General features: G+C 35.0%; 4 protein-coding genes and 1 long non-coding RNA gene across 7 annotated transcripts; all 5 read right to left on the minus strand.

Annotated features, from left to right (window-relative positions):
- Positions 1 to 646: 646 nt before the first annotated feature.
- Positions 647 to 1,616, minus strand: LOC146935027 (uncharacterized). The gene is made up of 3 exons (XR_015033060.1): positions 1,211 to 1,616; positions 1,036 to 1,123; positions 647 to 953 (listed from the first exon to the last, which is right to left on the minus strand). It is a non-coding gene; the product is annotated as an uncharacterized LOC146935027 (long non-coding RNA).
- Positions 1,617 to 18,142: 16,526 nt separating this feature from the next.
- LOC146935028 (F-box/kelch-repeat protein At3g23880-like) lies at positions 18,143 to 22,240 on the minus strand. The gene is made up of 2 exons (XM_085750244.1): positions 20,978 to 22,240; positions 18,143 to 18,479 (listed from the first exon to the last, which is right to left on the minus strand). The coding sequence occupies exon 1, from the start codon at positions 22,167 to 22,169 to the stop codon at positions 21,006 to 21,008; it is 1,164 nt and encodes a 387-aa protein (XP_085606370.1). The 5' UTR covers positions 22,170 to 22,240; the 3' UTR covers positions 18,143 to 18,479; positions 20,978 to 21,005.
- A 1,304-nt stretch (positions 22,241 to 23,544) lies between these two features.
- On the minus strand, positions 23,545 to 29,637 carry LOC146935029 (DNA (cytosine-5)-methyltransferase CMT3-like). The gene is made up of 5 exons (XM_085757641.1): positions 29,215 to 29,637; positions 29,030 to 29,129; positions 28,296 to 28,403; positions 28,088 to 28,207; positions 23,545 to 23,640 (listed from the first exon to the last, which is right to left on the minus strand). The coding sequence occupies exons 1-5, from the start codon at positions 29,445 to 29,447 to the stop codon at positions 23,545 to 23,547; spliced, it is 657 nt and encodes a 218-aa protein (XP_085613767.1). The 5' UTR covers positions 29,448 to 29,637.
- Positions 24,142 to 28,085, minus strand: LOC146935030 (protein REDUCED WALL ACETYLATION 2-like). Of its 3 annotated transcripts, none has more exons than XM_085750222.1 (7): positions 27,289 to 28,085; positions 26,560 to 26,714; positions 26,407 to 26,478; positions 25,188 to 25,250; positions 25,010 to 25,093; positions 24,560 to 24,815; positions 24,142 to 24,477 (listed from the first exon to the last, which is right to left on the minus strand). In XM_085750222.1, exons 2-7 carry the CDS (start codon positions 26,707 to 26,709, stop codon positions 24,278 to 24,280), a joined length of 825 nt encoding a protein of 274 aa, XP_085606348.1. In that variant the 5' UTR covers positions 26,710 to 26,714; positions 27,289 to 28,085; the 3' UTR covers positions 24,142 to 24,277. The 3 variants fall into 3 exon arrangements, with proteins under 3 accessions (XP_085606348.1, XP_085606347.1, XP_085606349.1); XM_085750221.1 differs by having other exon boundaries at positions 26,560 to 26,724; XM_085750223.1 differs by lacking the exon at positions 25,010 to 25,093 and having other exon boundaries at positions 26,560 to 26,724; positions 27,289 to 27,900.
- A 4,772-nt stretch (positions 29,638 to 34,409) lies between the features above and the next one.
- LOC146935031 (uncharacterized) lies at positions 34,410 to 43,371 on the minus strand. Its single transcript, XM_085757644.1, has 4 exons — positions 43,096 to 43,371; positions 42,831 to 42,991; positions 40,252 to 40,809; positions 34,410 to 35,801 (listed from the first exon to the last, which is right to left on the minus strand). Exons 1-4 carry the CDS (start codon positions 43,369 to 43,371, stop codon positions 34,583 to 34,585), a joined length of 2,214 nt encoding a protein of 737 aa, XP_085613770.1. The 3' UTR covers positions 34,410 to 34,582.
- Between the last annotated feature and the right edge of the window lie 28,718 nt (positions 43,372 to 72,089).

A 72,089-nucleotide genomic window follows, 5' to 3' on the forward strand; every position in this document is an offset into this window, starting at 1 on the left:
TCAATAATTCATCAAATCGGAATTCCAGCTTATACCAACAGATTTCACATCGAATCATTTCCCAATTCCAGTGAAAATGGTTTTGTAATAAAAAAATTGTGATAAACATTTAAATCATTATGAAGTAACCACTTAATAGTACACACTTATAACCTAATGTGAATTAATCAATAAGTAACCACTTTTTTGTAAAGCCTCGTCATCTCTCTTTTATTTCTTACGTTGTAAAACGAATTTCTGACTTTGTCTAAATATAATCGCGCTTTAATGGTTTTAATAGACTTGTATGTGAAAGAAAAATAATTGTCAAATGCTAAATAAAATAAAAGAATAGTGAAAATTATTATTGACAAATGATTTTAAATAAAAACTATTACTGAAACCATAAGTGTGGTTTAATGGTTTTGATAGTGTTCTACACGAAACCAAACTAATTGTTTAATGGTTTTGCTATGGGTATGGTTTCTGTGAGTTGTACTCCAAAACCATTAGATGTACTTAATGGTTTTCTTTGATCCAACATGGTGCATATCACAATCAAAAATAAAAAACATATGGAATTTTCTAACCATAACAGAACATTTTCAAAACCATCAGATTCAGGCACCAACATATGGAATCACAATTCTCAGAAAAATTTCCAATTTGATTTCGACAATTTCTCAAACCAAGTCCATCATCAATTTTCCCAAATTCAAATCAATCCCTAATCCCTCCAACTCATTACTCCCAATTCTCCTCCTCTTCAACGTCGTCCTTTCACAATCAACGTCATCCTTTTTCTTCCAAAAATCAAGAATGCAAAGGAACTTGAAAATCTCCAGCAAACTTCATCACCAAACCAATCAAACCCATCATCTATATGTAACCAAAATTGAAAATCATAGCAAGATTCGAATTCAAACACAAAATCATCGGTAGTAACAGTTGACAAATTCCTGAAAGGATGGGACCTGAGAATTGAACCAAAACAAGTGAATGAAATAAAAGTGAAGAAAATATGAATTTCAATCAAAACAGAACACAGTAACATACCTTTGATTTTCTCAATGCGTCTCTTGATTTCTTGTGAACAAGCTTCACAATACATGTGAACTTTCAGAATCACTATCATAACCTTAGGCTGCACCATATAATAAAATAAAAATGATAAAAATGATCCATCACAGATTCAGATAAATTTAAAAAGAAAAAAAAATAATTAATTAACCTCTTCAGCTTTCTTTTCTTCCTCTGGCTTAGGTTTCTCTTTCTCTTCAATTTTTTTCTCTTGTTCTGAATGTGGTTTTGGGATCGGAGAAAGAAGCTCAACTTGTCTATGACTCTTCCTCTGAACTCTTTCAAGAACCTTCAATGGATCCGCTTTTTCTCCTTTAACAACAACCTTGTGAGATTTGCAATCAGTAACCACATCTTCATAATTATAAATCTACACGATTTCACGCATAGCGTTCCGCAATTCAAAATTGAAATCTCTACAAATTCACAATCACGCAAACTTGTCACGAATTACAATACACACATACCTCAGAAGAATAGGGATGATCTGCAATTCCGTTTGGGATCGGCGACCTAGGAATCGAATAAGCTGTTTGTGCAAAATAGCTTATTTTGTGCAAAATAGCTTATTTTTTGCAAAATAGCTTATTTTGGGCAAAATAGCTGTTTTGCACAAATAAGCTGTTTTGTATAAATAAGTTGTTTTGAATAAGTTGTTTTGCACAAATAAGCTATTTCGTATAAATAAGTTGTTTCGAATAAGCAGTTTTGTATAAATAAGCCGTTTTGAATAAGCTGTTTTGCACAAATATGTTGTTTTGTATAAATAAGTTGTTTCGAATAAGCTGTTTTGCATAAATAAACTGTTTTGAATAAGTTGTTTTGCATAAATAAGTTGTTTTGAATAAGTTGTTTTTAAAATGAAATTGGAATAAGCTGTTTTGTATAAATAAGCTGTTTTGAATAAGCTATTTTGCACAAATAAGTTGTTTTGTATAAATAAGTTGTTTTGAATAAGCTGTTTTGCACAAATAAGCTCTTTTGTAAAAATAAGCTGTTTTGAATAAGTTGTTTTGCATAAATAAGTTGTTTTGAATAAGTTGTTTTTTAAAATGAAATCGGAATAAGTTGTTTTGTATAAATAAGCTGTTTTGAATAAGTTGTTTTGCACAAATAAGCTGTTTTGTATAAATAAGTTGTTTTGAATAAGTTGTTTTGCACAAATAAGCTATTTTGTATAAATAAGTTGTTTCGAATAAGCTGTTTTGCATAAATAAGCTGTTTTGAATAAGTTGTTTTGCATAAATATGTTGTTTTGCATAAATAAGTTGTTTTTTAAAATGAAATCGGAATAAGCTGTTTTGTATAAATAAGCTGTTTTGAATAAGCTGTTTTGAACAAATAAGCTGTTTTGCATAAATAAGCTGTTTTGAATAAGCGGTTTTAAAAAAAGTGATCCTAATAAGTTGTTTCGAATAAGCTGTTTTGCATAAATAAGCTATTTTGAATAAGTTGGTTTTTAAAATTAATTGGAATAAGCTGTTTTGTATAAATAAGTTGTTTTGAATAAGCTGTTTTGCACAAATAAGCTGTTTTGTATAAATAAGTTGTTTTGAATAAGCTGTTTTGCACAAATAAGCTCTTTTGTATAAATAAGTTGTTTCCAATAAGCTGTTTTGCATAAATAAGCTGTTTTGAATAAGTTGTTTTGCATAAATATGTTGTTTTGCATAAATAAGTTGTTTTGAATAAGTTGTTTTTTAAAATGAAATCGGAATAAGTTGTTTTGTATAAATAAGCTGTTTTGAATAAGCTGTTTTGCACAAATAAGCTATTTTGTATAAATAAGTTGTTTTGAATAAGTTGTTTTGCACAAATAAGCTATTTTGTATAAATTAGTTGTTTCGAATATGTTGTTTTGCATAAATAAGCTGTTTTGAATAAGTTGTTTTGCATAAATATGTTGTTTTTCATAAATAAGTTGTTTTGAATAAGTTGTTTTTTAAAATGAAATCGGAATAAGCTGTTTTGTATAAATAACCTGTTTTGAACAAATAAGCTGTTTTGCATAAATAAGCTGTTTTGAATAAGCGGTTTTAAAAAATGTGATCCTAATAAGTTGTTTCGAATAAGTTGTTTTGCATAAATAAGCTATTTTGAATAAGTTGGTTTTTAAAATTAATCGGAATAAGCTGTTTTGCATAAATAAGTTGTTTTGAATAAGCGGTTTTTAAAAAATCATTCTAATAAGTTGTTTTGCATAAATAAACTATTTCGAATAAGCTATTTTGCATAAATAAATTGTTAAGAAAAAAATTATAATACGGGGCTTTATTAGGCCCACAAATAAATAGATTTTATAGTGGACCCAAATAATTCTTTTCACTTGGGGTGTAGAAAGCAATTATGTTGGGTGTAGAAAGCAATTATGCACGGTGCATAAGGATCTCCTTATGCATAATAACTTTTGCCTATACGGCTCACTATGTCCATCTGATTAGTTAATATAAATAAACTGTACTAAATACTACATAAACTTTTTTCCTAAAAAAAATACTAACTAATCTCAAACAAAACTTAATGTATAATTATGTGAGAAATCATCTTTTATGGTGGTGGTCGGGATTCGAACCCCGGACCTTGCATATTTTAAATCATCTAGCTCACAGCGTGTAGGTTTAAAGTTTTCAAAAATAAATAAATAGTATTATAGTTTTTTTTTTGTTACAAAAATATAGAATTATAAAAAGATGATTTGTTCCTTAAAATAATATGATTTGTAGGGATGACAATGCGGTCCTTCCTTACTTAAAACCGGACATCTTAATAAGTATCTCATCATCTATCTTTTGTTGATGGGTAATATAGTTGTCACACATAACTAAAGAATGGAACCCTTTGACGATCAAAATCCATGTCAAATAAATGACAAACTTCTTTGTCAAATAAGGGGTATGGGCAATGTTTTCATTCACACAGAGTACAGTAAAATTTGATAGAAAATGTAACGTTGAATGCAAAAAAAAAAAAAAAAAGTAAGAACAACGTAAAAATATAATAAATGTTTGTACCAAAAAAAATAGAATAAATGTTTGGAAAATGTAAATGACTAGTACGATGTAAAGGTTTCGAAATGTAAATGACAAGAAAGTATAAACGAAATTGAGTATAGTTTGACAAAAACAAAAAAGAATTTTAGAAAACATTTCTTTTTTGAAGAAGAAGAATTTTAGAAAACATTGGTGGGAAGTAAATTGCAAAAATCATAATTAAAGTACCAGATAAATTGCATAAACCCTACATGTATTTAGAAGATAAAATTTGGAGGAATCGTAAATGACTGAATATAGACGACTTTGAATTAAATTGACAAAAATGAAATCGGAACATTGAGAATCGTTGTCCGTTTTCACGGTAAGACTATGATTTCTGGAACCAAACATCCTTTCGTACAAAGCTCTCGTTGACCATTGATGTAAGTTCAAAAACTATAGTCTTTTTATTGGTGTGGCGAGGAAAGTTCTCACTTCTTCTTGCATTGTTATGAGTTGTTAAAGGTTAAGTTAAAGATGCTTTGATGGCTTAATATTAATTTTTTAATACCACATAATTTATTTGTGCATTTTGAATGTTAGAATGCGGAGATTCGGAACAAAAAGCTTAGCAAGGGTTTTCGGTTAGTTTGACATGTGTCTATTGGGTATATGGAAGACAAGAAATGATGGAATTTTCAAGGATTGTATAAGGGATTGATGACATTGTGGATGATATAAAGGTCAAGTCTTGGCACTGGAGTCTAAATCGTTTAAAAACTTCGTCTTGTCTCTACTATAAGTGGTGTTGGAACCCAAGTTGTCTTTTGCTATAGCTTAGTGCTTGACTTTGTTTTGTTTTTGTTTTTGGGTGGTGTTTTTTCTTGGGGTTGGGCTGCCGCATATTTATGGTGCCTATTATGTATTTCGTTGCTTTTGCTTAGCCGCTCTTCCTCTGCGGTGTAGCTTTCAACAATATGTTGTTTAAAAAAAAATTAAGTAAATAAACATCGTTGTGGTGTAAATGAGTTGATTATTTCAGATTACTTATCAAAATAATATTTTCCACATGAATGAAAAGAAAACCTCGAGGTGATTAGAAAAATAAATATTGTAAACCACCCGCCCAAATCTCCAAATTATCAAAAGGCCTTGAAATCAAAGATATTGATTTGAGATTAGTATCCTTGTTATAATTCAACTATAAAGAAACAACTCTAGTGATAAAATTCAAAAGCATATTCACTGTAACATCCCGCCTGTCAGTATCGATAATTTACCAGTCGATCGTCCCAGAGATAGTATATTATTAAAAGGAAATTTAATGGGAATATTTATGTCATGTCAGCACAACGCGGGAAAAGTATCAGTGTCGTATCTAACACGCTTGAGGCAAGGGCAAAATGGTAATTCGCGTGGAAAGGATATTTATTTGGATTTTGGGCAAAATATCTCATTATCCTCATCTCTTTCTCTCTCTAAGTTGAAGAAACTTTTCTCTCTTCCTTCTCTCTTCTCTTCTCCCACGCCCTTTCTCTCTTTCTTTCTCCAATCCTTTTCTAATTCTCCTTCCATGGCAAGTATATTTTCTTGATCCTTCATGATCCTCTAACTTATGGAAGTTTTGTCTTCTTTGATCCTTCATCTTTTCTCTCAAAGAAGTGATCTAAGAATCTATGGTTTGGTCTTGATCAAGAATCTAAGGTTTTAGTTTGATGTTTTGGGAGCTTTGTTGATTATGCTTCAAGAGGTTGGTGAATCAAGCAAGAAACAACTATGGGCTTGGAATCAAGAGTTAGGGTTTGGAAGATGGTGAGTGAAGATTATTTTAAAGTTGGGATTAGGCATAAAGAGGTTTCTCTATAGGCAAGAACCAAAGAGAAAGAAGTAAAATGAAGAATGGAAAGTCATGAGCCAAGAATGCAAGAAAATCAAGCTAGGGTTTTGATTGTTTGAGCTTAGGGCTTGAAGGATTGTCAAGCTTATGTTAAGGTGAGTTCCTTAGTTAGAATACTACCCATGGTTTATGTGTTTTCTCATGTAAGATAACTATGCATTTTCTAGGGTTTACACATAGAAAGTTGCCCCTTTTATGTCATGTAACCTTACACATGTGAATACTTGCTCAATGACTGTTTTACAAGTTGTATATGATCCTTAGTGCCATGATATGCCTTGGAATGATTGGAATTGAGGTTTTTGAGTGGAAAATATCATTTTTCAGAGTTCTGGACTGTCTCAGCTCGCCACGGCGAGCAAATGGCTCGCGAGGCGAGCTTGAAGGTCGAATAGGGGTGTCCACTCGCCTCCTACTCGCAGTGGCGAGCAGGTGCTCGCCTCCCACACACAATCACTCGCCATGGCGAGCAAACAGTGGGGCAGCTCATTGTTTGTTCGCTTCCGGGTGGTTCTGGCGTTTCGCGAGCGGTTCTTTCCAAGCAATCTTTTTAAGCTATAAACCTTCAATCATGATTCCAGGGCATAGGTTGTAAATAGGTTTTCTTAAAGGTAAAGCAAGTATTTTCCTTGTGTGGTATAGCATGACATATGAGCGAAGTAATGGTTTTACGATCGGGTAGCAAGATAAACCTTAAGGAAAGGGAAGAAGCTAGAGCCTCGATATAGTTATCGAGAACTAGAATAGTTAGAAAGAAATAGAATGCTATGCATTAGTAATATGCTTGATAAGACGCGAGGTTATGTCAGTATTATCTTTGCATAGAAGCAAGTGCTATACGAGTATGGCAAGACGTGAATCGATTTCACATCCATTCACAAAGTAAGTTAAGCAAGCATATAAGTTTACCTCTAGTGGGATCGTTTAAGGATCCGAGGTATAAGAGATAGTATGTATAGATTTAATCTTCATACATGCATAAGACTAAGATAATCAAGAAAGAAAGAGTGTCATGTCTCTTGTTATCCAAATTGGATTCAAGGGGTTCCCCAAGGGGAATGGTTAAGCCGCAAGGGAGCCGCATTTCACTAAGCTAAGGTGTCGTGTCTTTTGTATTCCTTCCAAGGTCGGGTACAAAAGGTTCTCCAAGGGGAATGGGGTAAGCCGTAAGGGATCCGCACGTTCACTAAGGGAGTCCGGTGCGCTCTTGCTAAGCACTTCACCGGTAGTAAGGGATTAACTTCCGGGGTTACTCCACTCGGGACTAATCCATAAAATGAATTCAAGATAATTGTTTGTTACACGCTAACATAATCAATGAAGCTGACAATGCATATTCATCATACATTTATGAGTAATGTGTCATAGAGCCTTGCATAGACTGTCAAGAAATAGAAAGAATATAGAAGTAGAAAGTCAAGAGCTAGCAAGCTAGAAAGAGTCACATTTGTGGCAAGATTAAGAAAGTTTATTGATACTTCTTATCCAAGTAAGTAAGTAAGCAAGTTAAGAGAGTTATACCGTCGACGATCTTAGGTTTCCCTTAATCGTCCGGTTAGAGTCGTGTCATGATTTTAGCAAGCGAAGGCCTTGATGCGTAGATCGTATCTTGGCAATGCGGTTTTAGATCCCCTTAACCGCCATGGCACGTATAAGAAGAGAAGCCTATAACAAGTTAAGAATATTTAGACGGCCCTAGCAAGCACCGCCGTCTAAGAAAGCAAGTACCCACACACATATAATCAACCGGCAGGTTGTATTGTAGACACGTGGTGACCGTAGGTTTCCCCCGTGGTTGCCTATAGCCTAGGGTTAGGTGGAACTCACTGAGGCATTATGTCTCATCCCAATCCTTATTTGTTTCAGATAAACAGGTTGGTTTAGCAAGCTAGTAGCCGAATGGATGATGCAACAAGTGTTCGTTTGTACCGCTGCAGGATGTATGGATAATCAAGGTTGCATATAGTATATTTATGAAAAGTTAAGTTGTATCATGTTGTACAAACACATTTGTTGTATGAAGAATATTCCTTCGAAGCTTTAATGTTGTAAAAATTTAATGTATCCAGTACTAAACTAATACACATGCTAGACTTTCTAGATACGTCTAGTATGGGTGTTACATTTGGTATCAGAGCAGGTCGATTTAGATCGTGCCTTGGGTCATTAAGTTACAACACAGGTAGGGGGACCATTGGGTTCCGGGTAAATGTTCTAGTGGTTGATGTTAGTTGAGCCTGATCAACTTAATTTAACATTCAACGATTAGAATGGATGCCTGAGAGCTGAATAGGACCCAGGAGGAACGAAGCATAAGTTGGAGATGCACTGGAAAGTGTAAAATTAGAAGTAAGAACTCGTAATGAGTGCTAGTAAGAGGTTGATCGTGCCAGAAGGTAGCCGGTGAACTAAGTAAGTAGAAGTATGAATCCTCCGGGAATGTAAGATAATGAAGAGAAGGAACATCCGGACGACATTGGGTAAGGTGTTAAGGATAATTCATATACCCGTAAGTGAAGAAGTTAGATATAGCCAAGTATGACCGGAAGCTACAACAAGAGTCGTTGGTAGAAAGGAATTGATCCTGAGACGTAAGCGCAAGGCTTTAAGAAGAGGAGAAGTCGACGTATGTTGACGGAGTTAGTAAGCTCTCAAGAAGTGGTTATGTGATAGAAATTAAGATTTTGTATGCTCAGAGTGAAGAAGGTTCTAGTGTTCAGAAGATTGTGTTAAGCAACATGCAAAGAGAGAAGCTACTTGTAGTGGAAGAAGTTAAGAATTTAAGCGAGAAATTTTATGTCATCATGACTAATGCATTAATTTCCAATGTACCGAAATTGTATCGAATTAGGTTGATGCTTGCCATGCATAGATGATAAAATATTTTACGATGTTAGGAGTGAATGATGTGCATTGGATTACTTGAAATAATATTGGTATGTAAAGTATATTTTCCAGAGAATTGAATTAGAGAAACTCACCAATAGCAGACCTGGAATGAGATTTCCTATTTTCTAAAAACTGTTATTTCATCTCCAGAGTTTCTTCGACTATTGGAAGGGTTGTTTTCATAATCATTTTGTATCATGAAAATCTTTTTATAACGTCAAGTAATAAATGCATATCACACCCTAAAGTTTCAAAGGAAAAAGGCATGAGCGATCATCCATGAAAAATTGATTGGTTTAAGGTAAATTAGGGAGTTAATGTGATAAGAGATAAGAAGGAGCTTAGACTAAGAGTTTAGAGGTTCCGGTATTTAGAATGGACGTCACAGATGTGAAGATGGGAAGTAAGAAGTTAAGTGGCGAAGGGTCATGAACGCGCAAGGTTCTCATTTTGTGGAATTAAGAGTATCCTCTGAATCTATGTTTTGTTTAATTGACTTGCTAAGGCTCGATACGATGTTAAAGCGTAAAGCTTAGGTAATTTTGAAAGATATATGCATATGGGTGATAGAAGTTGACATTTTCTTAAATTTAGAAATTAAATTTTTGTAGGTACCAATTTGTTACAACTCGCGAAGAGTGGACTAAACTCACTAGAATTAAGATTTGATGACACCTGAGTGTTATCAACTTATTCCGTGATTTTAGAGTAACAAATGGGACCTTAGTTTAGTATATGTTTTAATAGTAAAGAATCGTCAACGTCAATGACCCATGTGCTAGTTTATAAAGTTTCTATAAAAGAAGGACTAGCGAGCAAGCATAAGAAGGATTAAACAAAATGTAGAACACGAAGATACAAGGTTAAAGGTTCGAGGAGGTTATGCCGAGAGCAAGAGGAGTCTACCAAGGGAAGTCATGAGGATGACCCATGAGGATAGCAAGTGTGTAGTAGCAAGGAGGTACACCAAGAATCAAGATAAGTTCTTTAAGTCAAGGTTGCTCGGAAATAAGTTTCAGATTAATAAGTTTATCGGAAGGTAAAACAACCAGTAAGAATATAAGGTTTATTCCCAAGAAAAGAATAAGAGTATACGATAAATTTATCGTGAGTTGGTCTTACCAAAATCAGTGATAAAGATTAGAGAAAGGTTACATCATGGGAGATTTTGAAATAGTTCAAGAAGATGGAAATCATGATGTAAACAGGATTGTGGTGTTTCACTCGTCACAACAGAATAAAGTATTGGTTTAAGCCAACCGATGAAAATCAGAGTAGCGCAACGAAAATCAATTGGTAGTCATGGAATGTGGATTTGGTAAGAAGAATCTTTGTGAAGAATGTTCGAGATAGTGTTGCAATTTAGTGAGAAATTTTCGATATGCTAAGTAAGTAATGATACTCGCACAGACAGTGGTGATTAAGATAGAAGAATAAGGGATGTATCTTCATTTAAGCAAGGCAAGAATGACTAGAGTACCACAGAAGAAGTAATCGGATTACCTATCTGGTGGTGTCGAATGAGTAGAAGAGCTATTGGTTAGTCCGGAAGAGAATGTGCAATGATGATGGAATAGGGTACATGAGGATTGCACAATGAAGTACATACCCTCCTATACCATACTTGTTAAATGATGACGATACTAGATGGAATAGTCCAAGCTATGATTTCAATTTTCCTAAAGTGAGGATTGGTATTAAGGAACTTGGGAACGAAATTGTTTTAAAAATATGATATTAAACATTGATGACACCAATGAGGTGCGCCATAAGCGAGCAAGCTCACTTAAGACGTACAAGCTTCAGGATCAACTTGATATAAACAAGTTTGGGACGAGTTATAAAACCTTTTTAATAAAAATTTAGAGACTCGTCCTGTGGTCTTGAAGTACCATTACAAATTCGGTTTCAATTGAGATTTTCTTTTAGTTACGTAAATGTCTGTTCCAAGAACCTATATACCAAGGTTTAGAAATTTATTAAAGTAAAGTACAAGACTGGGTATCGTTATTAACTAACGAGAAGCGGTATTTGGGAGTATGCAAGTATTATGGAGATAAAGTTTCAAGAGGAATAGTTTTATGATTTTGATAAAGGTACTAAGATTGAAGAGACAATACTCGGTTATGCAGATTAAGGAAGAAGAATGAGCTACATGTTTGAAGAGGAACGTATGCTGGAAACTCTTTGGAGTGAGTATGAACATACTTTGTTTAACTGAAAACTGAAGAAGACAATTTTAGTTTCAGAGTTTGGTAGTTGGTTTCTAAATTTCGAGGACGAAATTTTTTTAAGGGGGGTAGAATGTAACATCCCGCCTGTCAGTATCGATAATTTACCAGTCGATCGTCCCAGAGATAGTATATTATTAAAAGGAAATTTAATGGGAATATTTATGTCATGTCAGCACAACGCGGGAAAAGTATCAGTGTCGTATCTAACACGCTTGAGGCAAGGGCAAAATGGTAATTCGCGTGGAAAGGATATTTATTTGGATTTTGGGCAAAATATCTCATTATCCTCATCTCTTTCTCTCTCTAAGTTGAAGAAACTTTTCTCTCTTCCTTCTCTCTTCTCTTCTCCCACGCCCTTTCTCTCTTTCTTTCTCCAATCCTTTTCTAATTCTCCTTCCATGGCAAGTATATTTTCTTGATCCTTCATGATCCTCTAACTTATGGAAGTTTTGTCTTCTTTGATCCTTCATCTTTTCTCTCAAAGAAGTGATCTAAGAATCTATGGTTTGGTCTTGATCAAGAATCTAAGGTTTTAGTTTGATGTTTTGGGAGCTTTGTTGATTATGCTTCAAGAGGTTGGTGAATCAAGCAAGAAACAACTATGGGCTTGGAATCAAGAGTTAGGGTTTGGAAGATGGTGAGTGAAGATTATTTTAAAGTTGGGATTAGGCATAAAGAGGTTTCTCTATAGGCAAGAACCAAAGAGAAAGAAGTAAAATGAAGAATGGAAAGTCATGAGCCAAGAATGCAAGAAAATCAAGCTAGGGTTTTGATTGTTTGAGCTTAGGGCTTGAAGGATTGTCAAGCTTATGTTAAGGTGAGTTCCTTAGTTAGAATACTACCCATGGTTTATGTGTTTTCTCATGTAAGATAACTATGCATTTTCTAGGGTTTACACATAGAAAGTTGCCCCTTTTATGTCATGTAACCTTACACATGTGAATACTTGCTCAATGACTGTTTTACAAGTTGTATATGATCCTTAGTGCCATGATATGCCTTGGAATGATTGGAATTGAGGTTTTTGAGTGGAAAATATCATTTTTCAGAGTTCTGGACTGTCTCAGCTCGCCACGGCGAGCAAATGGCTCGCGAGGCGAGCTTGAAGGTCGAATGGGGGTGTCCACTCGCCTCCTACTCGCAGTGGCGAGCAGGTGCTCGCCTCCCACACACAATCACTCGCCATGGCGAGCAAACAGTGGGGCAGCTCATTGTTTGTTCGCTTCCGGGTGGTTCTGGCGTTTCGCGAGCGGTTCTTTCCAAGCAATCTTTTTAAGCTATAAACCTTCAATCATGATTCCAGGGCATAGGTTGTAAATAGGTTTTCTTAAAGGTAAAGCAAGTATTTTCCTTGTGTGGTATAGCATGACATATGAGCGAAGTAATGGTTTTACGATCGGGTAGCAAGATAAACCTTAAGGAAAGGGAAGAAGCTAGAGCCTCGATATAGTTATCGAGAACTAGAATAGTTAGAAAGAAATAGAATGCTATGCATTAGTAATATGCTTGATAAGACGCGGGGTAATGTCAGTATTATCTTTGCATAGAAGCAAGTGCTATACGAGTATGGCAAGACGTGAATCGATTTCACATCCATTCACAAAGTAAGTTAAGCAAGCATATAAGTTTACCTCTAGTGGGATCGTTTAAGGATCCGAGGTATAAGAGATAGTATGTATAGATTTAATCTTCATACATGCATAAGACTAAGATAATCAAGAAAGAAAGAGTGTCATGTCTCTTGTTATCCAAATTGGATTCAAGGGGTTCCCCAAGGGGAATGGTTAAGCCGCAAGGGAGCCGCATTTCACTAAGCTAAGGTGTCGTGTCTTTTGTATTCCTTCCAAGGTCGGGTACAAAAGGTTCTCCAAGGGGAATGGGGTAAGCCGTAAGGGACCCGCACGTTCACTAAGGGAGTCTGGTGCGCTCTTGCTAAGCACTTCACCGGTAGTAAGGGATTAACTTCCGGGGTTACTCCACTCGGGACTAATCCATAAAATGAATTCAAGATAATTGTTTGTTACACGCTAACATAATCAATGAAGCTGACAATGCATATTCATCATACATTTATGAGTAATGTGTCATAGAGCCTTGGCATAGACTGTCAAGAAATAGAAAGAATATAGAAGTAGAAAGTCAAGAGCTAGCAAGCTAGAAAGAGTCACATTTGTGGCAAGATTAAGAAAGTTTATTGATACTTCTTATCCAAGTAAGTAAGTAAGCAAGTTAAGAGAGTTATACCGTCGACGATCTTAGGTTTCCCTTAATCGTCCGGTTAGAGTCGTGTCATGATTTTAGCAAGTGAAGGCCTTGATGCGTAGATCGTATCTTGGCAATGCGGTTTTAGATCCCCTTAACCGCCATGACATGTATAAGAAGAGAAGCCTATAACAAGTTAAGAATATTTAGATGGCCCTAGCAAGCACCGCCGTCTAAGAAAGCAAGTACCCACACACGTATAATCAACCGGCAGGTTGTATTGTAGACACGTGGTGACCGTAGGTTTCCCCCGTGGTTGCCTATAGCCTAGGGTTAGGTGGAACTCACTGAGGCATTATGTCTCATCCCAATCCTTATTTGTTTCAGATAAACAGGTTGGTTTAGCAAGCTAGTAGCCGAATGGATGATGCAACAAGTGTTCGTTTGTACCGCTGCAGGATGTATGGATAATCAAGGTTGCATATAGTATATTTATGAAAAGTTAAGTTGTATCATGTTGTACAAACACATTTGTTGTATGAAGAATATTCCTTCGAAGCTTTAATGTTGTAAAAATTTAATGTATCCAGTACTAAACTAATACACATGCTAGACTTTCTAGATACGTCTAGTATGGGTGTTACATTCACAAAATCTTAATTGCTAAAATTTATGAAGTAATTTATCTACTTGTCTTGGAGGTATCTACTTGCCAACAATCCATGCCTATATTAGGACAATAACTATAAGTTACCATGTTAAAAATTACGTGGTTTTCTGAAATAATTCTATATGGTTCACAATAAATTAAATGATTATACAATAACCAAATTTTCTGATGTTTTGTCGTATAAACAAAATGTTAAGAGTCCCACATCGGATAGGAGATAGTTTGACAACGTGTTTATAAGTGGGGCAATCCTCACTTCACAAGCTGGTTTTTGGGGGATGGCGTTGGCCCAACCACGTTTTCTAACACAAAACAAAAGTCCAAAGGTTGTGATGTAATCATTAAAGAGGACTGCTAGCCACCGTCGCTCTAACACACTCTAAGAAACACTCACTTCCTTTGGGTGACACGCTTCCCTTTTTATTAATGAGGAAACAGGCAACCGGGTTCTCTAACAAGACTTCCTTCAATCTCTCTCTCACATCTCAACCCATTGAAATCACCAGCAACCAACATCCCTCATCCTCCCACACAGTGAGTCACAACACATCTGTCCGATTCCGATAGGCCACCGGCTCGCCTAACCTCACAACCCACTAAATTAGGTTCCTCTTTCACCTTCACCAAAGAGACAGCCTTAAAAAATTCTATGAAAAAAGTTGATTAGATTAATATCTCATTCCATCTTCGATTTCAAATCAATCTCTAAACCCATCTTTATTATACACAGCAAATTCGAAGTTTAAGTTCAAGTTCCTTCACTTCTTTTGTGAACCCTTGTAAGAAGAGCGAGATAAAGACACACCACATTGAATCAGAGCTTGATCTAGCAAGCCTACCAAAAATTAATAACAACAAACAAAACTCCTTTCAAGACACACACCAATCCACACAGTTTTGCAAGAACCAAGCACTAGTCTCGACAAAAAAAAAAAAGATTAGAGAACTAGCTTCGGATAACATTTTTTCTGTAATGTTGATATATTTTAGAAATGTCATCAAAATATTGGGTTTTTTTTTGGAAAGGGAATCCACAAATTAGAGTTCAGATTATTTAAATTGCAAGTTTTATTTTTTTTAGAGGTTAAATTTTGAAGTGTTGTTAGGAATTCCATTTAGTATGAGAATGACGAGAGGCAAAGATTACAGAAGGTGAGGATATTAAAAAGGTGACATTTTTGATTTTTTTAATAATAAAAAAGTTAAGATTTGCTTGACGGACAGAGCCGGTTAACCGGTAAAGAATTGAAAAAGCTTGCACACGTGTCTTGAGAAACGAGCGAGTGTTACTTAGCAACTGTTGAATCGACTGTCCTTAGCAGTTCTCAATCATTAAAACTATGAGAATGTGAGTAGGAATCTGTATTAAATTTGGGGAAAAGGATACATGTAGCATTATTGAAGAAGCAAAGTTTAATATAGAATTTAATACTTGCTAGTGTATCTACCAGTAGTCTTGAAGTCAGTAACATTAACATTGAATTCAATGAAAAATAAATTGATCTCAACAAATGCATGAGTATAAATAGTAATCCCATGCTTGACTAAGTTAATTTCTACATAAACCGGAAGCTCAAATGGTTGCAACTTAAATAGATGGGTGGTTTCGCCAAATACTTGAAAGTTTGGCATTTTTTTTAGCTTTGATTGAAGTCGGTTTAGGGGGTGGTTGTATTTGAGTAGTAACTCTGGGGTTTTGAGACTAGAATTTCCCATGAAGAGATCATTCAATTTAGATGTAGAAAGAGGTTTTCTTGTGTCAGTAAAATATGGAATCGAGATTAGTTTGGTTTATAGAGGAGCAATGGTTATGCAGCTGCAGTTTTTCCGATAGTTAGTCAACGGTGTTTTCTTTTTTTCTTTTGTGTTCAGTTTACTTTCCTCAGAGTAGAATTAAAATTTGTTTTGTGTAGGTTGGCTCATTAAAGGTAGTTATTTGGTGATTTTGACCTTGCTTTGGGGAACATGTTTTTATGTCAGTTAACTTGTGCATATTGTTCCCTATTTTTATTGCATTCATTTCTCAACATTGGAATTTCTAGTTTTGCTACCAAAGTTTTCGGAAACCAAGTGAACAGAACATGCAATGGAACTTGTGGAAGTGTTATTACTAATTGTACAAGTAATCACTGTATTCATCTTTGTTTTGTACTTTCCAATTTTGTCGTACAATTAGATTAGTGTAGTACAGTTAGGTAAGTCTATAAATACTAATTGTACTTCATTTCTAACACTCAAATAAGATTCATATTCCATTTCTATCATTTCATAATATGATATCATGTCCCTCTCTCTAAGAGGTTGCTACGATCCTAACCGTTTTCTCTTTCCTTTTCCACTGCGATTCATCGCTTTCTTCTTCCTTTTCTCATTGAATTTCATGTGTTTTCTTGCATTTTCTTCATCTTCATCAATGGCGCCTCGTGCATGATTCACCTTACTTTCACCCTATAGAAAAATAGTGTTAGAGCAATGTTGAAAATAGTTCATAACACTCCTTTTAAAAATAAATAAATGAAAGAGGTAGAATAATAATTTTGTTTAGAGGAGGTAGAATAATATTTTATTAAAGAATAAACTACCAATTCAATCTCTAAATTATCATTTTCTCTCCAATTTGGTCCCAATATAATTGAATTCGATTAAAGAGGAAGGATAATGTTGAGGAAGGGGTGTACGACCAGCAATAGAGGGAGATGTGAGTGAATATATGTTGAAGGATTGTCGTGTTGGTGAGCTTGGTTTTCATAATGATGCCAACCTTCTTCAAGAGAGTTTTGTGATGGAGGGCATTCAAAGTTTTTCCAATGAGTGATGATTTGGTTTTATTGCAAAGTACAATTAAAGGAGAGGTGGATAGAGTGAGTAGGTCACATAAGGAGTGGTGGAAGATTATGTTTAAAGAGGTTAAAGCTTGGTCTCCAAATTTGGTGGCTAAGAGTAGGAAAGTTGGATTAAGGGGTTGTGGATCCCTTTACATGTGTGGGAAGAGAAGAATTTCAAAATGAGTAGAGCAAAGTTTGGAACTTTTTTAGTCTTTGATGAAGATAACATTGGAAGAAAGAGATTTGATGTGGCAAAAATCTTTCAACAAAGAGGATGAGCTTGATGGATGAACTTCTAAAAATTTCAGTTACAGATGTTGTTTACCAACGTGGTTATCCTACGTGAACTAATTTCATAGATGACAAAAAAATATTTTGAAACATTTGTAATCTCAATTTTGCATTCATCACAATAACATTTTGCAATTAACTAACATTGTTTCCAATTGTTGATATTATACACAAAATCATTTTAATTTGTGCGATGCTTTTTAGATATTCCCCTTCTTAGCATTACATTTAACAAATACCCTTTTTATATATGTTCATTTTATTGGAGGCAATTCTACTTTAGATGTGTCCGACACTAAATATGGATACATTTCTTAGTCGAAATTCAAATATTGATTTTTCACGTTGTGATAGTTCTATTTCATTATGCCTAGACTCAACTCTCGTTGGTGCATTTTTTATTTTTGTTTTGGTTTCCATGGGTTCGAGTCATCCACTTGAGGTAATATTATTAAAGGTCTGTCAGACAATAAATTAGATAGCTTGCATACACCAACCAATTTTTTTTTTTTTTTGAAAGAAGGTAGCTTGCATATACCAACCAATTAAAAGGTGAGGCTCTGGTCTTTCATTTTGATTATCATTTCTTTTTTCCTTTTCTTTTTATATTGTAAAGAAGAAATGATAAAAAATATTATAAAAATGTCTTGTATTTGTATGCTAAATATTCATTGATTTGAAGCATACTTTCAAAGAGGGACACCCCTTATAGAATTATCTGTGAACGTTGATGTCTTTTGAAGATAACTTCTAAATTAGCAATGTCCTCATGGCAAATGGGTGCTGCCATGGTGTTTGCATGAAACAATGTTTTTTCCAACAATCTACATGCAGAATTGATGGCCATAGGATATGACTTTTTTTTATTTTTTTTTTTGACAAAAGGATATGACTTAGCAATGTCCTTATGTCTTCTTATTCGTATCATATAGTCTTGTCCTCCGGACTTAATTTTCACGGACTATATCACCACGACTCAACTTCTAGAAACTTCATGTAGCCATTTTGCCGGCATTAATAAATATATAGATAAGAGTTAAAATGAAATAGTAATGCTAACAAGGATATAATGTCATGAGGTTTAAAAATGAAACATGCAGAGATGATCATAATCAACTCCAACAGAAACATGTGGAACAGGAGTACAACTCTTTCTGGTAGAACAATATAACACGGTGAAACATATAAGTCAATCAGTTAATTAAACTTTGAAGATTGTATTTCCCGACAAATAACATACAATAATAAAGTCGAAGATTGTATTTCCCGACAAATAACACCACAAGAAATAATTAAACTGAACTTATGAATTCCACAACACTAGAACTTCTACCCTTTTTCACTGCCATCTTCAGCAAAGCTCCAGACCACAAAATGAACATAAGCAACTCAGCCAGCCAGCAAATAACCCTTCTACTGAAACGAACAAACACAATCAACCTGAAAAAGTGACATTTCAACTATGATGTTATAAGTCTATTTTGAGGCTTCATGCACAATTAAAATAAAAATATTGAGACATATTATAAGGCAAACACACATGGAAATGAACTTCATTACAATCACATTTCACCAATGCTATGGAATTGTACACTGTTGTGTGCGTCTAACAATTCAACAATATCATTTACACAACAATATGATGATCATATATCTTAGCAGCAAAACAACTTTAATTAAATCTCCTGTACAAAGCTTTCATTTTCAATTAATCATTCAAGTTCAACAAGAATAATCAGTTATCTTGTAATCCATTAAACACTATCAAAAGGCAAGAGATAAAACATAAAAACTGTAGCCAAGGTTATTGTCATTTTGAATTTGTGAATGCTTTCCAAATCATGATTTAAATCGTAAGATCATAACCGTCGATCCTATACAAGATCACTTGGTGAGAAAACTGTAGCCAAGATCATGAGATCTCAAAATCGTAGCCAGGATTGTAAAAATGAATCGGATTTTGTGCTGAAAGTGCGGCTCTCACTCCATCTCTCTATGTCACACACAATATTGCAAGCTATTTTTCTCTGAATCACTATGCTCTGTCTCTACCCTGTTACGATTCATTCAGTTTATACCCTCTCCCTTATCTCTCTATCAACACACATGACCGGTGAATACTCTAAGCAATAAATGCAAGGCATAAATGATGTTGACATTTCAAGCCAGCGAATCACAAAACTTTACACCACTTAGTAGTGACAACAAAAAAAAAAATCAATAATATGCACAATTAAATGGCCAGTATTATGTAAAAAAATTAAACCAAAATGTTTCAAATAATAATTACCATCAAAACCAACTGAGTGGTAATGGTAACCCGTAATTGAAAACTGAAAAGATGAACGTCCTATATTCAGAACTAACAACACATAAACTTGCCAAGAAATTAATAACATGTTAAATTCTTTTTGATGACTAACATGTATGGAGGGAAGCTGTACAGAGCAGCAAACTAGGAAGAGCACTAAACCACATATCCAAGCACTCATAATTACATGTTGACATTCTGTTAACAACCTCACCTTTTATCTAGGAAAATACTCAAACATGTGCAGCATTCCTTCTAATTCTCAAAACCAGAGAAACCAAAATGTGGCATAGAAATGCATTACAATCTCAATATAAGTTTCAGAAAGCTATATACAAGTTTATCACACAAAAGTGTATGATAATCACAAGAGCGAGTGGTCTAAGAACCTAATCCTCTCAACAACAAAAAATTGTGCTGATTTTATAACTGCGATGTTTGGAGAATTGAATTGCTACATATTTAAGAGCAATGATATAACAACCTATGACTTTCATATATATATATATATATATATATATATATATATATATATATATATATATATATACAACAGAAGAGGGATATGATTTAGGGAGCACAAGAGTAAGTCAATGTCATGATAAAGTTGTCTAAAAATTGTTTCGAAGAGTGAGCCAAAAACCAGTGTGTCATGAAACAAGTTCAAGTTAACCAACAAATGCAAGAAAGTCAAATCATCTACAAATACTAGACACTAACGCAACAAACATTCGTAAATGCCAAACAAACTGATTCAGGCATAATATGTTTCAAATACCTGTGCCAAAATTCTGATGATTTCTATTTTCTAACCACAAACAAATTATCGTCGTTATATTTTCACCACTATTGAAGCAGTGCATTTAATACAATGGATATTATCAATTGTCATTTTACTTTCTATTTATCTTTACATCACAAATTTTGGTCACTACTTTGTCCTTCAAGTTGTTCAACTGCATAACAAAAATCCCAAGAGAGGCCAAAAAAACAAACAAATAATTTATTATTTACTGATAGGCAATTACCCAAATTCAATGAAAGAACCATAGAATGACATTGTTGAATTCAAATGCCCCAAGCAACAAAGGCAGATTCACTGCAAAATATCTAATATGTCCCAACTAAACTTTTTCATAAGCCAAAATCCTATAACTACCACCATCTACTTCCTTTAATCCCTAACAAATACCTTCCATCTAATTTCTGAAACACTATTTAAAAACTTAATATTCAGAGCTACATATGTGCTAAAATTGGATATTCAACATTCTTTAAAAAATATCATATAACATATTCAGTTTAGTTAATAATCCATTGTGCAAGATTTAAAGCAAACAATAAGAAATTTGTCCAGCGCTAAGCAGTCAGACATTATAACATCTAAATCATAACACAAATCTTAGAAAATCAAATGACAAACCATTTAACGCAATTCTTGATTGTACACTATTTAAAATATAATACAAGATGTGAGAGAATCAACAACTAAAACTATCCAATCTATTGAAAATAAAATCTATGTTCTTCAACCTTTAGATTACATCAACCATTGATTAACAATGATCCAAGACGTCACCAAAAATCAGAGAAGGCGTAGAATAAATAACACAAACAAAAGACTAACCATATATATGTTGCCGTTGAATCCTGGCTTAGGGCGATATCAAACTCTCAATGTAGACATTTGAGTACATCGGTTCATAGTTGTTTTCAAACTCTGGAATATTCAAAGTATCAGTCTTGGAATCATAAACAGCTAACTTCTTATTCCTATTGCGACTTCGCATATCAACAAACCCCACCAGCAATTGGTCATCCTCAGAAATATATGAAACAGTATAGGGTGCAAGACCCCGATCTTGCATGTTAGGAACACTATACAATTTAGTCCAAGACTCTTCATTTCCATACTCCTTGATAATCCAAACATCTAAAAACATATCACTAGTTGCAAAAACACACAAGCAATCCCTCAGCACACTCAAGGTCAACGAATCACTCTCGTTCTCGAAATCAGGTAGCAAAAGCTCTTGATATGACTCCTTCTCTAAATCAAGAGAAAGAATGAAATGAATGTTTGAATCATCATCGATGATAAACCAATTAACAGTGCCACTCACAAATACTCCATGTTCATAAATGGGGTCAGAATATGGGATGTCCTCGATTCTTGTCCAATAATCAGTCCCCAAAGTATTAACAAAAACTTCATTTTTGAAAGAAACAACAATGACCTTATAATTATCAATGAAATGATCATATCCAAAGCTTAGTGACGTCGAACATTTGTCACTTTCCAAAGGAGGCAATAATTTAAACTTTCTAATGGAAGGGTTCCACAGAAAATAAGAACCAAAATGGAGCTCACCACAAAACATGCCATCGCAAGAGCACTCTACGTCCACGTAGTGATGTCCATGTGCATTTAAGTCAGTAATAGGAGGGTAAAGTTGTGTCTGTGTAACAACGGTAGGAGTAGAAAAAAGCGAGGAGATTGGGGAATCATGTAGAACAGTCTCATCCAAGTTGTTCTTACAGGTTACCATGAGGCGGCGACGCTTGGTTGACAATTGAAAGTGCTTCTTTGCAAATTTGGGATCGGAAATTAAAGAATTAAAAAACTTACAAAGGCATCGAAGTTGTATGAGTAATTTGACCGGAAGCCTACAGAGAATCTCAAACAGGAGATCAAAAGGAAGAGTTGGAAGCTCCGGCGATGAGCATGTTAGGGTTCCAGCAACCAATCGCTTGCTCCGAGTGTTGGTTGTTTCCTCCGTGATTGACTGAGAGCAAACGACGTCGTTTCCCTGTGCCATATCTTTAGAACTACGAAAGCCAAAGGGAATCGCGAGAAAACTATAACTGGAAGGTTCGGGTTTTGTTTGTTTCATCCGTGAATGACTGAGATCGAATGACTGAGTGAAGGTTCGGGTTTTATTTGTATTTGGATAATGGATTAAAATTATGTGTATTTTTTATTTTATGTTTTTTAAAGGAAAAATTACATTGGTTCATTAGCTATTTTACCACATACGATCTCAAAATAAGTGATAATATAAGCATTTCATCTATATTATATAAAGAAAATTACCCATTCAGTATTTTTGGGTTGAATTTTTTCTTTTCAAAAATACCCTTAATTTTCAATACAAATAACACATATAACAAATAGATAAAAATAAATTTAAATATTAAAACAAATGTAATAAACACGATATGAATATAAATATTTTTGTTTTTTTTTCTTTATCATTTAAAAGTGTAAAAAAACTAGATGAATATATTTATATTTACTCTCGATTTCCATACTCCTTCATAATCCAAACATTCAAGATCAGATCACAAGTTGCAAAAACACACAAGCAATCCCTCAGCACACTCAAGGCCAACAAATTATTCTCGTTCTCGATATCAGGTAGGAAAAGTTGTTGATATGACTCCTTCTCTAAATCAAGAGAAAGAATACTTGAATCATCACTTGGCAACCAATTAACAGTGCCACTCAGAAATACTCCCTGTTCACAAATGTGGTAAGAATATGGGAAGTCGTCTATTCTTCTCCAATAAAAAGTAGAATTAAAAAGTCTTCTGTGGGTTCATTTCTCACCTGAATTTAACATTTCGGGAAGCAATGCATGCATGTTAATAAGAATAATAATGAAGAACTATGAAAAAAGTTACAATAACACACATCAACTACAGAATAACACCAAAACATACGTGTGTTTCTGGGTGATTCAGCTTAAGACTCTTGCAAGCATATTCATTTATATCCACAGCCCATTTCTTCAAGTCAAAAACAACCAAGATTATAAAATCAGTAAAAATATTATTTACCAGCAAAGTTAAAATGAACCAAAGAAACATTAGGCAAATTAGACTAAATACCGTGACAAGCTTAATGCCAGAAATAGACGCTCCAAAGCAAAGGCCAGTGGACATAGCTCCACACCCAGAATACAAATCCAGTAAAGTCCACTCAGGCCTAATAGATTTTTTAATTTGAGTTGATTTTTCTTTAAGCCCTTTTTTATCAGTTGCACTGACATTGGACCCAGATTCACTTGAAAGTGTTGAAGTCTTTCTTTCTATTATGGCAGGTGCTGCATCAATCAGGGCAAACCACAATCAACATAAAAAAAAAACGGTAAAGTTACATGCAAGAAACTTAAGCAAATCATCATAATTAATTTATGAAATCATACCATTAGAGAAAGTTAGATATGGCACGGTGTACTTCATATCAAAATAGAAGTCACAAGGAGGAATTTTCTTCTTTTTCGCAGCCTGTAGTAAACAAAATTAACATATTTCAAAACACTGAACATTATAATGAAAAATTATAAGTTATTATACAACAAAAGAACTACACAAAGCACTTACACACTACTACAGAAATCAGTTTTCACATCAGTTGGAAACTACTTTTCACATCAGGTGGCAACCGATGTAAAGTGATATGATGTGGAATGTACACGTCATTTCACATCAGGTATGAACTGATGTAATAGCGAAATTTGCACATCAGGCTTTTTTCCCACTGATGTGATACGTTCTTTTTAAAATTTAAGATCAGGGTTTTCACATCAGTTTTATGATAGACACTGAAGTAAAATAATTATATTTATCATCAGTCTTCTATCCCACCGATGTGAAATCTACACTTTTTTTAAAAAAAATTATGCTTTATTAATACTGCGCTTGAGACCATGTTTGTTTCTTTTATTTATATTAGAAATATGAAAAAAAATATATGATATTTTAATGCCAAAAAGGAAGCTAAAAAACTAACAGATACAAAATTTAATTTATAACCCTCACAAGTATTCATTTCAAAGACATACAATTATCACTTCAAAATTGAAAAACTCCTATAAGCTAGAAGATCATCCCAACTAGGCCATAGTCTGCCACTTCAAAATCATCACTCAATAACAGAGAGGATGGAGGTGAATGTTAGATTTGTCTTGGCTTGTTCAAATATATAAAATGAGAAACTCACAGTTGGATGATAATAAGCATATATCATTCCAATTATCCAAATGTATCGATCAAGCCCTGAGCGAAAATGCCATTCATGCAAGCGGGTAAAATGTGATTTAGATGGATCAGGATCAGTATAACCTGCAAGTTCAAAGAAATATTCCTGTCAGCATGATCTGTTGTGCTTTCATGTGTGCACCCAAACATAAAAAATGTTACTAACCGAGCATGAAAGTGAATGGACTCCAAACCCATTCAAATACTCCAGGTATCTCCCATACTAAGATAACAACTAAGAAGCAAGCACCAATTTTTGCAGCAATGACCGACCCAAACTCATTATATTTGTTTAGAATACCAAGTGCTCCATAAACCATAAGAGTGAAAAGAGTGTGCATGGGGCAGATGTAGTATAACATGTAACTGTTGTTAAGTACAACACAACAGAACAATACCAAGAAATTAAGCCTCCACATCATCTGTTCAACCAGAAAAAGACGGAAGATGTTACAGTCGGTACAGACCAAATGTGAATAGCAATGCAATAGTTTTGGGATTATAGTCGATATTATAGTCGAAAAAGACGGAAGATGTTACAGTCGGTACAAACCAAAAAGACGGAAGATGCACCAAAATAATTAAAAACAAGAAAAGCGGAAAATAAATGAATAACCTTAGGGTTCATATCGATATTATAGTCTTTGCTAGAACCCAAATGAGGGGGAGGCTTGTCATCTCCTCTGAATTTCTTCCAAAGCTAAATCATACAAATAAATCAAATATCATTCATTAGTTTCAGATTTCAAAAATAATAAAAATAAAATAAAAAAATCAGAGAAAGTTTTTTTTACCTGAATAAGATTAAGGGAAGTGGATTCTCCTCCGTAATAATCATTTCTATCCATGTGAAGAACCTAAGCAAAAAAATAATAAAAAATCAAACATGATTTGATTGGATCTATATATGAATCGAAGAATGAAAACAGTGAATATATTTTGATTTCTTCAAAAAAAAACAAAAACAATGAATATATTTGCTCAAAAAAAAAAAACAATGAATATATAAAGTATCAACAAAATCAAGCAGATAAAGACAAATTTCAGTAGATTGACCATCAAAAATGCAACAGTCTTCAACGATGAACTTACGTTGATTGAGCTTGAGCATACACAATTATCAACAGGGAGGTTTCTGATGCATAAGACAAAACTAGTGGAGGAGAGTCTTCTATGCTATTCTCAGTAATATTAAAAAAAAAAAATACTCTTTCGATTCTTTCTATCAATTTCCCATTTACTTTGGTTTCCTAGCATGAACATAGATGACATAGGAATAATAATTGACTCTCCAAAGTTACAAATATATATGAGCAAACAATCATTTTAGTTTCCAAAGGTACAAATATCAAGTAGAACCCCAAAAAACATCCTTCTACATGCACACCATGACAACACAAATAATGGGGCTTCTAATTTAAAGATTGAATAGATTTTATCTTCTAAGACTGCAAGAATAAACTGACGCCACTATCAGTAGTTGATGGACTGGATTGGTTGTGATTACGTTTAGAGGACCAAAGATGTGTCACCAATATCTTTGATATTTATAGGTTAAATGAGTGTTTACTCTTCATAATTATATGTGGATACCATTTGATGAGCAAATTGTGGTACTCAATAGTGAACACACCTTAACTTGTTTAGAATACAATATTGAAGTACACTCCATGTACACCATATCAGAACTCAATAATTCCTTTAATAAAGCGAATCTTCTCGACACCTTACTGCATTATTGATTTTTTTCAATTTCCCTCTCATGTTGCACAATTGAACTTTCATCAAACAGCTTGACTAGGACAAGGTATTGAAATGAAAATGGTTATCAACTGACTTTTTTCCAATCTTCAATCCTTTATCAATAATCTATTATGTTGAACCAACTTAATTATTTATAATGTCTAAGTCAAGTTTTGACATATCAACTAAGCACAGTTTATTGCATGTCGTCATCAACTTAATTGAAATATCAAATAATCAAATAATGTGAATATATCAAAAATGACAAACCTGCACCATTATAGGATTTGGCCCTGATGGAGAAATATAAACTGATGGTCCAGTATTAACAACAGATTCTGCCTGAAAATTGAATATGATCATGAAAAGTATTTTGTCAAAAGAAAGCAATCCAAATCACAAATGAAAATAATGAAAACATACCGAAGACTGTCCCATTCGCAATGTTAACATAGTTCGGCCCAGTTCAAGTAGAAGTGCACCCAAATGCTGCATAGCAATTCCTATTTGTACTGACTCTGACTGTATTTGACCTCTTACACCTAGATCAGCAGAAGTTCCCTCTCGCTCCATGCGTCCTGCAATATGCTAGAGTCACAAATTACAAGTAAAACAGAATCAGATAAATATAAAGGATGAAACTCCATCCCAAAAGAGATGCACCAAGAAGTGGATAAATGCAATTAGCACCGGTTCCTATATCAAATCCTCTGACCTTGCCTCAATAATCAATTGTCAACAATTTAGCTTCATTCATAACTATTATTAACTAGTAATACAATATTTAACAGAATAACACGCTAAATTGTTGCATAAACATGCAAAAGACATTATCAATAATTGATAGCTAAAATAGTAAAAATTAAGCTACTGATTACTATAACACTTCAAAATAAGCACAAACAAACGCCAAACTTCCTAGATCAAGGTTCGATTCTCTATAATTTAGCTTCGTTCATAATTAACAATAAATATTTAAAAAAAAATTACACACTAAATTGTTACATAAACATGCACGAAAATCATCATAACTAAAATAGTAACTGAAAAAAAAAATCGCAGAAGAAAATTTATCAGACTTCGAAAATTAAAAAGAGAAAAAAAACTAAAATCACAAAAACATTTAGAAGCATAAATCGGAAGAAAGAATACCTTGAAGACAATCACAATTCTCAGCCTCCTTCCTAACAACATCGAGCACCGAATCAATCAACTCAACTCCTTCAGTGTAGTGACCTTTCGCCCAGTTTTTTCCCGCACCGGACTGTCCAAAAACGAAGTTATCCGGCCGGAAAATCTGACCGTATGGACCAGATCTGAAATTGAACAAGAAGCCCTAATTTTGTTGAAGTTAGGGTTTTCTTTGCGGCAACCATGGTTGAAGTTAGGGTATGCGAAAATTTGTGAAATTGAACAAGAAGCCCTAATTTTGTTGGAGACGACAAAGTATATAAACGACAGTGATAAATGTGTCTAACTAGGGTTGTGATTGGAATTGAAGAATTGGAATTGCGATTTAAAAATTGAAGAATTGGAATTGTGATTGGACAGTTGTGAAGAATTAGAATTGGATTGGAATTTAGAAGAAGAAGTGAGAAAGTGAGGAACGAAGAAGTGAGAAAGTGAAAACGCGTAGATGTGTTTTTACGAAAGAGAGGAAGGGATAAGGTAAAGTGAAAATTTGTTTTCACATCAGGCAGTTCTCACCCACTGATGTAAAAATAAGTTAGCCAAAGTTTTCGCTCAAATTACGAAAATGCCACCGCGTGTTTTTCCCTTCGTCTCAATTATGCACTGATGTAAATGGTATATGTTATTAGGAATTCCCTTCACTTGCTTATGCCAACTGATGTTAAAACTGACACTGTGTATCTTTCCCTTCAGATATTTTCCGTGCTGATGTGAAAACCAAAACCCCCTTGATGTTAAATCTGTATTTTGTAGTAGTGACATCAGGAGAAATTTGTACAATGTTTATTTTCCTAACTAAACAATCTAAAGGATTTTCATCTTTTACATCAGATTTGAAAATCCTCCTTTTGTCAACTAGATTCCCATGGTCCTTAATCACCTGCACACACATTCAAATCACCAAAATCAACAATAACCCTAAACAGCTAAACAAACCCAAAAATCAAGAGTTAAAATTCAAACTTTACCGTGTCTTCGGCTCTGTAAAACCATTGAGCACTAAAATATTGTTCTTCGTCAGGAGTTTCAAACATCTCCACAATCGTAGCAATGTAATCCTCTTTTCCTTCCTCCCCCTAAACAACAATCAACAAACATAGTAAAATCAAAACTCAAGTAAACTAACAGATTATTCAGCATGAAATCAAACAAATGAATCCTAAAGCACAATTTTCAGCATGAAATCAAATAAAAGGATCCTGAAACCAAATTTTCAACATGAAATCAAAACATAATTTCCAACGCCAAATCAAAGAAATGAATCCAAAAACACAATTTTCAACATTAAATCAAGGGGTCCTTAAATCAAATAAAAGGAGCCTAAAACCAAGATTTCAACATGAAATCAAAAAATAAAAAATATAATTTCCATCACCAAATCAAAGAAATGAACCGCAAATCACAATTTTCAACATGAAATTCAAACAAATGAACCATAAAAAAAAATCAATTTTCAACATAAATAAAATAAAAACACTATTTTCAACATGCAATAAAAGAAATAAACCCTAAAACCCAATTTTCAACACGAAATCATATGAATAAACCATAAAGCACAAAATATTCAACATAAAATCAAACAAAATATCATAAAAACACAGTTGCCAACATGCAATCAAAGAAATAAACCCTAAAGCATCAAATTTTCAACAAGAAATCAAAAACAGAAATTTATGAACATTATATGAAATAGAATAGAAACCTTGACATAAGCATTATCCTCCAGCTTATATAAAATCCCATCAAGTTTCGCTTCACGGTAGTGAAACTTCGCCTTCAAACTTTCATTCTCACTCGATTCACTACAAAACACAATCACATAGCAGTGAATTTTAAATCTTACAATAAACAACCAAAAAATCAAAAAAATAAGTAAAAATAATTCACTCGTTTTTGGTGTATCGGTGAGGCCATTTCTTTTGAGCTTCATCGGCCGGAATGGGTTCTCCGACGAAGCATGCATCATAGGAGTTAACTGAAGATTGCTTCGCTTTCTTTCTTCTGGAAGGAAGAAGAGAAACCACTTCTTCAACGGAGTTAACTGGAGATTGTTTGGCTTTCTTCCGTTGAGGGACAACGTCGTCTTGTTTGGAAGATTTCCGAACGCGTTTTTTAGGCATTGTTGAGGTGAAAGAGAAAATAAGCGCTTATTTTTTGTTAGGAGAAGAGAGAAGAAGGTGAACAGTGAAAACGGTGAAGAAAAAAATGATTATTATAAATGGAAGAGAAGAAGCGGTTTTAAATTGAAGCGGGAAAATGAATTGAATATTGCGCTTAATTTTCACTACTTCTCATTTCCCGCACTTGTTGAACCCGGTCAGTGTAAATGGAATTTGGAAATGGAAATTATTAAATGTTTTTTAAGGTGTTTATGGAAATGTAAATTATGTAATTGACTCCACAATTTATGGACTGAAGTAATTTTCCACTCTTTTTTTTTTTTTTTGACAAAAGGTAATTTTCCACTCTTATATTAGTGGGACCAAAAAGTAAGAATTTAATATATTATTAATAAATTAATAAATTATTACTATAGTCTATGGATATCAATTATCTTTTTATCCAAAGGAAAATGTGTATCTTATTAATATAGACCTTCGTGAAAATAAAGAAAGAAAATGTGTATATAACATTTTGGCTTAAAGAGTTCTAGACATAAACTTCCTTTGTAAGGAACTTGGGTAGAGACATTTGTAGATGTTAGTTGCGAGACTTCGAGATGTGGGAAGGGCAATAGATGGAGGTAAAATAGGAAGAATGCATAATCGATCAAATAAAAGCATTAGAGGACTAACCATTAAAATTTAAGAGAAATGATATTTGAACATCTATTTTTTGACAACTTTTGTGACAACTTTCTCTCTCATACTCCCATTAATTTTTACTTTATTTCTCCATTGCTTTGATTTTCGTGTCAATGCCTACTTTTTCTTTGTAAATTATGGTTGTCCCATAAATTGTCCACCAAATGGTTGTTCAAATAACACTCCTCAAAATTTAATCTCGTCACAATTTGTCTTTTGTTTGCTTTACCTCTCCAATTATATCAATATAAACTACCAACCATATATCTACTACCGCTTTCATTAACCGACTTCACGTAGATCAATAGTTAAAAATAATTTGATTTTGCTAGCAAAGTGAATTATCGAGTTGTCATGATAAGAATTCAGGTGAGATGTTCAAAGGCTAAAATTACTCCCGACTATAAAATATATATATATATATATATATATATATATATATATATATGAGGTTTGCTAGGATACACCCACTAGATTTTATTAAGGTGTGTTTTAGCAAAAATATAATTAAAAAGTTGTTAAATACACCTTAAGGTGAATGTTGCTAAAACACACCTTCTAAAAAATAAGTGGGTGTATGTTAGCAACTCCTATAGGCATTTGCTAGGATACAACCACTTATTTTTTAAAAGGTGTGTTTTAGCAAGTTATAACTAAAAAATAGTTAAATACACCTTAAGGTGTAGCTTGCTAAAACACTTCCACATAAAAACTAGTGGGTGTGTTCTAGCAAATATATAACTGGGTTTTGCTAGAAGCCACCCATGAAGGTGTCTTTTAGCAAGCCACACCTCAAGGTGTGATTTCCACTTTTTAGTTATAACTTTGCTAAAAGACACCTTCATAAAAGATGACTTCTAGCAAAACCCATATATATATATATATATATATATATATATATATATATATATAGGAGGACATATCCTATGAGAATGGTTATTTTATATGAGAATGGTGAGAATAAATTTCAATCATTAGATTAAAATTAGATGGTTAAGATTACAAAGTCACATTTTAATAACACATGGGTTATACTTATTGTATCCATTCTCGTAAACACATTCACCATACCCTTCTTCTTCCCTACATCCCGCTGCCTCTCCGTTTTCCACCGCGTCTAACCGTCGCCGCCGTTTATCTCCCTACATCCCGCTGCCTCTCCGTTTTCCACCGCGTCTAACCGTCGCCGCCTTTTATCTCACCCACTCTCTCAAGATCGCACCTCGCCGTCTCGCTGTTATCTATCGTTTCTTTCACTCTCGTATCACTCTCTCCCTTGCTGTCTCTTTCACTCGTTCAAACACCCAAAATCCGGTGACGGCAACAACAACGGCGGCGAGATCTCAGATAAGTGAGGCGGTGGTCAGAACAAGAGAGGTGAGGCGGCGAGATCAGATCCGTTTCACGATCTTTGTCCTCTTTTGTTGTTTTCATTTTTAGTTTTATTTTATTACAGATGAAAAGATGCGTTCACGTTTCACATTCTTCTGAATGGAAATTGCTTTAAAATAACAAAACAAAAACTAAAGGCATAACTAGATAAATTGGTAGATGGTAGTCTTCTATTCAGATGGCAGAGATGGATTCTTTTACATACAAGTGATGAAGATGAACAAATAAATGGGTTAGAGAAAAATAATACAATAAGGGAATGCATATGGTTTGTTTTTTAATCTTAACCATCTAACTTTAATCTAATGATTGAGATTTATTCTCACCATTCTCATATAAAATAACCATTCTCATAGGATATGTCCTCTATATATATATATATATATATATATATATATATATATATATATATATATATATATATATATATATATATATATATATATATAATATCAAAGATTTTTTTAACACCCTTCTCCGTACATGTTATTATTATGCTATGTTTCTGGTAAAGAAAGATGCTTATTAATTTCTCTAAAAATAAGGCTTATTAATTACCCTTAAAAAAAAAGGGTTATTAATTAGCTTATCTGCAGGTCAAAAAAATTGCGTGGCTCTCTAAAATACTAGTTATCACACTTTCTTTTACCATTTAGTTGATCAGTCCCAAATTAATAACATGTAATCGAGGAAGTCCAAAACCATAACAATGATACAAATTTGTTTTGATTCTATAAGTTACTATCTTCTCATCCATGTAGTTTCCTTCCTATTCAACACCCCAATAACACCTTACATAAACAATTAAAATCCCTCTTATATTTCACAGAGAAAAAAAAAGTGCTTTTGTGTACCAACCATAGGTTTCACCGACCCTATAAAGCCACACTACATTTGTGGATTGACAACGACCTTCTATGTGTTGAAGCAGGATCTAAAGACATGGTTTGAAAGGCTCAAGAATTCATTCTTGGCTTAGGAATTCTAGAACACCAAGGGTGGTTCCTCTTTTATCTTTTCAAAGGATCTTGGAAGCCATATTATCAGATTTGATACAGACTAGGTATATCCGATTTGCTAGGAATATTTAATATGAAGAATGCCACTTCTTGCTCAACACAAACGGAAAAAATTCATAGCTAAAGGAGAATGCATGCAATTGTTAAGGATTGCAATGTCTAGCTAAGAACAGAACCAACATTTCTTACTCCATATACAATTTTAGCTAACACTGTTCACCATTGACAAGGAGTAAAGAAGATATTAAGGTATTTAGATGAAACTAAAAACTAAATCTTGATATATGCGACTTTTCTGATGTTGATTAGGCCACTAGTATAAAAGACAGAGAATCAGTATCAGAAATCGTCTCTATCAATTTTGCATATTACTTCACACCTTTGACTCGGATATTATTTTTAGTATGTTCGGATTTCTATTTGATTTGAAAAAGAAATTCTAATAATTTTATAAATACCTTCTTTATATTTTAAAAGATGAAGTGAACAAGGAATGAATGAATTATCATGTAGGCTGGAGGAGTGTGGATCATCCAAAATTGGAAATCAAACACAAATAATAATCCAAGTAATTAGAATGAAAAGAAACCGTGAGATCGTTTTTTTTACTTGATTTTCATTACTTTCAACGCATACTAGCTAAAGTTGTATAAACAATGTTCCCCTTTTTTCAATCTGCACTATCTAGCATCAAGAGAATAAGGTGGTATTCATAGCAATTCATGTTCTGCAGGAAAGACTACAACAGCTAATTTCTTGCTGGTTTCTTGCTTGTGTTGTACCCACGAAGCTATATTTGATAGAAGTTTAATATTTGATAACAGAGAGGTCTATATAATTAACAAACGATTACTAAAGCTGGAAACCATTACTACACTAGTGCTCTCTCTAATCGGTCAGTTTTGTTACCTTTCAAAATTCGTATATCAGATAGAATAGAAGGTTCTACACACACACGCGCGCTCTATAAGGCTTGCGTGCACGGAAGGGTGATGAAATTAACACAGTATCTGAATCCAACTATATTTTTGAAAAATCGAAAAATGAAAAGGATATACACAATAATACCTTCCATTTCAATTGATTTCATAGACACCAAATTTCTGCATACTTGAGTCCACCTTTGCCTTGAAGTAAAAGCTTTTTTATTCAATATAACTTTTCATTGTTTATGAGAATGGTAAACAAGCTTTAGCTTCTACAAATAAAATAAGAATAACACAGTGAAACATAAGCCAAACTGTTAATTTAGACAGATTATGTTGCAGGAATCTTGGAACAAAGCATTAAAGCTGAGCCACGACAAAACATTTAGAGAAAAGGGGTATAACTAAGTATTTGTTTGGATTTGTGGTGAGTTGACAAAATCTCAACGACTGTGATTTTGCGAAATTCACACTCTAGAGATTCAACAAAATCACAGTGGAAAGGATGGTATAGATCAGACTTATCCACTTAAATATGATTGTCAACGAGAATTGTCAAACTAGATTAGCTTCTGCTAATTCAAAAAGAATAACACAGCGAAACTTAAGTCAGTATGTAAAAGACTTTGTCATTTGTACATAAGGGTGTTCAAGAAGATGTACGAAGTCATATTTTATGTTTTTGATACGCTGTTATATCACTAACAGAAATCGAATTATCAAAAGGCTACATATGTGACAAAATTGAATACTCTAAAATTAGAATCACAGTTGTAATATATAGCATATCCATTTCAGTTCATAATGCATTGTGCAAGATTTTAAACAAACATTAAGAAATTAAATGAAAAACCATAAAATGCAATGCATGATTGGGAACTATTTAAAAGATAATGCGCGATGAGAGAACCGAGAACTCAAATTAACTAACACTTGAAAAGTAACAACAGGTTTTAAACTTGAAGATTCCATCAACCAGTAATTAACAATGATCCAACAAGTCACCATTAAGAGGAACCTCATAAAATAATTAACCTAAACATAAATTAATAATATATTTTATGCAGTTGAATCTCTTGCTCAATTGAAATAACATAGCATCTACATCCTAGCATTAAGAACAAGGTGATATCAAACTCTCAACATACACTTCCAACTGCATCCGATGATTGATGTTTTGCATCTCGGGAATCTTGAAAGTACCAATTTTGGAATCATAAACAACCAACTTGTTTTTGTTACTTCCCAACTCATAAAAATTCAACAGCAATTGATCATCCTCAGAAACATGTAAAACCTTGTTAAAGACCCCCAAACCCGGATCTCCCATGAAAGGAACGTGGTGCAATTTAGCCCACGACTCTTTATTTCCATATTCCATCATAACCCATATATCCAAAAACATATCTCTGGCATTAGTTGGACTTAAAAACAAGCAATCCTTCAATACCCCCAAAGTAAACAAACTCATCTCCAAAATAGGCTGCGAAATATATTGATATGACTCCTTCTCTAAATCAAGAGAAACAATAAAACTACGAAAACCATCATAAACCAACCAATTAACGGCACCACTCACAAATACTCCCGATGGATGATACAAGCATAAATTTGGAAAGTCTTGTATTTTTCTCCAAGAATCTGTACCTAGAGTGTAAACTCTAGTTTCATATTTTTCATTGAAGAAAGAAATAGCAATAATCTTATAATTATTAATGAAATGATCATACCCAAAACTATATAAGGGATAAAAATGTACTCCCTGTTTAATATTATTCAAAGTAGGCAATATCTTGAACAATCGAATGGAAGGGTTCCACAAAACAGCAGATCCTTGACGCATGGTGAGACAAAGGATGCCGGCGCAAGAGCACACCGCTAAAGGTGCACCATATGTACTTTTGAGACTGATAGGGTACGTGAGTTGTGTCTGCGTGACACTAGGAGTTGAGAAAACAGAATGGACAGGGAAATCATACATAAAAAACTTAGGTAGGTTGTTCCAGGAGCATAACATGAGATTGCGGTGCTTGGTTGACAAGCGAAGATGCTTCTCCGCAAATTTGGGATCAGAGATTAAATAATTGAAGGACTTACAGAGGCAGCGAAGCTGAATGAGTAACTTTACCGGAATTCTACACAAAATTTCTGCAACAAGATCAAACGGAAGCGTGGGTAGTGGTGAAAGCAATGTTAGGGTTTCCGTCAACGTAACCGTTTCTGTCTTCGTTGTTGAATTTGGTTTATGGTTTGTCTGTTTACAATTAGAGCCGCTAACAACCCTGGTCGAAGAAAAACATAAACCCATGATGATGTTGAAGATGGAGAAAAACCTGAAAGGAAGCAAATATTTGTAGCGAAGTTTTCAAACAAATGGAAAAAATCGTTTTCCATAACAAATCAGAGTTTTAAAGGAAAAGACGGACGATGGTATAGGGCAACTGAGTAGGAAAAAGTCGTAGGAAATTACACTCCCGTCCCCTCAAAGATGCTTGAATTACACTCCCCCTCCCCTCTTATGTTAAAATATACACTCCCCTCCCCTCTTATTCAAAATATATTAGAAATTTTTTCTCTCCCCTCCTTAAGAGAAACTTGAATTACATTCCCCTCCCCTCTTATGTTAAAATCTTCACTTTACTCCCTCAATATTTTTATTTTATTTCTAATAATCTTGCAAAGAAATAATAATCTAACACACTTCCAAAAAAATAGTAATGCGGGTCTATTTTAATATAATAAAAAATTGAATATATTTTTTTGCTATTTTTTATTCACAAATTCATTAACATGTAGTTTTAAAATCTATTATAAAATATGAAACAACCCAAAATAAAATTTAAATATGTGAAAAATTACTAAAGACATTAAATCATGGTTATTTAAAAGTTAATTTTATACTCTAAATTATAAAATCAATAGAAAAATATTTAAATTGACATTTAACATTATAAAGAAATGAATTAATTTTTTTTAAATGGTGGTTCAAAATTAATATATATCATAAAAATATTGATTTATGTTAAAATATATTAAAGTGTAGTGCATATTTAATTATTAAGGGAGGGAGGTGTAATTCAAGTATCTTTTAAGGGAGGGGAGTATAAATTTTATTTTTCAAGAGAGGAAAGTGTATATTTTAATATAAGAGGGGAGGGGAGTGTAATTCAAGTATCTTTGAGGGGAGGGGAGTGTAATTTACTCTTTTTTATAATACAGTGTAAGACTTTTAAATTTAAGTGTTAGACTTTTCCTTCAAAAAAAATAATAATTAAGTGTTAGACTTTTGAGTACTAAAATTTAATTTATATATATTTATTCATTATTTAATTAAAAAAGACTGCCACATGCATGTGTATTTTCGTGGATTTTGTGAGACTTTTTTCGTGAGACTTGTTGCTTCGTGTTATATAGCATTAGCCGTAATTTTATTATATTTTTATTTTTTATTTGGAGTTAAAAAAAAGTTTAGAGCCTTGTTGACCCAACCTAAACCAACCTGTTGATTATCATGTTGGTTCAGTTCGAGTTTGACATAAAAAAATGTGAGTCTTTTTACCCAAATCAATTAGGCTCTATCGGATTGGGTAACACTTTGGCCAAAACTGGCTTAACCCAACTCATGTACACCTCTAATTTACTTTTTTTCATTGGCTAATATTTTTTTTACGTGTCAATAAGTTTACAATTATTTTACACATGCATCTATTCATGTGTTGTCACATCAATTGAATATGAATGTTTTTATATTTATTAATTGACGTAGCAACTTATTCTTGGATGTGTGTGCGTGAGCCTAACTCAATTGGATGAGACATTGCATAAGTACATGCAGGGGTCGTGGTTCGAACCTCGAATTGCCTACTTACTCATCTTAAGAGGTGAATTTATAGTAACTAGACTACTTGACAAAAATAAAACATGTCGTTAGATGCATATGTAAAATAATTGTATAGTGTAGGGGTGTTTAAAACTCAATTGTGTCTTACAACCCGTCCTAACCCGAAGGCAATTGGACGGGTTTGACCATATCCATGCCAACCATAATCAATGCTTGATTCCTTCAAACTCCCTTCAGCTTCACTTCTTTTTTTTTCCCTATCCTCTTCATCATGATCTTTGCTCTAGTCTATAACCACGTCACAGTTCCATTTTCTAGAAAAGTAAGCAAAACTAAAATGAGAGTAACACAGAAAGAAAACAGTGTCAAATTTTTGTTTGTTTCATTCAACAAAACCTCTTCCCATAACATTTTTATGGCTGGCTTTACATTACTTGTTTTTAGGTTTAGCTGATCTGTTTACTTTGGCTGGAGTTTTATCAATAAGGTGGCAGGAGCTTTTGGAGATACACCTTGTAGTTGCAAACAGGGAACGTAATCCTTGGAAGATGATTGATTGGTGAAGAAGCTGGTTTTGGTTTGGTCTCAATAATCGATTGTTTACTTGGCCTGGGGTCGGTTCTTCAAAGGAACAAAACAGAGATTATTCTTTTTTTGGCGGGAGTAGGTCATGCCTTGAAGCATGTATTAGACTACATACAATGAATGTTTTGTCACAGACAAATCATGAAATATTCGGCAGGTGGTAATTTTTTGGGGTTTAAGAAAAATATTGCAAGTTGTACTATGAGGTTTGTGTGATTTGTTTTCGTGTGGCCTTGTGTAGGTTAGCTCGTTTTTGGGTTTATTGAGGTTATTTTGTCAAATTTTTCTTTGGTTCATTGCCGGGTTCATCTTTACATTCTACCGACTTTCACCTTAGATACTGTCCCAATTGGACGGACCTATCAATCTTAGACTGCATGGAAAGTTGCTTAAGTGATGGTGTAAAAAATTACCGCATTGATTTGGCAGTGATAGACAAAGCATAAAAATAAATTAGATGTCAGCAGCAACAGCAGTGTTAAAAATATTGATTCAATGATTTTATAGGCTTTGATTATATGGAACATTAATTTGATCCACTTTTATTTTAAAATGCTCTTGAAGTATTGTGATCGCGTTTCAAATGGTTTGTAATACACTTTAAATTGAGTAATTAGTTCATCACTTAAATTTGACTATTGAATAGACCTAACTGAATGATTGTCATATTCCCCTCGAATGTGCTTTTTGAAGTCGTGATTGGAGAGAAAATAAATGATTACTTTGTACTGTACATTATCATTTCTGAAGTGAATTCCTGGAATAAAATGCAGCAGAAGAATTGTGTTATGAAAATATTTGTCAAAGACGTTCTTCCTATTTTTATGAAGGTCACACTCAAGTATGTCTGTATATCAAGAAGGGTATTCTTGTATTTTTAGAGAGTTAACATATTATAATTCGCGAGGTTTTTCTATCCTAATTTTAAAATGTTTGTAGTTAAATATGTATTTGAAAGTTATGTTCTTCTGAAAATAAACACTTCCCAATAATGTAAACTAGAAGAAATCAAGTTGAACTAAATACCATTAAACCAAATGGATCTTGCACATTCATTACAATGATTAACGGAAGAGTATAGGGGGTATGCTATTGATAGGAATAAATTACAAGTATATGAAGCAGAAAAAGGAAAACAAGGGATAATTAAATTGCTTGAGTTTGCAATGTAAATTTACATTTGTCAAATCAATAAAAAAATATATTGCTTGAGTTTGCAGTGTAAATTTACATTGCCAATGAAAATATACCCCCAAAAATAACCAGTAAAGAAAAGGAAGAAACATTAATTAATCGGCTTTTGTACTTTTTTCTAACATCAGCTACTCCCTCTTGCTTGTTTGAACAACAAGAGCTGATACATGTTCTTGGTGAATCTAGCTGATAAATATTGTTTTGACAATGAAAATTTCTAAGATATACACCTCATACAGATTTGTTTTTTTGTTGTGTGAAAAGAAACACAACAAAGAATAAAGAGCCAACAATGTGTATGTTGTCTATCATTCCATCTCTCTCTCTCTCTCTCTCTCATAAAGAAGAAAAACGAGAGGATCATTGAACCCCTCTCTGTCAACATGTATAATAGTCATAAACAACAGGACATCATTCTTGGCATTGTGTCTTGGAACGAAACATGTATTTTCCAGTGATTCCAACCACATATCGCAAAAAATATCATTTGTCATATTTTGTTATGCTACAATTCTATCGCCACTATTTGAAAATATATTATACTAAATCAAGTATAACAGAAAAAACGTGGTCTGTTTAAATTCCGCTACACTACATCACTTTAGCCGATATTTGTAAAGTAGGGTACTTTGCCTGCCATTTCAACTGAAAAATAAATAAATAGATTATTCTAGTGCTCTAACTTGCTCCATTCCTACCACTTTCAGTAGATGAATGTCAAAACAAGTTTACTTACTATAGCTACATGTTCAGTTTGGTTAATGATGCATTGTTCAAGATTTGAAGTGACCATTGAGACATATGTTTAGCCGTTAGCATACATTATATCTAAAATTTATCTCCAATCATTGAAATTCAATCCAAAATAATAACTAATGAACAAGTGTATGACATGGCAAAATGATAGGTGAAATCGGCAATAAGAAGAACAAGCATAAACTAAATAACATTAATAAAAGTTAACATAAGTTGTAATCGAATCTCAAGATAAGTGACAGACCATACCGTCTAACTAATAACATCAAGGACAAGGTGATATCAAACTCTCAACATAGACTTTTGGATTAAAAAAACAATGAATGTCTTGACGCGCTGACATATTAAAAGTACCACTTTTGGAATCATAGAAAGTAAACATCGTTTGCACCCAATTTCTATAATACATTAGCACTTGGTCATCCTCCGTGATATATAAAGCTTTGTCATTAGGATAGAGACCCTCATATTGCATGTAAGGAACACGGTACAATTTAGTCCATGGGTCTTCATTATCACATTCCCTCATAATCCAAATATCCATAAACTTCTTACAACATGCATAGATGCACAAGAAGTCCCTCAACACTCCCAGGTCAAGAGAAACATTACGCTTCACATTAGGCTTCAAAAGCTTTTTATACGACTCCTTCTCCAGATCAAGAGAAATAATTTTGTGTGCCAACCAATTAATGGTACCTCTAGCAAATACTCCTGGTGCGCTAATGGAGCTATGATATGGTAAGTCTTGGATCCTCCTCCAAGAATCCGTACCCAAAGTATAAACATGAACTTCATTACTTTTGTCATGAAAAAATGAAACAGCAACAATCTTATAAGTATGAGTGAAATGATCATATCCAAAACTATATTTGGTGGTATGAGGAACTCTTTTTCCTGGATTTTCCAAAGCGAGAAACATATTGAATCTTCTAATGGAAGGGTTCCACAAAACAGCGAAATGTCTGCAAATTGTACCATATTCATAGGTGAAACAAAGAATGCCGTCGCAAGAGGAAACATGTAAATCTCTAGCGCTTACACTGTTTAAAATATCAGGGAACCTGAGTTTGGTCTCTCTGAAGCGAGAGGTTGACATTGCTGTGCTGAAAACAGAGGGAATTGTCGAATCCTTCAGAGTTAGCTTACTTATGTAACTCGAGATATTAACGATGAGGTGATGGTTGTGCTGGCAAGCCTTAGACAATTGAAGATGGTTCTTTGTGAATTTATGGTCGGAAATTAGAGATTTCCATGATTTTTCGAGACACCGAAGTTGAAGAAGGAGCTTCACAGGAAGCCTATAGAAAATCTCAGCAACCAGATCGAAAGGAAGAGTTGGTGGGGTTCCGGTGACGGTAGTCAATTTCCGCCTCTTAGTGTATCTTCTTTACTTCTGCGTTGCCTGAGTGGGAACGACATTTCGATCATCTCCCTCGCCACAAAACTTCATTTGTTGGAGTTGGAATGCATGAAGGAGATCGTGAAGCAACTATTGGTGAGAAACAAGAGTATGGCTTTTTATTGTGTAAGATGAAATGCGGTATATTAGGGTTCCAAAAATTGTGCGGACTAATCAGGGTAGATTAGGAATCCGACGATTGGTGAGAAACAAGAGCAGGGTTTTATATCTTCCCTAAAAAAAAGGGAAGGGTTTTATATGACTTTAATAACAAAAAACAGGTTGTGTAATGTGCATAAAGAAATTACTATTGCACCACACCACACAAGCTTATTTTCCACATGAAATCTCATCATATTTAAAGTTAAATATGTTTTGGTCCCTATAAATATACCAAACTTTAATTTTAGTATCTTTAAAAGATTTCTTTTACTTTTAGTCCCTTTAAAATTTCCAATCACTTTTGTTCCTATTTTTAAGTAAACTTATGTATTTTGTAATGAAATTGTGCAAAATTGTATAGACAATTGTAAAAATCCCTCCAGAAAAAAATTAGATTTTTTTAACAAAACAAATATGAATTATTAACCGCCAAAAATATAGAATGTTCATGTTTTGTTAAAAAATTCTAATTTTTTTTTAAGAGATTCTTATAATATTATACATTATTCTGCAAAATTTTAATAAAAAGGATTGTCGTGTTGGTGAGCTTAGTTTTCATAATGAAGCCAACCTTCTTCAAGAGAGTTTTGTGATGGAGGGCATTCAAAGTTTTGCCAATGAGTGATGATTTGGTTTTATTGCAAAGTACAATTAAAGGAGAGGTGGATAGAGTGAGTAGGTCACATAAGGAGTGGTGGAAGATTATGTTTAAAAAAGTAATTTTGGGCCATTCATTCCACTATATATAAGAAATTTTGGGCTCTGTAATTCGTCAGAAAACAATCATAAAAAAAGTAACTTGCAAGCAAAGCAGCATTCAACACCTACAATTCCCGACATGCGAACAAAAACTAGCAGCATATTTTCTGGTTCCTTTGCTACCCACTTTTCACCAACAACCTTAATCTTTGAGGATGGGTAATAGACTAAGCAAATGATGTGATGAACTAAAACGAACACTCTTGGTTTGTTTGGATAAGCTTTTTAACAAACACTTAAAAAATATTATTTTTTTTAAATAATTACAATGACTTTAACTCTGCAACTCACCTTTTTTGTAACTTAGTATCAATGAAGTTACTATGAACTAAATGTTAATTCAAACTGGTCCAATATGTTAAGATCAATGATTGAAGACGTACAATCAAGTTTTTCCACAATTTAGCAACTAAAGTATAAATCAGCTGTGAATATTCTATTAGTTAGAAGTTTATTTAAACTAGTTGTACATGTGATTCATGATGCACACATCAACATGGAGACATTCACACACATTTGTTTCTCTTAAAAAGTGTTTTTTAATTTATCCAATGAAAGTAAGTTAATAGACATAGAGACATCATGGAAAATGGAAACAGAGAAGGATCCAAAATTAAAATTATCAAACCAAACAATCTATCTTTAAAAAATTGTTCAATGTACCTTAATCCTACGATGTCAACCTTTGCCGATGGTGAATTTTGAAGCGAAAAGTCCACCATTCCATTAGGCGTAGAATCTAGGTTATTTTTTATTTCCAGTGCCTTCAAGTTAAACAAGGAAGGGAGCCTAACCTCCAACAAACCAGGAATGAGTGAAAGAACCTAAGCAGTCATTAAGTATTAGGATTAGTTTCCAGTCATATTTTTTATATAAAAAAAATTAAATACAATATAAAAAGCTGCATTAACCATACAATATAAAGTACCTCAAGAGTAGATGAAGAAACAGTCAATAATTCGATATTAGTAAGCTCAACCAACCAGTTGAGTAGAACTGATGAAGAGTCCGCTCTCACTGATGTCGACATCCAAAAAGACACTAAATGAATATCTACATGTTTGATAGAAGAGAGAACAGTCTTGCTCCCAAAAAGTTTTGGAATATAATAATGACCAGTAAAAGCAAAAGTATGAAGATTGGGAGCATATAGCTCGATACCAAAGGAGGTCCCGTTATAGGAGCCGCGATCACACTTATACATGCGTACAGTTAACTTGTAACAAGAAACTCGAGAGAGATAAAATGAAATGAAAGTGAAAATCTTTATTGATGAATCAAATCAAATGATACAAAGTGTATACACTTATTTATAGACTAATGAGAGTCTATTGTAGTTATCATACACTAATCATATACTAATGCTACAAATCTAACTGCCATAACAGAAAGTCCAGCTGGCATATTCAAGTTACTTGATCCTCAAGTAACTTCTTCTTCCTCATTTGTGAGCTTACTTGCATCACAAGTAATCTCCTCTTCCTCTTTATTTTGTAACAGCCTCCCACAAGCTGGAGCTTGGTATATATCTACCATGCCAAGCTTGGACAATAGAGTAATGAAAGGCTTAGGATGCAGTGGTTTGGTGAAGAAGTCTGCTGCTTGTTCAACACTTGAAACTGGGAGAAGCTTCATAGTTCCATTTTGTACCTTCTCTCTTACAAAGTGACAATCTATCTCCAGATGTTTAGTTCTTTCATGAAACACTGGATTGGCTGCAATATGTAAAGCACTTCTGTTATCACAATACAATACAGGAAGCTTAGTGTTGTGAATCCTTAAATCCTTGAGAAGGTAAATCAGCCACTGCATTTCACAAGCTGCAGCTGAAAGTGCTCTGTATTCAGCTTCACTTGAAGATCTAGACACTGTGCTTTGCTTTTTGGTGCGCCATGATATAAGAGAGGAACCAAGGAAGAAGCATAAGCCTGTTATGGATCTTCTTGTGTCAACACATCCTGCCCAGTCTGCATCTGTGAAGCCTAAAAGCTGTATGTGTGATGACTTAGGAAAAAATAAACCTTTGCCTGGTGAATTCTTCAAGTATCTAATCACCCTACATGCTGCATTGTAATGAGTTTTGGTTGGTGCAGACAGAAATTGACTAAGTTGTTGAACCACAAAACAAATGTCTGGTCTTGTGTTTGTCAAGTATATTAATCTGCCTACAAGCCTTCTATATGAGTAGATATCTTCATAAGGTTGCCCCCCATCATGGTGCAGCTTGATAGAAGGATCCATATGTGTGGAAACAGGTTTAGAACCTAATAAACCAGAGTCATTGAGCAAGTCTAAACAATATTTCCTCTGAGAAACAGAAATACCAGTTTTGGAATAAGCGACCTCAAGACCAAGAAAGTATTTCAGTTGACCTAAATCCTTGATTTTGAAAGATGCATCAAGTAAATGCTTGACTCTAGTGATTTCTGGCAAAGAATTTCCAGTTAAGATGATATCATCAACATAAATGAGCAGGGCAGTGAATGAATCATTAGAATCATTCAAAAAAAGAGTGTGATCTGCAGAAGCTTGAGTATATCCTTGCTGAGTGAGAAACAAGGTTAACTTTTAATACCAGGACCTGCTGGCCTGCTTCAAACCATAAAGAGATTTATTTAACTTGCAGACTTGATTTGGTTTGGAAGTATGAACACCCTGTGGGATCTGCATATACACATCTTCATGGAGGTCACCATGAAGAAAAGCATTGTTCACATCAAGCTGGTGCAAGAACCAATCATTGATGGAGGCCAAAGCAAGAAGCATTCTAACAGTGGTGATCTTTGCTACTGGGGAAAAGGTTTCAAAATAGTCAAGACCTTCAATTTGACTATACCCTTTAGCAACCAATCTGGCTTTATACCTTTCAATAGTGCCATCAGAATGATACTTGATTTTAAACACCCATTTGTTCCCTATAGGTTTGACTTTGGGAGGAGAATCAACTAATGTCCATGTACCATTCTTTACTAAAGCCAGGATCTCAGCATTCATTGCCTCAACCCAGTACTCAGATTGCATAGCCTCTTCAAATGATTTGGGCTCAGTGTGGGAAGTAACAGAAAAAGTAAAATGTGATTGTGAAGGAGAAAGAAAATGAGAAGAAGTAAAATTGGACAAAGGATATAAACTACCTGAAGAAGATGAAGATGGTTGATCTGTGAAAGAATTACAAACATAGTCTTGAAGCTTAACAGGGACATTTTTGACTCTTTCAGACCTTATAGGATCAGGTAAATTATGTATAGGAGGATTTATAATGGGAGAGGAAGAATCATTATGATTGATAGGAGGAATGGGAAGAGAATCAGATAAAGAATCCTGATTATGATACGCTACACGTGGGACAGACGCAGGAAAACTATCAGAAGCAGAAGGAGGATCAGAAGCAGAAGTAGGATCAGAAGCGGAAGTAGGATCAGAAGCAGAAGTACGATCAGAAGCGGAAATAGGATCAGAAGCAGAAGTAGCATCAGAAGCAGAAATAGGATCAGAAGCAGTTTTATAAGGCAAAACATACTCATAAAAAACGACATTTCTGGAAATGAAAAGTTGCTTAGACTGTAAGTCAAAGAGAACAAAACCCTTGACACCAGTCTTATATCCAAGAAAAACACTCTTTCTTGCTCTAGAAGCAAGCTTAGTTCTGTGATAAAATCAAAGTAACTTTAGAGTAAGAAAAAGGTGGAGAACTGAATTATTGAAACTCAAAAATCTACTACTGATGATTGGGGATTCAACAATTGAAGCAGTGAGGGGAATAAAATTCATAAAAAAAATAAAATTAGAAATACCTTTTGCAGCTGATTGAGGATTGATGGATCAATGGGAACGGTATCGACTATCTTGTTCAGTTGTTTTGGCAAATGCGGCCAGATTGTTTTCTTTTTTATTTGGGTTTTTTAATGCTTTGATTAGGGTAAAAGACTTAACTGAACCCATCCACCCTTTAATTAATATGTAAACCCTCTTGTAGAAAAAATTACACCCTCTATTCTAAAATGAGTGTTATTGTAGCACAAAAATTTGTTTCAAAATGAATGTCAAGTTTACTTTTTAATATATAAACTTTTACAATTAAGCTCTCCAATTAATGTTGTGTACACTACTTCTAAAGAAATATATTTTACTATTGTGGTAAACACACCAATAGTTAGTTGGGGTAGTTTAGTAGTAAATTATGTCTTTTAACAACATTTATTTGTTTCTTAATAAGTGTGCAAAAACTTTAAACGACACTTGTTCTAAAACAGATAGAGTAATTTAAAATGTAGATCTAAAATATTTAGTGTCAACGAAGGTTAATTCAACCTACAAATATGTGAACATCTTTGATGGGTGATCTGTGAATGTTTTTTTCTTATTAGTCAACACTAACATAGATATTTACATGTAAATTTTTTGGGTCATGTTAACTTGTGGCTTTAGGACGATTGGTGAGAAACAAGAGCAGGGTTTTATTTTATATGATTTTTATAGATAAACCTTTTTAAAAAGGCCCTAGACTTTTTTTTGACTCAAAAAAGGCCCTAGAATTTGATAACAAAAAACAGGTTTTGTTTCTCTCAAAAAAAAAGGCTTTGTGTAATGTGCATAAACAAATTACCATTGCACCACACCACACACAAACTTATTTTCCATGTAGAGATCACTAAATCACTTCATATTTCATTTAATTTAATAGTGAGCTTTATTGGAGAATAACTTGCTTAGTTTTTTTTTTTTTTGAGGGAATATAACTTGGTTAGTTACAACCACAAATAATCTAATATGTTATTTTTAAAGATTAAATAGTAACTACTTTTATGTGTGTGTTTGTCCAAATGCATTTTATTTTTGGTTGTGCCTATATAAGTATTTCTCATTTTATTAATCTAAATGTGAAAACAACCTTATACATACATACTGTAAAACATATGTTTTCTGTGCACCATAGACTTGGCCCAATAAACCAGGTGAGAAGGGTCACTTTGAAGAAAATCTTGGAAACTTTTTTACTTTAAAAGATGGATACATATTTGCAGGGTCGGCCACATTAAATCAAATGCCCTGCTCAAATATTAAAAACAGACGCCTAATAAAAAGCCAGAAATTAAAAAAAGATACATCAATAACCTAATAACTAGTCATCCTTATATCCTTATAAATTAAGTAAAGGTAAGTTTGTAGGAAGAAACTAACTAGTCATTCTTAGAAACTAGGGGTGGCAAAATGGATGGATTGGATGGATATGGATTTGGATTCTAATGGATGGATAAAAAAATCCATTAATCCATTAAAATCCACTAATTTTTTTGTTGAAAAAAAACCATCTAATCCATCCATTAAAGATTATGTCCATCCAATCCATCCAATATTATATTTTAATGGCTGGATTATCAATCCGATCCATCAATCAATGTGTATGATTTTGTATTAGTCAAAAAAGTGCTTTTTTTAGTGAATTCAATCATAAGGAATTTTTGGTAACAGGCCCAAAACTGTTTTTTTTTCCAAACCCAGTAAAATTGATATAAGCCCAAATAATTTAAAGAAATATTAATTATTATTAAGTAAATAATTTAAAATAATATGGTGGTCAGTGGTGGCCACCGGTAGTCAACCGGCCACTTCCGGCGTTGACCACGGTGGCTCTCTGGCGACCCCCCGGCGGCGCACGGTGGTGGTTCGGCCAAAATTCCGACGACTGACGGTGGTCGGCGGCGGAGCTCCGGCGTTGACCACCACCTGTAATAAAATAATATTTTAATAATATATTAATTTAATATTATTTAAATATTAAAAAATTATTTTTTAAATTTTAAAAAAAATTTCTTTTTTTTTCTGGCAGTTTTTTTATTAAATTAATTTTGTAATTTTTTTTTAAAATTTGATCAAATATATAATTATTTAAATAAAAAATATTAATATTATTTTCAAATGATCCATTGGATTTTTTTTTTCTTCAAAGAGGTTATCCAATGGATTTTTAAAATTGGGTGGATGGATCAAATCCATCCATAGTTTTAAATGGATGGATTTAAACCAATCCATTAACAAATTTTTTTTTTTATGGATGGATTGGATGGATTTTATAGTGGATGGATATTGATTTCATGGATCATATTGCCACCCCTATTAGAAACTAACATCAATAACCACTAACTTTTAATTGTTCTTATATTAATACAAACAAATGACAAAAAAACTTTATTTGAAAGAACCAGTTCTTTTATGCAAAACCAGTTCTAACGGTGTTTCACTGATCTATACTAGTACTTGTTTGATTTGTTTGGTTTTACTTTCATTCAATGTGAGAGTAAGTCCTCCTTGACTGAACTACAGAGAAACGATTTCCTATAATCAGTGACGTAAACACTCACTAGATCTTAATGGTTCAAATTTTGAATTCCTAATTTGATAAAATAATTATGTTAGCTTTCAGATCTCTATTCAATGGCTTAGAATGCAGCGACGATAAGAAATTTGAACTCCAAGGAATCAAGGTTCATGAGTTTCATAGTTCTATCATCTTGAGTTGCATTGAACAAGTGCAGATTGAAAGAAGCTTTTGGCTTTCGAAAATCATAGTAAATTAAAGTATTATTTCCGCGGCTTGTTTGTTAACTTAGTAAATTAAAGAACTTAAAAGCTTTTGGTTTGTTTGGTAACTTTGAAAACTGGAAGTTTTTGAGTATCGACATAATATTGAACAAAAGACACTTGAGCTTGAAGAATCTACTGAGCCAAATACACTGAACTTCTTTACTAATTGTTCCTTTGATGGTAGTTTGAAATTCTTGGGGAACTTCATGTTCAGAAATGTAGAACAAATGGGCACATGTGTTTTTGATTACTCTCCAATTTTTAAACTGAATATTGAACATGAAACATATTGATAGGAATCTATACTCTCTAACAAATGATCCCAGAAAATATGAATGGGAGAGAGCAGTGATTATGCTGGTGCATTTTTTTTTGGATAAACAAGTGTTTTCTCTTTTGATTAAGCCGATTTTAACCTGTTTTGTAAATAAAAAGTTGTTAAGAGGGAGCTTTGACGCACGGTAAAGTTGTTGTCACGTGAGTGAAAGGTCTAAAAATAGGATAAAGCAGCGTACGATACACCAAACTAGGTAATACAGACTACAACCTTGTTTGTAACATCCTTGAAGAGCTTGGAAATCTCACTGAACGAGTAGATTTGGATATGTCAGTGAACATATTCTTGATCTATCCCTTCTTCTATTTGTAGCCTTCCTTCTTATGCTTCAAGTTCTGCAGCTTTACAATTACAGCCTCACAGGTGAAATTCTAAAAGCAATTAAAAACTTAGCATCACTTACAATGTTGTCTCCTTATGGAAATTTCGTAAGTGGACATATTCCAATGAAACTAGGACAGTTCTCTCGAGTGGTTGCTTTTGAATTGTTAGAAAAAGTTGTCTGGTCCTTTGCCAACACATGTTTGTAAACTGTTATATTATCTTGTTTTCTATTTTCTGGTGTTATGCCAGAGGGCTATGCACATTTCTTGTTAGAGTCCCACTCCTAGCACGTGGACAACTCACATAGCTAAGAGCACCTCTAATGTTTCAAGTTAAAATAGTAAGATCTTCAAATTCCATGGTAAAACATATAGTGGAATATGATCACAAAAACCATTTTAATCCTTCAAATTTGTATGAAATTAGTATCATCTTAGGTATCTTGTCTATAGGTATTGTATAAAATTACTGTACTTAAGATAGTTGCATTTACAACCCACTTCCCATATTTTCAAATCAGCACATCATCAACTCATTTCCATATTCAATCTTAGCTTCGAATAAGTATCAGTTTATAATCCCAAAGAAGAAGGATAACAATAAACATTTAAGCTCCAATTTACTGTTGCTTTAAAATTGAAATGTGAACAAGAAAACTACCGCTGCATCAATAGCAATAGATGCCACTGATAGGAAATTTCCATCTATGTCATTTTTATGAAATAAAACATGTTGTAATTAAGATACAAAAAACAGTAGTAGCAGGTGTGACACAAAATTGAATTAAAAACTAAAATAGTCTTAATTGCTCAAACTCATCTTCAATACAAATTATTGCATGTAGTAAAATGGAATAAAATGCAAACTCAATACTGCTTTGTTTCAAGGTTCAATAGGACTCATATAAGCTGCTTTGTTTCCATGCTTTAAACACCTGTTCTCTGCAACAAGTAGTGCAATATAACAAACAATGAGAGAAAATCAATATCATACAAGAAACTACTATTTAAAAAATTCAATCGACAACATTACTATGATTATTTCAACTTTTAAGCACTTCGTTGAAAACTTTATCCAATGTCCATGTTCCAGAAACCTTGTAGAATAAGCAAGGTTTAATATAGAATTCGATACTGTCAAAGTGTTGGCTGCTAACAGATACTTGCTAGTGTATCTAGCAGCAATCTTAGGGAAATCAGTAACATTAACATTCAATTGAATGACAAATAAATTGATCTTAACATATGCACGGGTAGTAAATAATAATCCTATGCTTGAGATACAAATTCATTGACTAAGTTTCTACATAAACCGGAAACTCAAATGGTTGCAACCTTTATACGGTATTTGTAGAGTAACTAACTAGAAAGGCTTCACTTTGAGTAAAAGCAGAGACCTTTTATATCACAACAGAAGTGCTCTAGAAAGACAATTATTTAAGTGGTATCTAAATGTCGAAACCTGTTCAAAGAAAGTCGTTCCTAAATGTTGAAACATGTCCAAAGACAGAAGAAAAGGTTTTCACAAAGAAAAAAGATCGCACATTGACATGGTTCTAATGTTCTATTGGAAGGGTCATAGATATGTCTGTTTGCTAATCTATTTATGTAATATCCCGCCTGTCAGTATCGGTATATTACCAGTCGATCGTGTCAGAGGATTTAAAATCATGAAAAGTAAGTTAATGGAGATATTTTATGAGATGTCAGCTTTTTACGGGTAAAGTATCAGAGTCGTTTTTTTAAACACGCTTGAGGCAAGGGTATTATGGTAATTTCACGAAGAAAGGATATTTAATTGGATTTACCCAAAAATATCTCACTTTCCTCTTTCCTTTCTCTCTCTAGTTGGAAAACAATTGCTCTTCCTTCTCTCTACTCTTCTCCATCGCCCTCTTTTCTCCCTCACTCCATCAATTCTTCTCAAGTTTCTTTCTACCAAGAATCATGTTTTATGAGGTTCTTTCAAGATCTTTATCATTAGAAGCTTGAGATTTGTTTGTTCTCTCTCTAATGGATTCAAAAGTTAGGGTTTGGATTTGAATAAGAAGCTAAGATCTTTGATGGTTGATTGGAGCTTATGTTGGGTCTATTTCATGGAATTGGAAAGCAAACAAGAAACAATTATGGAATGAGTGGAAGCTTTGGAGTCACCTTGGAAGCAAGAGTTAGGGTTTGTTTGAAGGTGAAGATGGATTTTAAATTGGCACAAGGTATGGTCTCCACAAGATCAAGGTAATAAAATTAAGTTTGAATGGATTAATATTTCTATTCTTCCTCACCAAGAATTCCTTTTGATTTTAAGTTTTGAATATGTGTTTTGAGGGTAATGTTGGAGTATGGTTTTGAGCTTGAGATGGTGTCTTGGTTTGCAAGATAAGGACAACAAGTTTGAAAGGCATGAGCTAAGGTTGCAAGCAAATCAAGTTAGGGTTTTTGATTCTTGAGCTTATAAGCTTGGAGATGTTTCAAGAAATATACTAGGTGAGTTCCATAGATAGATTTCCCACCCTTGGGATTATGTTATGTCATGTTAGTATATTATGAGAACTATGAAATTCTAGGGTTTTATGTATATGGTTAATTGCCCCTTTTTATGCCATGCATGCTATACATGCTAATACTTGCCATATGCATGTTTTACAAGTTTCATATGATCAAATATGTACCAATATGTGTAGGGACACTTGGTTTGAGGTTTTTGGGTCAAAAATACCATTTTTAGGGGTTCTGGACTGTTATAACTCGCCACAGCGAGCTATTACTCGCCACAGCGTGTTAGAAGGCCGAAAAGGGGGTCCTGCTCGCCTCCTACTCGCCATGGCGAGCAGCTGCTCGCCCCCCCCATGATTTTTACTTGCCTAGGCGAGCAAGTGGTGGCCTCTGGTCATGCTTGCTCGTTTCGGGCAGATTCGGTGTTTTTCGTACCGGATTTTCTTGTGCAGTCTTTTATGAAAGTAAACCCCTCAAACCAAGGTCCTAAATAATGATCATTGTAAGCAAGATTTCTATGATAAAGAAGCAAGTATTAAGCATGTTAGTAAGGCATGGCATATGAGAGAAACATGTTATGAATTGGGTAGCAAGTTATCCTCAAGCAAGGGAAAACTAGAGCCTCGACATAGTCGTCGAGAACTAGCTAGTTAGTATGAATTCTTAGAATGACTTAGCTAGTATGTAAGTTGTGGATTGATAAGTTAATTCTCTCCACCATGTTATGAGCAAGTAAGAGTTTACCACAAATCGGTTCGATTAAGGTTCCGAGGTAAACGATCAAGTATGTACATGTTTAATTTATGTATACGACAAGACCATGACTAATAAGTAGGTGGCATGTCTCTTGCTATCCACATCAGGGGGATACAAGAGGTTCTCGATCTAAGGGGAACGATTCAAGCCGTAAGGGACCCGCATGTCACTGAAATAAGCAAGACGTAGGTGCTCGTGTCTCTTGTTATCCACGCTAGGGGGATACGGGAGGTTCTCGACCTAAGGGGAACGGTTTAAGCCGCAAGGGACCCGCACGACACCGAGGGAGTCCGATGTACGTACATCGGTCATGTATGGGATTGATCTCGGGGTTACTCCACCCGGGACTATCCGTAAAATGAATCCAGATTATAATTGTTTGTTCAACGCTAACATAATTGAATGAACTTAGATACGTTTATGTATGATTATGATTATGATTATGATTATGATTATGATTATGTTCACGAATGAAAGCACGTATGATTAAGTTAAGTATGAAAGCATGTGATGCTTTAAGACAAGTTCAAGTTATGTATAGAACAAGTAAAGAACATGATACCGATGACGATCTTAGGTTTCCCCTAATCGTCCGGTTTAGAATCGTGCCATGATTATGATATGTTTAGGCCTTGATACGTAGATCGTATTCTTGGCAATGCGGCTCTAGGTTCCCTTTCGACCGCCATGACACGTATAGGATGAGAAGCCTATAACAAGTGAGATATGATTATGACGGCTCTAGTATGCACCACCGTCTAAGTATGCAAGTCCCCACACACGTATAATCAACCGTTAGGTTGTAATGTAGACACATGGTGACCGTAGGTTTCCCCTTGAGGTTGCCTATAACCTAGAATTTAGGGGAACTCACTGAGACATTATGTCTCATCCCAATCCTTATTTGTTTCAGATAAGCAAGTTGGTATGCAAGCTTGAAGCCGGATGGATGTATCAACAAGTGCGTGCTCGTATCGCTACAAGATGCCAAGGATGTCAAGGATGTAATTTTCTATGTTGGATGAGATGTTTATGTTAATGTGTGTACGAACGCAATTTGTTGTATAAATATTCATTCGAAACTTTTATTGTTGTATATTTTAATGTATCCAGTACTAAATCAAACGCACGTGCTAGACTTTCTAGATACGTCTGGTATGGGTGTTACATTTGGTATCAGAGCAGGTCGATTCAGACCGTGCCTTGGGTCATTAAATTACAACTAAAGTAGTGGGACCATTGGGTTCCAGGTAAATATTCAGATTGTTGTTGTTAGTTGAGCCTGGTCAACTCAATTTAGCATTCAACGATTAGAATGGATGCCTGAGAGCTGAATAGGACCCAGGAGGAACGAAGTATGTGATGAAGAAGTTTAATCGTGCCAAAAGGTGGCCGGTGAACTAAGCAAGTAGAAGTGTGAATCCTCCGGGAATGTAAGACATGTTAAGAAAGAACTTTCCGACAATGTCAGGTAAGATGTTAGCAATACTTCATGTACCCGTAGTGAAGAAGTTGGATATATGTATCTAACCAGGACCGAAAGTTTCGGTAAGAGTTGTTGTTGGAACGGGTTTAGGAGATTATGGAATGTCAGAACAAGGCTACAAGATGGTGAGAAGTCGACATATGTTGACGGAGGCAGCAGGCTCTCAGGAATAGCAATATGTGAATGAAGTTAAGGACTCAAGAGAAAGTTTTATGTTAACAGGATTAAGGCATTGGTTTCCGACGTGCCAAGAATTGTATCGAAAAGGGTTGATGTTGCCGTGCATATGTTATAGAATATTTCAAGAAGATAGGAATGAAAGATGTGCATTGTAAACTTGAGAATAAGAATTTTATGCAATAAATGTTTTCTGAAAAATAGAGTTGGAGAAGCTCACCAATAGCAAGCCTGGGACAAAACTTTTCGTTTTTATGAAATCTTCCATTTCGTTCCTATGGTTTGCAATAACTATTGGGGAGATGTCTTCACTATAATCTTTTATGTGACGAAAAATCTTTTATGACATCAAGTAACGAATGCATATCATATCCTAAGATTTCCAAGGAAATAGGCATGGGCAACCATCAATGAAATCGATACGGTTTAAGGTAGCTTTGGAAGTTAATGTGTTAAGAGTCAAGAACAAGCGAAGATCAAGAGTATAGAAGTTCCGGCATTGAGAAGGAAAGTCACAGATGTTTATGCATGAGGTATGAAGTAAGAAGCTAAAGCGGTGCAAAATTATGAGAAATTACAAGGTTCCCGGTTTATGTGGAATTATGACGTATCTCTCGAATCTATGTTTTGCTTAATAGACTTGCTAAGGCTCGATATGATGTTGAAATATAAAGTTAAAATAATTTTAGAAAGATTTGTGCGTATGGGTGATTGAAGTTGACATTTTGAAAATTCATGGGAAATTTTCTAGGAACCGGGTTGCTACGACACTTGTAGAGCGGGCTAGACTCATTAAAGTCTAGGTTTGGTGACACGTATGTGTTATCAACTCGTTCTATGATTTTAGAGTAGCAACCGGGGCCTAAACTCAGTTTTTGTATATAGTAGAAAATCACCAACGTCAATGACCCGTGCATTAGTTTACGAAGTTTTCTTTAAAAGAAAAATTAACGAGCAAGCATTGGTATGATTAAGCAAAATATAGTATACGAGAATGCGAAGGTTCAAGGATTAGATGTTTAAGAAAGATATGTTCAAGTACAAGACGAGGTTGTCAGAGGAATTCGAGTTTCCTCGGAAATAAGTTCAAGTGTGATATGTATGGTAAATGCAACCAGCAAGAACGTAAGGTTTACCCCCAAGTCAAGCATTATGAGCATAAGATAAAATATCATGGGTCTTGAATTTACAAGACAAGTGTAAGGTTGTGATGTTGGTTGCAACATGGAAGATTTTGGAGAACATTTCAAGAAGTATGTATTCAAGTGGTAAGCATGAATTGAAGTCTCAATTGCTCTAACGGATTAGAGTATTAGTTTAAGCCAACCGGTGGAGATCAGAGTAGCGCCATGGAAGCTAATCATTAGTCATGAAACATGGAATTTTAGTATGTATGAATTTTGTGAAGAAGGTTCGGTTGGTAATACAAGTTTAACAAAAAGCATCATAAGTCAAGCGAGGATTTCTCAATGTGATAAGTAGGTATGGATGTTTATATAGTCAGCATTGGCTAAGGTAAGAGTTTAAAGTATGTATCTTTACCTAGGTAAGATGAGAAAGACAAGTGTCGCCATATATGAATGGGCTAGGATGCATGAATGATGGTATTGGGAAATAGGTAAGGTTCAGAAGGTTACCTTTCGTTACTCAATTAAAGAATCAAAGCATCAAGAATGATGACCGGTTTCCGAAAAAGGTATTAACGCTCAAGCGATAACCGAATGAGATGATGTGGAGAATCAAGTTTAGTGTTCCGAAGAAGAGGAACAAGTTACCGTCTAGTGGGCCAAGGATCGTCTATGGTCTGTGATATGCAGTAATACGTGTCTGAACTACTTATATCAGTTAAGAAAGTAAGAATCCACCTTCGGAGTTAAGTATGTTATCATGAAAGGAGATGCAACTCTCAAGTTTGTGCAATGAGAATCATACTCTCGCATGCAATACTTGTTGAGTGAAAACGATACTTGTTAAAACATGTTAGGCCATGATTTTATAACTTTTAAAAGTTAAGATTGGTATTAAGGAACTTGGGAACGATGCTTATTTTAAAAAAAAAAAAAACTCATGGAATTATACATTTTCGAAACTGATGAGATACGTCGTAAGTAAACTCTCTTAAGACGTATAAGCTTCAGGACCAACTAGTCGTGGACAAGTTTGGGGCGAGTTGTTAAATCTTTTTCAAAACATAGAAACTCGTCCGGTGGTTCTGTGGTACCGTTACACAATCAGTTTTGGATATGATAAAATCTTTTTAATCATGTATCTATTCGTTCCAAGAACCCGAATACCAAAGTTTAAGAAGAATTTCTTCAAGAAAGATTTTAGAACACGTATCGTTATCATTTAACAAGAGACAGCACATGAAAGTATGCACATGTTACAGAAACGACAATGTTCGTATGAAGCCAATATCCTACGGGATACACGAAATTATGTTAAGAATGTATGTGCAAGTAAATTTGCTAGGAAGTTTCAAAAGAATGTGAACCATGATATTGGTTATTAGATTATCAGATGAAGTGGTAAGTTGATTCCACTTTTCCATGTCAAGCTATGTGAGTTACCTATTATTTTGGGTGCCATAAGATATTAAGATCAAGGAAGCTATATGCTTATGTATGTGAACCAAGAAGCAAGACAAAACACAAGCAATGATGAACTTCTTGAGAATCTGTGTTTCGAATATGTATGGCTCAGACCGAAGATGATAAGTTTATGTCATGAGGATTGGTAGTCGATCTCTAAATTTCGAGGACGAAATTTTTTTTAAGGGGGGGTAGAATGTAATATCCCGCCTGTCAGTATCGGTATATTACCAGTCGATCGTGTCAGAGGATTTAAAATCATGAAAAGTAAGTTAATGAGATATTTTATGAGATGTCAGCTTTTTACGGGTAAAGTATCAGAGTCGTTTTTTTAAACACGCTTGAGGCAAGGGTATTATGGTAATTTCACGAAGAAAGGATATTTAATTGGATTTACCCAAAAATATCTCACTTTCCTCTTTCCTTTCTCTCTCTAGTTGGAAAACAATTGCTCTTCCTTCTCTCTGAAGGTGAGAAAAACACAAGAAGGGGGGTTGAATTGTGTTTTGAAAAATTCTTCGTTTCTCTAAATAACTGAATACACTGATCAGAAGCTAAGTGAGACAGCTTCTGAAGTGATGATCAGAATCTAAATGCAGCGGAATAAAACAGAGAGAGAGAAGAAGAACGACACAAAGCAATTATACTGGTTCCTTCCACAATCCGGAAGTAGTCCAGTCCCCCTTGCACTTCCAAGGAGATTTCACTATGAGTAATATCTGATTACAAATGCTCAAGCACACAAGCAAGAGACTTCCAATGCTCAAGCACACAAGCAAGAGACTTCCTTTGCTCAAGAACACAATCAAGAGACTTCCTGCTCAAGCACAACTGCAAGAGACTTCCTAACTAAACAAAATTACACAGAAAATTGTTTAAGGTTGAACACTTGATATACAATCAGAGGTGCTCACAATACAAATCAGATACAGACTCAATGGACTTAAGAATTTCTAAGATATGACTTTGAGACACAGAAATTCTAAGTGAATGCAGAACAATTTCAGCAGAGGTTTGGTACTTGTGAGAATCTTGTGAGTCTTTCGTTCAGCGTTCTTGCATTACCAATTCTCTAGGTCTTCACTCCTTTATATAGAGGTGTGAAAGAGACGTTGTGAAATTGCCAGCACACCAAAGAGTCGTTGTTGAAGCTTGATCTTTCACCAATGATCTTTTGCCTGATTTGGTTGTTGTCCTATGAAGAACAAATTTGAAATCCATTCCTTATCCAAAGGAACATCTATGCAGGCGAGACCGTATTCTGGAGCTGTTTTCTTGTCTTGAAGTGCAGACACAAAACAGAGTAGTGGAGAACGTGGTTGTACAATTCGTACAAAGTACAATGTCAACGCTTTCGTCCAAATTGCAAACACACACCTTCAAACACCTTTGAAATGACCGTTGCAAGCTCCACTAATCCTTTGTTTGTGTTTTCGAATCCAATAGACAGCTTTTGCATTGATGATTCTTCAATTCTTGATTCTTTGCAAATCCAGTTGATATTCAGCTTCTGGTGAAATGGCTTCTGATGAGGCAGCTTCTGATGATGCAGCTTCTGATGATGCAGCTTCTGATGATGTGACTTCTAGACCTCTTGTCTTCAGGAGCACTATTCTTCAGGAGCGCTATTTCTTTAGGAGCAGCTTGACTTCAGGAGCGCTTTTTCTTCAGGAGCAAGTTGCCTTCAGGAGCGTCCAAGCTTCAAATTTTTGTTGTTTCCATAGCTCTTTATTTGCTCATTCAGAACCAATGATGATGTAACTTTATAATTATGGTCCTGTACACTTGAACAAATATTAGCTAATCCAATTTACAATTTTTAATACCTTGTTATCATCAAAACTCTTTAAGGTTTATTGTTAAACACATTTTGTTCCAACAATCTCCCCCTTTTTGATGATGACAAACAAAAGTATTTAAAATTGATCAATTGTTGTTAATCTAATTAACAAGTTGACTTTGGGGTTCTGAGGTTTGTAAGCTCAGAATCTGAGGTTTGTAAGCTCAAACTCCCCCTGAGTCTGATAGTCTTTAAGGTGAGGTTTGTAAGCTCCCCCTAAGTTCTATCCAGGTTAATTAAATTCATTTTGCGCGCAATAATTATTATCAGAGCTTAAAAGCAAAATTGAATCATTGAAAGAATTTACTTATAGATAAGAAGAATGGTTCAATTTATTTTACTTGAAATTTTGATACTCCTTCGTTCATTCATAGCTTATACCAATAAGGTAAAAAGATAGAAGTTTTTCAAAAATTTCAAATGCCATTAATGGGGCTCAGAGCCTTTAAATACTTGTCACATATACTCCCCCTTTTGTCATTATCAAAAAAAATAAAATAAATCTAAGCACAAAAGACAAAAAGATATGAGAAAAACTCAAGCGTGAGAGAGTATACTAAGCAATGAACTAAATAAATCAGAGCAAAAAAACATGTATATTCAATTGTCAGAAGCAGCTAAACAGTCAGAATCAGTAAGCATTCAGAAGCAAAGAGAATTAAAACAGAATGGTTTCAGAAGCAAGGACTAGGAATTCAAAACAAACAACAAACAAAAAGAAAAACACAAGGGTGTGCAACTAAGTGTTGGTTTGATGTTGTTTCTTCATCTCCTCCATTTCTTCAATCTTCTTCTGCAACAGTTCTTCAAGCTGTTGTTGCCTCTGGAGAAGAGCCTGTTCCCTTTCCTTAGCTTCTTGCTGCTGCTGTGCCATCTGTTTCTTCAGAAGCTTACACAACCTTGCTTCTCTGGTCAAGTAATCCGTTTCGAAGAAGAAAGGCTGGTTTGCCAGGAGCAGTGTAGAACTTCTTACTCTGAGACTCTGATTCAGATGCTCCATTAACTTCCTGACAGAAGCTTCCTTGCTTCTGATGCACTTAGCCCTTAAGCTTTCAATTAGCTCAGTTGCCCGGTTCTGAAGTGATGCCCAGGAGTCTTCATATGCACTTGTGAGATCAATTGTCCTTCGTTGATCCACAAGATTAAGCAATTGACTAAGGATTGTCTGAAGCTCAGAATTGATATATCCAGATTCCAGGATGTTTGTGGGTGGATGTTCAAGAATTTCAAGATCAGAATCACTGATTTCTAAGTCTTGAATAGGGTTAGGAACTGGAATGGTAAGGTGTGTTTGTGTGTTAGAAGATGAGGGCTGGTCAGAATCAATGTGTGTGGTGGAGGTTGAGGCTTGAACATTGACTAGAGAGATGTCAACATCCATGGGAGTTGGTTCAGGAGAGTGTTCAGGTAAAGGTTGAAATTCAGTTTCAGATGGTGGTTGTTGTGGTGAAGTTGATGTTTGAGTGTTGAGTTGGGGGTCAATGATGGCTATTGGTGATTGTGGGGGTGTTGTGGGTTTTTGTGGTTTAGGTGTTTGTTGATGGGGGTTTTCTGAAACAACGTTTTCAGAAGCAGCTGCTTCTGGAGTTGCTTCAGAGGCTTTTTCTGAGGTTTTGTCTATGGGTAACTCACCTGAGTAGTGGAGAGCAAGATTGTCTAAGACAGAAGTGTCTTCTATTGGTTCAGGTGCTAATGGTGAAGAGGGTGAAGTGGGGATAGAGGTGACTGGAATCTGAATTACCTGATCTGCAGGGCCAGCTTCAGAAGTGATAGTACTAGGTGCTTTCAGAACCGCTTCTGAAGCTTTAACAGCCACTTCCTTGACTTCTTCAGACTTCTTCTTGAAAAATTCATCACAATTCTCCAGACCTGAAGCCTTGAGCCTTTGATCCCTCTCCAAATTGTATTGAGCTTCTTTCCTTTTTAATTCAGCTAGCATCTGAACAGCTTGCCCATCAGCTTCTTTCTCCATATCAGAAGTTACTTCAACCATTGGAGTGAAGGTTAGTTCAGATGCCTTCTTCTTGTGCTCATATGCCTTTATCCCATCAAGAGCTTTATTCAGATGCTCTTCTGTGATGACTGACTCTGATCTGTCCTTGCTTCTTTTTATGGGAATAGAAGCAGCCCTAATTCTCTTCTTCTCCTGTAACTCTGATAACTTAAAGGCAGCAAATTCCTTAGCCATTCTGGCCTTGGCAGGAGTCAGCTCAACCATAGAGCTTTTTATATCAACAGGTGCCTTTTTCTTCTTCAGCTTGGGCTCAACTTCCTCCTTTTCTATTTCATCCAAAGCTTCATCCAGTTTTTCCTTGTGATAAACTGTTTCAGCTTTCCCCCTCTTTCTTTTGACATCCTTCTTTTGCTTGCCCTTATCAGTAATTGCTTCTGATGCAGTGACACTCTTTACCTTCTTTACTTTAGCAGGAACAGCTTCCTCCTGAGTGCTTGCATCTTCTTCCAGGACATACTCAGCTACTGATTGAACTAGGAAATCAGAGTCACTTTCCTTAACGATGGGAGGAAAGTCCCTGATTATCTCAGTTTCAGCAGTTGTCATCTCTAACCACTTTTCATCTTTAGGAGCTTCTTTGAAGAACTTCATAGAGTGTAAGCTCCTGCTACTGATAGTCCTTTCAGCAGTAGAGACTTTGAAACATTTATCAGAAGCACTCCTTGTCCTTTTTAAGAACTCCAGCACCCTTCCTTGATGAAAGATTTCAGACAGCAATCTTCCATAGGGTACTTGTTTTCTTCCTCTGATAGTGCTTTCATTTATGGCCCAGCAGAGATGATCCATTACATATCTTGGGAAGTTTATCTTTTCCAAAATAGCCATGAAGTAAATTGCTAGCTTCTGTTGATTGTTGGGTTGGTCAGATCCTCCTGCTCTTTGAAAGAAGCAATCATTACTGAACTTCACCAACATCCTGTTGTGAATCTCCATTTCAGAAGGCTTTGCATCCTTCTTCCCACCCAAAAGAGTGTTGTAGTAACCTTGTAGCAGGACATCTTCCTTCCTGACTATTTCCTGGAATCTTCCCTCTGCATGCCTTCTACAAGCTTTAGCTATAACTTCCTCAGTGATGGTTATAGGAATGCCCATCACTTCAGACCTTATTTCTAAGCTGTCAAATGATGTAGGATTCATATCCATGACCATTTTCCCTTTCTTTGACCCAGCTTGTTTGCTTGCAACTTTTGCAGGCTTTTCATTGTACACTTCAGCTTTTAACCAGAAGTCCTTGACCAAATTCACATATGTTGGCCCATTTAGCATTCTGAAATACTCAGACAGCTCCTGTGTTTCTATTAAACCTTCCATGTTTACTTCGTACTTCTTGAGTGAAGTAAAATCCACTGGTGACTCTATTTGGACTATCAAGGATTCCCATGGAATATCCATAGTCTTTTCTTTGTAGATGGACCCAGATTCTGATACGCTTTGCTTGTTTGAAGTAGATTCTGAAACTTTTGAGCTTGATGATGCCATTTGATGATTGACGAAGATTTGAAGAAGATGAAGATTTTAGGGTTCTAAGGTTGAGAGAATGCGCTTACTTCGCAAACGGTTTGAGAGCAAATGTGTTTGTTGTGAGTGAGTAGTGTGTGAATTGACAAAGTGTTAAAAGTAAAACGATTGCAATTCAAAAGAGACAAACAAACATAACATTAATGACAAAATTGGGGGCGCGTGAAAAGTACTTTCAAAGCTTTTAAATCATCATTGCCCTTTTAGTTATACACCAACACATACAGGCCACGTAAGAAGTTCACAGAGTAACTACCAGGTTAGTGGGCCAGAAGTTACTTTAAAAAGTAACTCCCAACGTTTCCACTTATTCAACTATTCAGAAGCAACAAATCCAGCTTCTGGACTTCAGATGCTGATGTCATCATCAGAAGCGAGTTTTCCTCAGAACCTCAATAAAGAGCTTCTGATGGACTACTGCTTCTGAACTAACTTCAGAACCTAAAATCCTATTCAGGAGCAAGCAAACATTTAATCAGACACGAAGTGCATGTTCAAATTTTTCTTTATAAAATCAAATCTTTCAACAGTTAAAGGCTTAGTAAATATATCAGCCCATTGATTTTCAGTATCAATGAATTGTATATCTAAAATTCCTTTTTGAACATAATCTCTGATAAAATGGTGTTTGATTTCAATGTGCTTAGCTCTTGAATGCAAAATTGGATTTTTAGACAAACAAATAGCAGCAGTATTATCACAATAAATGGGAATACTGTTAGCAGTTATCTGATAATCTTCCAACTGATGTTTCATCCAAAGTAGTTGTGTACAACAACTTGCAGCTGAAATGTATTCTGCTTCTGCTGTAGACATAGCAATAGTTGTTTGTCTTTTGCTAGCCCAGGATATAAGATTATCACCCAGAAATTGACAATTGCCACTGGTTGATTTTCTTTCAATCCTATCACCAGCATAATCAGCATCACAGAATCCAATTAGCTTATAATCTAAGGATTTCCTATAAAGGAGTCCAAGATTAGTTGTTCCCTTCAAATACCTGAAGATTCTCTTGACAGCAGTCATATGAGATTCTCTAGGATCTGATTGGAATCTTGCACACAAGCATACACTGAATAAAATATCTGGCCTAGATGCAGTGAGGTATAACAAAGAACCAATCATACCTCTATACAGCTTCTGATCTACTTTAGCTCCTTCATCTTCTTTGCTCAGGTTGCACGTAGGATGCATTGGAGTGTTCATCACTTTACAATCTTCAAGTTTGAACTTCTTCAGAAGCTCCTTTGTGTACTTTGATTGATGAACATAGACTCCATCTTTGCATTGATTGATTTGAATGCCAAGGAAGAACTTCAGCTCTCCCATCATGCTCATTTCAAATTCATCCTGCATTAACTCAGAAAATTCCTTGCAAAGAGATGCATTAGTAGAACCAAATATTATATCATCAACATATATTTGCACAACAAGAATATCTTTCCCAAGGGTCCTTCTGAAGAGTGTAGTGTCAACCTGTCCTCTCTTAAAATCATTTTTGATTAAGAAATTACTTAGTCTATCATACCAAGCTCTGGGAGCTTGTTTCAAGCCATATAGTGATTTCTTCAGTTTAAAAACATGGTCAGGATATTTAATATCCTCAAATCCAGGAGGTTGCTTAACATACACTTCTTCTTCTATGACACCATTGAGAAATGCACTCTTGACATCCATCTGATATAATATTATGCCATGATTAACTGCATAGGAAAGAAGTAACCTGATTGCTTCCAATCTTGCAACTGGAGCAAACGTTTCAGTGTAATCAATGCCTTCTTGTTGACTATACCCTTGTGCAACAAGTCTGGCTTTGTTTCTTGTTACTTCACCTTGCTCATTCAGCTTGTTTCTGAATACCCATTTTGTTCCAATAATGTTCTTGTGCTGAGGTTTGGGTACCAGATCCCACACATCATTTCTTTGAAATTGATTCAACTCTTCTTGCATAGCTAGGATCCATCCATCATCTGAAAGTGCTTCATCAACTGTTGTAGGTTCAATCATTGAGATTAGTCCAATCATTGACTCTTCTTGTCTGAAATGTGATCTTGTTCTTCTTGGACTATCTTTGTTTCCAATGATTAGCTCCTCAGGATGTGAAGACTTGTGTTTGAATGTGTTTCTGGGAGGATCTTCTTGATGTGAGCCATCTTGTGCTTCATCAGAAGCAGTTTCATCTTGCGCTTCTGATGTGGGTTCAGCTTCTGGACTATCTTCAGACTCAGCTATCTGATCAGGTTCTGGAGTAGCTTCAGGAACCTGTATCTCTGCAAAACTTTCACCCTGCTTTGAAGTTTTATCTTCAAGCTCCTTGTCATCAAATTTAACGTGCATAGATTCTTCAACACAGAGTGTTTCTGAATTATACACTCTGTATGCCTTTGACCTTTCAGAGTAACCTAAAAAGATTCCTCTTTGGGCCTTGGCATCAAATTTCTTTAGGTAGAGCTTGTTGTTCAGAATGTAACAAGTACATCCAAATTGATGAAAGTAAGAGATACTGGGTTTTCTTCCTTTAAAGAGTTCATATGCCGTTTTCTCCAAAATAGGTCTAATATAGATCCTGTTTTGAACATAGCATGCTGTATTCACTGCTTCTGCCCAAAAATGTTTTGGTAAATTGTTTTCATGAATCATGGTTCTGGCCATTTCTTGTAAAGTTCTATTCTTTCTCTCTACAACTCCATTTTGTTGTGGTGTTCTAGGAGAAGAGAATTCATGGAAAATTCCATGTTTTTCACAAAAAGCTTCAAATGGCTCATTTTCAAATTCTCCACCATGATCACTTCTGACTTTCAAAATTTTTGATTCTTTTTCAGATTGAATTTGAGTGCAGAAGCTACTGAATACATCACACGCAACATCTTTACTCTTTATGAATTTCACCCAAGTCCATCTGCTGTAATCATCAACAATGACTAATCCATATCTACTTCCATATAAGGATGCAGTACTCACTGGTCCAAATAAATCAATATGGAGTAATTCTAAAGGTCTTGAGGTTGAGACAATGTCTTTGGTTTTAAAAGATGATTTCACAATTTTCCCTCTCTGACATGCACCACAAAGTGCATCTGAATGATAGTCAATGTCTGGTAGCCCTTTCACAAGTTGTAACTTACTAAGCTTAGAGATTAACCTCCAGTTAGCATGTCCCAACCTTCTGTGCCACATCCATTTCTTATCATTCACTGATAGTAGGCAGATCACCTTCTGATCAGCCAGTTCAGAAAAATTGATTTTATAGACATTGTCAACTCTCTTTCCCTTGAACACAATGGATTTGTCTTTCTTGTTGATTACTGTACAGTTGGGTTTTTCAAAAAGCACATCATAACCATTATCACAAAATTGACTTATGCTCAAAAGGTTATGTTCAAGACCATCTACCAACCATACATTATTAATTGAGGTAGAGGAATTACCAATAGTTCCTGTACCTATGATCCTGCCTGACTGGTTGCCTCCAAATTTCACATTTCCTCCCTCTTTCATTGTTAGGCTGAGGAACATGGACTTGTCTCCTGTCATGTGTCTTGAGCAACCGCTGTCTAGGTACCATGATCTTTGCTTTGGCACTGCTCTTAGACATACCTGCATTATTGACATTTTTAGATTTAGGTACCCATTGTTCTATGGGTCCTGGAAGGTTAGTACTTAAGGCTTTACTCTTCACTTCTTGTACCTTGTGCTGTGAGTTGGGTTGCTTCTGATTAGCCATCACCTTAGGTTTTGGTACTTCAGAAGCAGTAACTGTCTTCTTCTGAAACTTAGACTTCAGAACCCCAGATTTTGGTTTCACCAGACTCTGAGGAATAGGTTCTGATCTTTTCAGGATCCTAACCTTTGAAGTTTTGGAATCAGATTTGATCATAGCCTTTGACTTAGAGTTCTTTGGCTTTGAAGTAATCTTAGCCTTAGAACTAGAAGCTTCAGGTTCTGATTGAACAACAGTTTCCAACTCAGCCCCTTCTGGTACAAAGAATGTTTTCAGACCTTCCTTGATGCATTCACAACAAGACTTTAGATTGGTTTTCTCCAGTTTCACTTCTGGAAAGCCAATTCCTCTGCCATTGTTCTTGTAAATGCTATAAATCATAGAAGCCACTCTGCTTCTGTCAATGCCAGATATAATGAAGTCTTCAAGAGCAATTTCATGATTACTTAAAGGTTTTTCATTACACTTTTCTTGTAGCTTCTGACATAAGAACCTGAGCTGATCTTCATATGTTTTACACATGAAGTCAAAGCCCCTAAGTCCCTGTTCAGAAGCTTTCAGATCCAATAGAGTTGATTTTTGCTGTTGTACCAAATCAGCATATTTTTCTTTTAAATCCTTCAACTCATTGGTTCTTACTTCAAAATGTGTAAGAAGTTCTTTAAGTGACTCAACAAGTTCATCTCTGGGAATTTTGGAATATACCTCATTTTCATCTTCTGAGTCTGAATCTGATCCAGCTTCTGAAGTTGCTGTTGCTACCAACCCAACAGCTACCTTTGCATCTTCATCAGCTTCCTCTTTATCAGATCCAGATTCACTACCCAAATCATCCCAGGTTGCCATTAAACTCTGCTTAATCTGCTTCTTGAGTTTGCTTGGTTTGAAGGTAGACCTCTTTGACTTGTCCTTTGACTTTTCTCTTTGAAGATCAGGGCATTCAGCAATGAAGTGACCTGGCTTCTTACAGTTGAAGCATCCCTTCTGATCTTCTTTCCTTGAGCTTCTGGAGTTACCCCTTCTGGAGAGAAACTTTCTGTTCTTCTTGGCCAGATATTGAAGTCTGTTTGAGAGCATGGCCATTTCTGCAGCATCTGGTTCAGAATCTGAACTTGACTGTTCTTCCTCTTCAGATTTAACCACTTTGAGAGCTTTTGGCGACTTGCCTTTGGATGGAAGAGCTATTGATTTACTCTTCTTAGTAGACTCATGTTCATTAAGACTTAACTCATGAACTTTGAGAGAACTAACAAGATCTTCGACACTTAAAGTGTTTAAATCTTTAGCTTCCTCAATGGCAGTCACTTTTGGTCTCCATCTGGCAGGTAAGCTTCTGAGTATCTTGCTTACATGATCAGAAGCAACATAGCTCTTCTTTAGAATCTGTAGACCAGAAACTAAGGTTTGAAACCTTGAGTACATCTCCTCAATAGTTTCATCATCCTTCATTTTGAATAACTCATACTGATGTACAAGCAGGAGAGCCTTTGCTTCTTTGACCTTCTTGCTCCCTTCATAATTTGAACAGAGAGAAGCAAACATAGCTTTAGCAGTGGATTTGTCACTCATCTTCATGTATTCTGCTTTGGGTATGGCAGTGACAAGAGCTCCTCTGATAATATGATGCTTCTTGTAAAGTTTCCTCAGTTCTGGAGTATGTTTCTTTCTATCCACAGCAGCTCCTTCTTCATCAAGGACTAAACCACCAACGCCGTCTTCCAGAATATCCCACAATTCTTCATCTAGGCTCATGATGTAACTGTAAAAATTGGTCTTCCACCAAGAGAACTCTTCAGCATCTCCATTGAACTTTGGAACTTTTCCAACACTGGTTTTCTTACTATCACTATAATCATGTGAGACATTTTTATAGCTAGTATCACCATCAGGAGGAGGAGTAGTCATGTTTTTCTCAGATCTTTGACTGTTGCACGGTTAAGTGATACACAACAGACCAAGGCTCTAGATACCAATTGAAGGTGAGAAAAACACAAGAAGGGGGGTTGAATTGTGTTTTGAAAAATTCTTCGTTTCTCTAAATAACTGAATACACTGATCAGAAGCTAAGTGAGACAGCTTCTGAAGTGATGATCAGAATCTAAATGCAGCGGAATAAAACAGAGAGAGAGAAGAAGAACGACACAAAGCAATTATACTGGTTCCTTCCACAATCCGGAAGTAGTCCAGTCCCCCTTGCACTTCCAAGGAGATTTCACTATGAGTAATATCTGATTACAAATGCTCAAGCACACAAGCAAGAGACTTCCAATGCTCAAGCACACAAGCAAGAGACTTCCTTTGCTCAAGAACACAATCAAGAGACTTCCTGCTCAAGCACAACTGCAAGAGACTTCCTAACTAAACAAAATTACACAGAAAATTGTTTAAGGTTGAACACTTGATATACAATCAGAGGTGCTCACAATACAAATCAGATACAGACTCAATGGACTTAAGAATTTCTAAGATATGACTTTGAGACACAGAAATTCTAAGTGAATGCAGAACAATTTCAGCAGAGGTTTGGTACTTGTGAGAATCTTGTGAGTCTTTCGTTCAGCGTTCTTGCATTACCAATTCTCTAGGTCTTCACTCCTTTATATAGAGGTGTGAAAGAGACGTTGTGAAATTGCCAGCACACCAAAGAGTCGTTGTTGAAGCTTGATCTTTCACCAATGATCTTTTGCCTGATTTGGTTGTTGTCCTATGAAGAACAAATTTGAAATCCATTCCTTATCCAAAGGAACATCTATGCAGGCGAGACCGTATTCTGGAGCTGTTTTCTTGTCTTGAAGTGCAGACACAAAACAGAGTAGTGGAGAACGTGGTTGTACAATTCGTACAAAGTACAATGTCAACGCTTTCGTCCAAATTGCAAACACACACCTTCAAACACCTTTGAAATGACCGTTGCAAGCTCCACTAATCCTTTGTTTGTGTTTTCGAATCCAATAGACAGCTTTTGCATTGATGATTCTTCAATTCTTGATTCTTTGCAAATCCAGTTGATATTCAGCTTCTGGTGAAATGGCTTCTGATGAGGCAGCTTCTGATGATGCAGCTTCTGATGATGCAGCTTCTGATGATGTGACTTCTAGACCTCTTGTCTTCAGGAGCACTATTCTTCAGGAGCGCTATTTCTTCAGGAGCAGCTTGACTTCAGGAGCGCTTTTTCTTCAGGAGCAAGTTGCCTTCAGGAGCGTCCAAGCTTCAAATTTTTGTTGTTTCCATAGCTCTTTATTTGCTCATTCAGAACCAATGATGATGTAACTTTATAATTATGGTCCTGTACACTTGAACAAATATTAGCTAATCCAATTTACAATTTTTAATACCTTGTTATCATCAAAACTCTTTAAGGTTTATTGTTAAACACATTTTGTTCCAACACTCTCTACTCTTCCCCATCGCCCTCTTTTCTCCCTCACTCCATCAATTCTTCTCAAGTTTCTTTCTACCAAGAATCATGTTTTATGAGGTTCTTTCAAGATCTTTATCATTAGAAGCTTGAGATTTGTTTGTTCTCTCTCTAATGGATTCAAAAGTTAGGGTTTGGATTTGAATAAGAAGCTAAGATCTTTGATGGTTGATTGGAGCTTATGTTGGGTCTATTTCATGGAATTGGAAAGCAAACAAGAAACAATTATGGAATGAGTGGAAGCTTTGGAGTCACCTTGGAAGCAAGAGTTAGGGTTTGTTTGAAGGTGAAGATGGATTTTAAATTGGCACAAGGTATGGTCTCCACAAGATCAAGGTAATAATATTAAGTTTGAATGGATTAATATTTCTATTCTTCCTCACCAAGAATTCCTTTTGATTTTAAGTTTTGAATATGTGTTTTGAGGGTAATGTTGGAGTATGGTTTTGAGCTTGAGATGGTGTCTTGGTTTGCAAGATAAGGACAACAAGTTTGAAAGGCATGAGCTAAGGTTGCAAGGAAATCAAGTTAGGGTTTTTGATTCTTGAGCTTATAAGCTTGGAGATGTTTCAAGAAATATACTAGGTGAGTTCCATAGATAGATTTCCCACCCTTGGGATTATGTTATGTCATGTTAGTATTTTATGAGAACTATGAAATTCTAGGGTTTTATGTATATGGTTAATTGCCCCTTTTTATGCCATGCATGCTATACATGCTAATACTTTCCATATGCATGTTTTACAAGTTTCATATGATCAAATATGTACCAATATGTGTAGGGACACTTGGTTTGAGGTTTTTGGGTCAAAAATACCATTTTTAGGGGTTCTGGACTGTCATAACTCGCCACAGCGAGCTATTACTCGCCACAGCGAGTTAGAAGGCCGAACAGGGGGTCCTGCTCGCCTCCTACTCGCCATGGCGAGCAGCTGCTCGCCTCCCCCATGATTTTTACTTGCCTAGGCGAGCAAGTGGTGGCCTCTGGTCATGCTTGCTCGTTTCGGGCAGATTCGGTGTTTTTCGTACCAGATTTTCATGTGCAGTCTTTTATGAAAGTAAACCCCTCAAACCAAGGTCCTAAATAATGATCATTGTAAGCAAGATTTCTATGATAAAGAAGCAAGTATTAAACATGTTAGTAAGGCATGGCATATGAGAGAAACATGTTATGAATTGGGTAGCAAGTTATCCTCAAGCAAGGGAAAACTAGAGCCTCGACATAGTCGTCGAGAACTAGCTAGTTAGTATCAATTCTTAGAATGACTTAGCTAGTATGTAAGTTGTGGATTGATAAGTTAATTCTCTCCACCATGTTATGAGCAAGTAAGAGTTTACCACAAATCGGTTCGATTAAGGTTCCGAGGTAATCGATCAAGTATGTACATGTTTAATTTATGTATACGACAAGACCATGACTAATAAGTAGGTGGCATGTCTCTTGCTATCCACATCAGGGGGATACAAGAGGTTCTCGATCTAAGGGGAACGATTCAAGCCGTAAGGGACCCGCATGTCACTGAAATAAGCAAGACGTAGGTGCTCGTGTCTCTTGTTATCCACGCTAGGGGGATACGGGAGGTTCTCGACCTAAGGGGAACGGTTTAAGCCGCAAGGGACCCGCACGACACCGAGGGAGTCCGATGTACGTACATCGGTCATGTATGGGATTGATCTCGGGGTTACTCCACCCGGGACTATCCGTAAAATGAATCCAGATTATAATTGTTTGTTCAACGCTAACATAATTGAATGAACTTAGATACGTTTATGTATGATTATGATTATGATTATGATTATGATTATGTTCACGAATGAAAGCACGTATGATTAAGTTAAGTATGAAAGCATGTGATGCTTTAAGACAAGTTCAAGTTATGTATAGAACAAGTAAAGAACATGATACCGATGACGATCTTAGGTTTCCCCTAATCGTCCGGTTTAGAATCGTGCCATGATTATGATATGTTTAGGCCTTGATACGTAGATCGTATTCTTGGCAATGCGGTTCTAGGTTCCCTTTCGACCGCCATGACACGTATAGGATGAGAAGCCTATAACAAGTGAGATATGATTATGACGGCTCTAGTATGCACCACCGTCTAAGTATGCAAGTCCCCACACACGTATAATCAACCGTTAGGTTGTAATGTAGACACGTGGTGACCGTAGGTTTCCCCTTGAGGTTGCCTATAACCTAGGATTTAGGGGAACTCACTGAGACATTATGTCTCATCCCAATCCTTATTTGTTTCAGATAAGCAAGTTGGTATGCAAGCTTGAAGCCGGATGGATGTATCAACAAGTGCGTGCTCGTATCGCTACAAGATGCCAAGGATGTCAAGGATGTAATTTTCTATGTTGGATGAGATGTTTATGTTAATGTGTGTACGAACGCAATTTGTTGTATAAATATTCATTCGAAACTTTTATTGTTGTATATTTTAATGTATCCAGTACTAAATCAAACGCACGTGCTAGACTTTCTAGATACGTCTGGTATGGGTGTTACAATTTAATTAAAATAATAAAAGGAAACACCAATTCATTATAAGAAGACAAATAAACCTCATCCACCTTGTTCATGATCGTAAACTTCTTCTCACAAATAATGAACAAATTTGATGTGACAAGTAATAACACACATAACCTTACTCACACCT

The sequence above is a fragment of the Medicago sativa genome, chromosome 3 (assembly GCF_051527215.1).
Source record: "Medicago sativa cultivar Bolivia chromosome 3, Bolivia_mono, whole genome shotgun sequence".
Classification (NCBI taxonomy): Eukaryota; Viridiplantae; Streptophyta; class Magnoliopsida; order Fabales; family Fabaceae; genus Medicago; species Medicago sativa.

What these genes read in the sequence shown, in the direction of transcription:
- LOC146935031 (XM_085757644.1), bottom strand. Translation starts at nt 43,371, where the DNA reads ATGTATAAGTGTGATCGCGGCTCCTATAACGGGACCTCCTTTGGTATC. An exon ending in TTTCTTCATCTACTCTTGAG is followed by an intron (nt 42,992 to 43,095) that starts GTACTTTATATT and finishes ATGACTGCTTAG; the next exon opens with GTTCTTTCACTCATTCCTGG. An exon ending in GAGGATGACCAAGTGCTAAT is followed by an intron (nt 35,802 to 40,251) that starts GTATTATAGAAA and finishes GCTTCCTTTCAG; the next exon opens with GTTTTTCTCCATCTTCAACA.
- LOC146935030 (XM_085750221.1), bottom strand. Translation starts at nt 27,330, where the DNA reads ATGTTGTTAGGAAGGAGGCTGAGAATTGTGATTGTCTTCAAG. An exon ending in GAATTGTGATTGTCTTCAAG is followed by an intron (nt 26,725 to 27,288) that starts GTATTCTTTCTT and finishes TTGTGACTCTAG; the next exon opens with CATATTGCAGGACGCATGGA. An exon ending in CAAATCCTATAATGGTGCAG is followed by an intron (nt 25,251 to 26,406) that starts GTTTGTCATTTT and finishes TTTTTTGCTTAG; the next exon opens with GTTCTTCACATGGATAGAAA.
- LOC146935029 (XM_085757641.1), bottom strand. Translation starts at nt 29,447, where the DNA reads ATGCCTAAAAAACGCGTTCGGAAATCTTCCAAACAAGACGACGTTGTC. An exon ending in AGGATAATGCTTATGTCAAG is followed by an intron (nt 28,404 to 29,029) that starts GTTTCTATTCTA and finishes ATTGTTGTTTAG; the next exon opens with GGGGAGGAAGGAAAAGAGGA. An exon ending in TTGTACAAATTTCTCCTGAT is followed by an intron (nt 23,641 to 28,087) that starts GTCACTACTACA and finishes TGTTTACTACAG; the next exon opens with GCTGCGAAAAAGAAGAAAAT.
- LOC146935028 (XM_085750244.1), bottom strand. Translation starts at nt 22,169, where the DNA reads ATGGCACAGGGAAACGACGTCGTTTGCTCTCAGTCAATCACGGAGGAA.